Source organism: Phalacrocorax carbo, chromosome 2, assembly GCF_963921805.1.
Source record: "Phalacrocorax carbo chromosome 2, bPhaCar2.1, whole genome shotgun sequence".
Taxonomy (NCBI): domain Eukaryota; kingdom Metazoa; phylum Chordata; class Aves; order Suliformes; family Phalacrocoracidae; genus Phalacrocorax; species Phalacrocorax carbo.
Genome location: NC_087514.1, coordinates 74,994,839 through 75,066,927, shown reverse-complemented (window position 1 = coordinate 75,066,927; position 72,089 = coordinate 74,994,839). Strand labels below are relative to the sequence as shown.

General features: G+C 38.6%; 1 protein-coding gene across 3 annotated transcripts; it reads left to right on the top strand.

Annotated features, from left to right (window-relative positions):
- Positions 1-32,621: 32,621 nt before the first annotated feature.
- Positions 32,622-59,457, top strand: VSTM2A (V-set and transmembrane domain containing 2A). Of its 3 annotated transcripts, none has more exons than XM_064443296.1 (5): positions 32,622-33,626; positions 36,067-36,233; positions 37,156-37,206; positions 40,604-40,940; positions 57,715-57,846. In XM_064443296.1, exons 1-5 carry the CDS (start codon positions 33,548-33,550, stop codon positions 57,759-57,761), a joined length of 681 nt encoding a protein of 226 aa, XP_064299366.1. In that variant the 5' UTR covers positions 32,622-33,547; the 3' UTR covers positions 57,762-57,846. The 3 variants fall into 3 exon arrangements, with proteins under 3 accessions (XP_064299366.1, XP_064299365.1, XP_064299364.1); XM_064443295.1 differs by lacking the exon at positions 57,715-57,846 and adding an exon at positions 57,853-59,457 and having other exon boundaries at positions 32,625-33,626; XM_064443294.1 differs by lacking the exon at positions 57,715-57,846 and adding an exon at positions 57,975-59,457 and having other exon boundaries at positions 32,634-33,626.
- The last annotated feature ends 12,632 nt before the right edge of the window (positions 59,458-72,089 follow it).

Below are 72,089 nucleotides of genomic sequence, written 5' to 3'. Positions count from 1 at the left end.
TACCATTGGGGGTCACCCAAAGAATACAGTGATGAAAAAGTCATACAATCACAGAATCGTTAAGGTTGGAAAAGACCTTTAGGATCATCAAGTCCAACTGTTAGCCCAACACTACCATGCTTCTTAAACCATGCCATGAAGTGCCACATCTACATGCCTTTTAAATACCTCTAGGGATGGTGACTCCACCACCTCTCTGGGCAGCCTGTTCCAGTGCCTGACCTCTCCTTCAGGGAAGACATGTTTCCTAATAGCCAATCTAAACCTGCCCTGATGCAGCTTGAGGCCATTTCCTCTCACCTATCACTAGTAACCTGGGAGAAGAGACCAACACCCACCTTGCTACAACCTCCTTTCAGGTAGTTGTAGAGAGTGATAAGGTCTCCCCTCAGCCTTCCCTTCTCCAGGCTAAACAACCCCAGTTCCCTCAACTGTTCCTCATAAGACCTGCTCTCCAGACCCTTCACCAGCTTCATTGCCCTTCTCTGGACACACTCCAGAAACTCAATGTCCTTCTTGTAGTGAGGGGTCCAAAACTGAACACAATATTTGAGTTGCGGACTCAGCAGTGCTGAGTACAGGGACTTGATCACTTCCCTACTCCTGATGGCCACACTGTTCCTGATACAAGCCAGGATGCTGTTGGCTTTTTTGGCCACCTGGGCACACTGATGGCTCATGTTCAGCTGGCTGTCAATCAGCACCCCCAGGTCCTTTTCCTCCAGGCAGCTCTCCAGCCACTCCTCCCCAAGCCTGTAGCATTGCATGGGGTTGTTGAGACCAAAATGCAGGACCCGGCACTCAGCCTTGTTAAACCTCATACAATTGGCCTCGGCCCATCTATCCAGCCTATCCAGGTCCCTGTGTAGCACCTACTTGCAGTAGAGCTCCTTAGAAAGAGAAAAAAGAAAAGCTGGTGGACTGAAAGGCATTTGCTAGCATTTCACTTGCACTTTTCCTGACTTTAACCTTTATATAATTCCATCCTTCCTCAGCAAGGCATGCTTGCCTAAACAGACTGACTTAAGTAGGATTTAAGCATGTGCTTAATGATGGATAACAAGGTATAAACACCTTTGTGAACAGTATTATATTTAAGCATGAAAGTATATTTTGTTCTCCAAATTGATCCCACAAATTAGCTGAACACAGCCAAAAGGCAGAGCCAAAAATGCAGCAAAGTCCCCTTTGAATCTGCAGTAGAGCAAGAATGATGTCTAGATCTTCACCACCACCACCAAGGCAAACTGTTAGCAAAGGTGATAAACAAAACTGAAATCCATAAGATACTGTGTAAGTTACTCCATGTGCCTCCTTTGAACACAAAACTGAAGCAAATGAACATTATTGAATTGCTCTTTGTGTCAAACATTTAAAAAGAATACGCTGAAATTCTATTTTTTGGCACTGGCATAAACATACATTTATACCATTGTGTAATGAAATAGGGATTCTTGGAATTTTCCTCCTACCCATTACCTCTTACAGATTTGTCTATGATGCATAGACATAAAAGCTGATATTGTTATATAAACGATTACTATGTTAGGAAACTGACCATCTTGAGAAAATTTGAACTATTTTCTCTCTCCTGTGAAAAATATTAAGAATCAAGTAACCTGATGTACTAAGGTGAGCAACTTGACAAGAAAAGAATAGGAGGGGGTGGAGAAAAAGGCAAACTATGACTATCCCACTCCCCCACTTCTGATCATCCCTCTGACTGCTGATTAGAAAACTATGCTTACAAAGGAGAATGGAAAATTACTCTCCAGTCTCAAAACCGGGACCTTTTATTGTGTGAACTGTTGTATGCTATAACTATGTATTTCACTAAAAATGAATTTTATGTCATGTTACCATTAAATCATTGTTGACTAAACAAAACTGAGAATGAATCATGGATTAAATAAGGATCTTAAACATTTGGCTAAAAGCAACATTAGCTTCTCTCAGGCTACTAATTCATGCTGTGAAAGAGGTCGCTATAATGGCATTAGTAAAACAGTGATCTTTCTCAGCCTCTTATTTTGTTTCTCCAGTATAAAATCAAGGAAAATTGTGCACAACTCTTGAAGGACCTTCTTTGGCCAGCATAAAATTATGGTCTGTGAAAGAAGGGTAGGTTAGAAAGAAAGATGAAAGTACTTGAAATGGAAGAAAACCTTGTGGATAATTTTATTTTCATCATCAGTGTCAAATTTTCCTGGCCAGGTGTTGAATGGGTTGATCTGAAGTAAAAGTCTGAGCATATAAATAATCTCTTAGCTCAGCTTAGATTCTACATGTTGTCAAAGTATCTCTTTCTGTTCACTATGACTTGTGGAATCACATTGTTTATTATCTGCCTACTGATGGATCAAACAAAAAAGGTCACTTGCATTAGTCAAGAGGTCTGTAATGTTCTCAGGAGTCAAAAATGATCTGAAATTATATACTTGTTCTTTATAAAACTACTTCTTAATAGGCAGAAACACACAGTGGGAGAAGAATATCATTTAGATAGTCCTGCTTTATATGCTATGCAGGGTTTCAATGCACTGCCATGCCGAATGAGTTGGAAATTCTTATTCTAATTCTTGGAATTACAATAAAACACACACCTTCATGAGTGTGTGGTGCAAAGCCTGTTTGTTCTGAATTTTTAAATATGTGTTACACGATTTTAACTCAGCTTTCAAGTAATGCAGGTGTTCCAGCTACACAAAGATCATTCTCTTGGAAGCAGTTTATTTAAGCCATACTGCCACTTAGGTATCTTTCATGGATTCCTTACAATTAGTTCACTGACTCCTCTCTCAACCCTAGAATTTACCAAGTTCATGAGACATCAGACTAAACCAGATGCAGGCTGGTAAGGTAGCTGACCTAGTGACAGAGACTTCATATCTTTGGATTTCCAGCTCTCCCCAAAATTTTCCATACTACCTCAGCAAATACCAAATTCTCAAGCTTCTCGCTACTGTAAGATGCAGGTGATAATGCTTCCTTCTGCTATTTACTGTCCTTAACCTGAGCAACAATGGGTGTGCATTGCCTGGGACAAGATGTGGGGTTATGGTCCCATCTGCTCTTCTGCATGCACAGGAGCTGCCTGAAGGCCTGTGCAACAGCCCAGAGGAGAATACTAGTGTGCTCCCCTTCACATCTCTGGTTGATGACTGGTCTTTGGGTCTTTTCTTACTGTTGACTGATGGAAAGGCACATAACTAACTCTGCTTTGCTGGAAGGGCTTCATTATTTGCGTCAACCCAAGTATTAATCTTTTCTCTGTATAAATAGAAAAAATACATCTATATTGCCTGCACCCCTGGAAGCATTCTTTGAGCAGAATTTGGAAATTTAGATTAAAGCAAAAAGATGTCATATTAGAAAGCAAGCCTACAGCTAACAGCCTTCTCTTACGGCAAGGGACATTCTGAGACACAAAGTTCAATGGCAATAGAATACAGCACTACAACATTTGCAGTTTCTTTAGGGGGGTTAGAGTGCTTAATATGAACAGGTCATCCAAAGAGAGCTTTGCTACAGGAATTCTTTATTATTATTGTTATTATTGTTATTGTTACTACTGTGAATCTGTAATGATTGCTTTGCTGCTGTATATTTCCTGCTCTGAATCCCAGTTACAGAAATGACAAAATACTTCAACAGATGAAAGGCTGTCCTTAGGGTATTTCCAGCTCAGTAAGAAGTGGGAACTACCAGATATCTCACAAGAAAGCCTATCTTTTAGCAATTTATAGCTGTATTGTGCACAGCCTGAACCTTTTGAGCAGGATCTTTTAGGCACTCTCCTTTTGTCCGTTCTGAGTATACCTCCTTCTTCGTCATCCTCCTTCTTTCAACTTTTTTTTTCCCTTTTTCTTTTTTCTTTAAACAAGGGTACCTGCAGGCTGCTCCTCTTGTTTCACTAGGGCTTTAGACTTCAGTATTAGGTCAGGCCTGTGAACTCTTCTGTTATATTAAAAATCCAGAGGCAAATCCTAGTTCCTTTGTGGTCCATGAGAATTTTGCCTTTGACTTCAACAGGACAGGATCATACATAGGTGCTTTGTGCAAAGGTCCAGGAAAGGAGGGCTTTCTTTTCCTTCCCATTACCTCTTTCCTAAAAGACACTGAAGGCGTTGTCATTTTTGGTTCTTGGCTATGTAACTTACTTGAAATAATAAAATTATATAGCTCTATATTGTAGACTCACATATGTTTATCAATCCACACCACCAAAGGGACTGAAGATCATTAGCTATCCTTAACCGACATTACAACTAAAGGACAGAGGCATTTACTCAAGGTCATCATAGTGACTGCTAACAGGAAAAGTCACTAAGCTCAGGCTTTCTCATTTCAAGGACAGCACCTTACCCTCAGGAGCCATATTAGCAGCCTGAGAGAGAGGTATTTACTGATTGTGCTAATTTAATTTCTGAAAAGCTAATTGGTGACTTATGCTCTGAAACAGGAGTCAAACTACTACTTTTGTGTCCAATTCTCTTGAAACATAGTGGGGATTTTGGGACAGGACATCATATTGCAACAATCACAGACTATACCTATCTAAATCTCATTCAAGTATTGGAACCACAGTTGAACTAAAAAGGTAATAAGTGTCAATAATTTAGCAGGTGTAATTAATGCTTGATCACCTTTAATAACATTCAGTCTGAAGTTTCTGCATGGCTCAGAAGTGGGTCAATGTTTCAATCAAATTGGGATGCCTAAACACCATAGCAAAAAAATGCTGCTGTGATACATCCTGTGTCTAGTAGAAGCTCTTAATCCTGAAAGCTGGGGAGCTGCTTCAGTAAGAGACCCCCAAAAGTTGAATATCTGTGGATTCATCAACACCAGAAGTATTGCAGGTGCTAGATCTGACTATGCACTAGTTAACACCAGGACTGGAAGACAAATAGCCATTTCAACATGGTTCTGTGACCACACTAACAAGCACTAATGGGAAGTAGGCATTGCATCTTTCTGGTAGCAATGAGCAATATCTCTCTGCACAGAACTGCCTTGTACCATGTCAGCTCTGCACTTATCTCTCCTCTACCTTTCACTATGTGGTGAAAAAAATATCTGTTGAAGATGCTGGGACTTTCAGTTTCCCAATCCTATGCTGCAGAGCAAAAAAGGATCTCATAGTTTAAATATACATTAGGATTTGAGGGAGTTCTGTTCCTTTTGCAGTTTCTGTGCCACTCCAGAAAAGCTTTAGAAAAAAAGGGCCAAGAATATTATTTCTGGTTTATTTTTATATGGAGTTTATATCCAACAAATTATATTAGTCTGTTTTTCACTGGTTTCTATGAATTTTATAGTACAGAAGAGTTCATGAATTTGGGAGCATAAGATAAGCATTGATAGAAGTACAGAAGGGTAAGTGGCAGCATAGCTACGTTGTTAAAAACAATAATTTGCAGTATTGATTGACTGTTGCCCTGACTCATCACTGCTATGCTAGCTGCATACAGTATATTGCTGCCAATATCAGACTATCCTATATTCCTATGAGCACCTAGCATTAATGCAACACTACTGAGACATTAGGAAAAGTAAGCACACATATATTACAAATACAGATATAGATTTTACAGACAGGCTGAGCTAATGGGTCAAATTTTGCCATTGGCTATACACCTGTAACAACCACAGAGAGCAAAGAATCTGTGTAGCTGAGGTTGCTGAATCTCATAACAATAACAATTTAGCTTGCTTATTTGTACATAATATTTTTTATTGTTACATTTTCAGCTGGCACATTTCTACTCATAAACAAATAAGCCAGTCTGATTGCTAAAGGTAATTTCTTAAACCCTCATCTTGGCTTGTAAATGTGGGACCTGTTTTTCACAACTGAAGCAAATGCAGTCCTCACTTATTTTAATAAAATATCAGGATGCTTACTGAAAAAAGCTGTGACAAATTACAACCTAGGAAGAAATATTGATATTTACATGTTCTTAGATGCAGTTGTACAATTTCTTAAAAAATTCTGAAGTCCCCTGGTTTCCCCAGCTGGATGACAACTTCACATCCTTGAAATCAGAAATCATAAGCCACATCATACCCCTCCATGGTGGGCAGACCCTGTTATGCAGCATACCAAAGGGCAAGGATAGACTGGGCAGAACACATACCACAATACAGGCTGCTTTACAATGTTGCAGATTCCCTCTGGCCTTGGAGAAACCAGAAAGAAATAATATAGCAGGTATGAGTAAGTTCCCTGTACTTTAGAGACAGATGGAGAAAAACTGAAGGAGCACGTAGGAGAGACCAGGATACTAAAATTCCTGTAGTCCAGCTAATAAACCTATATTTACATATGTTTGGTCTCCAGATTCTGTTTGAGTAAGAATAGTACAAAGATTGCAACCAAAAACCTTAATGATAGATTGAGCTTCCAACTTCACTTGGTAAAAGACAAAACCAGGTGTCGTATGAAACTGGTTTAATGACTCTGTAATGGACAAAGATCGGAATGTCCATGCTGTTTAAGAATTATTAAGAAAATGATACTGTGGGCATCCAAAGTCTTAAAGGAATGCTTTCAGACCTTTGAAAGAATAAATTGTCTAACAGTGTTGTGATTCCTGCCTTCCCTTTTTAGAAACACCTCAGGGTGGGGGTGGGAAGACGACACAGCTGTACAACAAGATTCTTGTGTAGATTTTTACAGCTTTCTTTCAATAGCAAAGTTAAAACAACCTAATTACTTCAACAAGTATGTACCACTACTATACTATGTTACGTGCACTTCTGCAGTTCAAGGGAAATAATCAAGTCTGATCCGTGGTGCCATCAGCATATACATAGAATACCATGATGTCTTTTCTGAGCCCTCAACAGAACAATTCGGATGCTTTCCTGGTGCCTGGCTGAGACTGAACCGCCAAAAAGAGGAAGTTGTTTAAAACTGGAGAATAATCAATAAAGGTAGGCATGTACCATAAGCTGGTGAGCAAAGGAGAAGGAAACACAGAAAATATTAAGTAACTTTTTCAGTTTTAAAATCTCAAGTCTTCAGCTATTTTTGCTTAACTTTAATGGAAGGAGTTCTGCTTGTGTTTCTGACTGCAAAATCAGAGATTTTTCAGTCTTACTCACTGACAATTTAGGAACTGCACATGGCAGTGACATATTCAGAGATGTAGCGGCAAGAAGTGTCAAAAACAAACACACATTTCTGTAAACAAATTTTGTGTACCTTTAAAGACAAGCAGTCATGATTTTTGCACACGGAAGTAGCAAGTTGGAGTATTATAGTTATAAGCACTATAATGTAATGACATAATAGTTGTTGGGTTTTTAAAATAATAATTAAACTCTCAAAGTAGTTGGGAGAAATTATGAGGTAGAATGGAAGGTATGAGCAGCAGGTTATATTATTAGGGAACCAAAAACTGGACAGCGTAAAATGAAATAAAATAAATAAATAAAAAGCAAACAACCCACCCTAATTTAGAAATGTGTCTATGCTTCATTTGGACTTTGCAGCGAAACCACCCTATATGTTTTTGCTGGCCAATAAATACCATACTGAAACTAGACTTTCAGAAATAAACAGAGTTCTGATATCTGCCCCTTCCTTTACCTCCTTCCCAGTCCTTTATGTCTGAGGATGAATATTCTCAGGCTCTGTCTCATTCTCACAATGTAAAGAGCTTTATGAAACAGCTTTTCAAGTAACATTTCAAGGAACAGAGCTCTAATGATTTCATTAACATAATGGCTGTTCACAGATTTAACTGTAACTGAGCCAATGCATTGCCATTTTAGTGATGTTTAATAAAGTTCATTAACCCTGGATGTATTTATTTATCACTGCTGCACTGAAATTTTAATGAAAAAAAAAGTGCACAGGACATGCATTTAGAAGGATTTAATATATTTGTATTGTTAGTAAAACTGTCTTTAAAAAGAATTGAACAGTACTGCACATAGGTATTTGAACACATTCTTTATAATAATACATGAACATCTAATGAAGGTGGGAAAGATGATCAATAAAATTACCTTTCTTTTTTCTATAAAGTCTGCAGAATGAATAGCTAAGAATCATGCTCATGCTGACTTTTATTAACAAGCAGATTTTAGTCATTAATTCACTTATTGATTTACATTATGAATATGAACAGGGGTGATTAAATTGAAAAAGTTTTACAGAAAAATTCCATCAAGTTGTCTAAAAGGGCATCACAACTTTATGATTCAAATTAGATCTTCATTTGGGATAAAGATCATATCAAATGTGGTAAAGAAACCTGTTGAATGTTTCTGCAGTGATTCTAACTAGACAGTAGACAAAATTTCAGTCAAAGGATTTAAATTGCTTCAGATGCACTTTGCATTATCATTGCTTACCTAAGTCACTAACAGAAGCATTGCCCCTATTCTGTGCTCCTTTTTTCCCCCCTAATGTAGGAATAAAATCCTTCAGATTGTACCAGTTTCTAGTAATTATTCCTTCACAAATATTCTCATTCAGGATCTTTAGAAAGCCCTAGAAACAAGCTTTAACACACACAAGAAGGTTAAATAGCACAAGGGTAGTCCCTGGTAACGTGAAAATTCCAAGCTCCATGTTGCCTTCTTTCTGTAAAGTCAAACTACACTACTTACATTTGATTTCCTATAGCATAAAGACTAATCTCCACAATTTTAAGGTTTTTAATGGTTTTCTAGAGCCTTCTTTCAATTGTGTACCACAAGGAGACAATATTTTTTTCTAATTGGGAATGAATCAAATTATTAAGAGAAAAAGAAGCCACAAAACAGGTGTTTCAGATGAAAGAAATTTTGTCACATGTTCTCTGGGTTTTATCCTTTTTAAATGGATCTGTGGACCTGCCAACAGCCATTAGTATCCTACAGCAGCTGCTGTGTGTCAGTCTCCTTCAGCTGCTGACGGTAACGTGTCACCTTTTGCTGTTCAATATCCTTGCTGAGCAAGCTGGGAACATGTTAAAAGGGATCTACATCCTTCTTTCACTGATAGTGCACACTGCAGCAGTTTAAGAGTTTTTGCTGTTGTCTTACTAACAACCTCTTAATCCGTAAATGTCCACTTTAACTCTTTCCCTTCTGCAGTCATTTAGAAGTTCTTATTTCACAAAATCCTGCTCATACTATTGGCCAGTGGTCAACAGGAGAAGAAAACAATCTCATTTTCCCCTTTCTACATGGTTTCTTTCTGAAGTTCACTTTATAAGTACCTGTCTCAGTAAGGTATTTTTCTCTTTTGAGCTCTGAATCTGATTTTTTCCTTCACAGATGGGGTAGATCCATGTTTAAACTAGCTAAAGCACTCTTCTAAATCCCAGCTGATTTTAATATATCCATTTGGCTCCTACATTTCCCACATCTTTTCATCACACCTTCACAGTTAAGACGTTCCTTCATGTTCAAGCTATCAGCCATAGTCATGTGGTCTCATTTGCAGGGTGGCATGGATGAATGGAGCTAATACTGTGAAATGTCAGCAACTAGAGAAGAAGATAGAAATTGTCAGCTTCTTGTAGTGTAATGTCTCATTGCAACCTACTCAATATTTATACAGTAGGTAAATCCATTTCTGAAAGTCCCAGATAGAAGTTCAATGTCTTCATTATTCTAGATGTTGCTAATCTAAGTGACCCAAGTAGTCAAAAACTGTTTTTCTGCTAATACTCCTGGTCGACCTGCCATTGCTACCATGAGCATTGCTGGGAGGGACTTGCAGCCCTGTAGCCCAGTAAAGCAGTACTGCCGGGCTAGGAGCAGGCCACTGACACTGAAAGTCCTTGGGGCTGAGATCCCTCAGGCATGCTTTGTCCAAACTTGTTTTTTGCCTACTTGGAACTTTGTTTTGGCATATTTAGCTGCAAGAGCAATTTATCCAGTGGCTAGGTAGCTATACCTAATTTCTTTTATTTCTTATCTTTTTATGGTGTAGTCATAACTTTTTCATACATAGTAGTAACAAACGGCTATTCTGTGTAAACTGGAATATTCAAAACCGCAGCATAATGATGCAATGTAGAGAAACACTGACCTGGTATGATAGCAAAGCCCTTGAAAGGGAGGACAAGTGTTGCAGAGTAGGGGAGCACAGGTATGGGATGGTAAGAGACAGGATGACACTGAAGACTCCAGAGCTAGAAACAACTCATCAAAGGGTAGATAAAGAAATGCAGCCACGGGAGCTAGCTAAAAATAAATTTAAGGGTAACAAAGAGAACAGCAGACAAGTATTCAACACATCTAAAACACACTACACATAGGAAATTTGAACATGACATGGACTTGTAGACCAAGGAAGACCAGAGTGTAAAGCATGTTAGAAAAAATACAAAATTAGCCCCAAGTAGAGTGTCCTAGAGTGAGGAAAAAGATGTCATTGTGATCATTCACTGTCCTCCTGGTGAAGAGTCTGGGACGTTGTCAGCAAATCCCCTCTTCACCTCAACCCAGACTGAAGCTACTCCCTGAGGACTCAGAGGGCTCTGGATGGGTGAGTGTAACAGCAGAGAAAAGGCCAGGTAGTAGGAAGTGTGCATATAACAATTGTAACTGTATTGCTCTTATTTATTGTTGTTAAGACTTTTTCTCTAATAGTTTCTTTTCTTTACTTTCTTAGTCTGTTTTTCCATGTACTAATTAGATCTGTACTAATAATTATTTGATTAGGCTCTTAAGCTTTCAGTTACACACAATAAATTCTTAGCTTTGTATGTAAAGTGTTTTTCTGTTTTACCAATATAGTATTTTGAGTGTAACAGGCTATTAGAATAATGCAGGAGTATTCAACCAGAGATCTATATCTGAACTACTCACCTTAAGCTTTCTTTAAAGTCACTAAAAGTCAGTCTGTGATCAATGGAGTCAAAGATATAATTCATCCTAAAACAAATATTTAAATTATAACCTCTGTTTTCAGTGATTATAAAGGGATCTTCAACTTGTAGCTTTGACAGAACATCTGCACTTGAGGACTATTGAAGTTAGAGAGATGAGTTTTACTGTGTTTAGTACATGAAAGTTAGCATCGTTTTTGGTTTTGTATGGTGTCAAAAGCTTGTATTTCAGTGCATATTCAGCCCAACAAAAAGAGTATGTCTTTGAACCACCAAATATCATGTTGCAAGGATTCAAATAATCACACTGCCTCAGTACTTGGATCAGTGGGAAAAATGCCACTCAGTGTAACAGCAGAAAAATCAACACTCTGTCAGCCATATACACCATCACAGTCTTTCGAGATCATATACATATACAAGTAAATCTAGCAAGGCTGCTTTTTTCCATGTTCATTACACCTTTTTCTCTCAAACTTCCCTGCAGTTATTTAATTCATACAGGAGTATGTCTTATAAAGAATACAAGTTAAATCATTAGATGTTTTAATCAGAGTAGGATTGTTAACTGTAATGCTGTATAAGTATTTATTAGGGAAAGATCTACCCTAGTGTTCTATATAATACACAGCAAGAAAGGAAAACTTAATTACTGGTCACCTGGTCTGGCATTATCTTCTCCCTCTACCAGGCTCCTTAGCAGCAGAGCTAAGAAGCAGTATTATGGTTCCCCCGTCCACAAAACACACAAAAAATAGTCATTCAATTGAGTGTGACACTGCTCATCTGATGACATTTTACTTCAGTAAGGGAGGCTTCCAAACCCCAAAAGATAAATAAGAAAGAGCAATCTCAAAGTTAAAAACACCTGTGGAATATACCCAATATTTGCAAAAAGATAATTAGTAATTTTGCTCAGCTCTGCCTTCAAGAAATAAATTAATCTGGATCCTGTATGTACTAAAGCAATCAGCATCCTTTACAAACAGGCCCAACAAGAGAACACTGCAATTAGTAAGTGCAGGCACAGGCTTGATTTATAATGAACCACGAAATAAAATACCTTATATACATGAACACAAAACATTTTACCTACTTATAATGATTTGATCTTTAAATTTCTGTTTGCTGCATCTGAACAAGTGGCTCAAGCCTTTGACTGAAAGAGTGGTTCATATTCAAAAAACTTTGCTTACTTTCACTCGTTTGCTTTAAGTAGCCAATAAATGTTGCTTGCTTTCATTAAGTAATGAAGACTAATACAAAAATATTGGTGAGAATTATATGGATTTTACCATTTTGATTAAATTTTAAAACTGCTTACAAGTTGAAAATACCTAGCCTTATATGTATTTTGTTATCAATTTGTTGCACCAAGTTACAGAGGTTGCTTTAATTTTTACTAGTTTATTAGGTTCAAAATCTTCTTATGGGCATATCTGAGAATTATATTAGTCTAATTAAATCTTAACAGACTAAACAGAGAACTGTTTCTAGTGCACTTACAGTGATCCTAATGCTTATGGTTCAAGCTAAATACAGTTAAAACAACACACAAACCTTCTAGTGTCTACTGCCTGTCTTTGCCATTATGCTCACCCTTCTGCTGACCCTTTGGCTTCTTGGTCAATCAATGGCTTCAGCTGGGTCAAGCTGCCAAGTATCCCACGTCCTGTGCTGGGAGGAGTATGACACTGATGATTCCTTCTTCCTCATTATAGGGTCCATTTGGGGTAATTTTTACATGTTTACTAATATGCTCTACACTATGCTCTTTCTTCAGTGGTCTACAATTCCACTTCACATCCAAATTTGCTGTATACGGTAGTGGATATTTGTTCATTTTATTTCCTTAGTTACCTCTGAAGTCGCTTTAGCTGGCTCCCAAGGTTACCTTTCTTTGATGAGTAGTAATCATCCTAACTGAGCTGTTTACATCCCTGAGTCTCTCGTACCCTCCTGTGCCTCTCTTACCAACTCATGCCCATGCTTCTCTATGCAGCATTTTATTCCAGGATCACGGCTAGCTCATTTACACAGAATAATTACTTATTATTATAACCTGCTAATTATATGTCTATATATGTATAAAAATTATGTACGCTGGTGCGTGTTTATAACATATATGCACCATAGAATTGTACAAAAGCTTAAACATAGGAAGTAACAGTTCCCTGGTCATTAGATAATTGTTCTTAGTTACACAAGCTAAAACATGGCTCCAGAAAGGCCAAGACAATTCCAAATACAGTCCAACAAGCACTGAAGCATGTGGTCTGAGCTTAATACACAGCCTGCGGTCTGTTACTAGCAATAGCAATACCATATTTGCTGTTATAAATTCTTCTAAAATAAAACCAAAAATTAGTTATGAGGAGGTCATCTCAAAGAATTTTCTTGGGCAGTATTCAGGCCATGTTAGAAAGAAAGCCCATTTATAAAGTATAGTTTTCCAAGAACAAAAAGAGCTGCGCATGAATAAGAGAAGAGCACAAGGACATATCAGTAATCTAAGCAAATAGTCACTGATGCTAACAAAACTACCATACATAAGTACACACATGAACATCTGCTTATGCCAGGTAGGAACAATCATCTACTCTTCATTCTGAAAAATAAATCTGGAAAATCCAAGGCTAAGAAAATTAAATTAAAACATGTCATGTTACTTACTAGTGTTATGATAAAGTATGATGAACCATGGCATGCTTCTGAAATTCCAGAGTGTTTGTTTTCTTTTTCTGTGTATCACATGGTTACAATGTCAAATTCGTACTCTAAATGCAATTTCAAGAGCACCGTTAGAATGTAAAACTGTCCTGTTTTTGTAATGTATTTCTTTCTTAATTAAGGAGTAGGTGGGTTGAAGTTCAGTGGCTAGAAATGCTTACCCCAGGCAGAGGGTGGGTGGTAAGCTGCTGACAATGTTTATTGGAGCACTTAGTTTATTACTTCAGGGTTTGAATGTGATCCTCTCCTTTATGGCAAAGCTGGGTGTGTTGATGTATCCTGCAGTGATGTTAAAAGGCTTAAAGTGGTGATGCTGTCAGACTAGCCGTGTCACCACATTCAAAGCTTTAAAGTGCAGTTACAGCTTGAAAAATTATTATGAAAAATACCATATTGCTACCCAACTGATCCAATCCCCATATGCACTTGATATATATCTGCTTACTTTACTGACTAAAACAAATATTTTGTACCATTGGCACCTCAAAACCAAAAGAGCTCTGAAAGATTGCACAGGATTTCACCTGCGCTCATATATCACCAGCAAACCTGTCAGATGAATTCCAGTTTCAGAATATTTATTACTGATGACGATGTAACAGAGAGGAAGAGCAGATTCCTAGTTGAATTTGCACAGTAGGCAGTTAAAAAATTCATTTTTTGACTTACACAGAAAAAAAAAAAAAAGGAATCAGGCAATCATTACAAGGCAATAGAGACTATTTATCCCAGTTATTTCCATCCTGAATCTTGGTGTCACTCAGAAGACCAAAAGTGGGGAGCTCAAGTCCTCTGTCAGTCAATGAGAAAGGGTAGGTTTCTCTGTGAGAAACAGGGAATATGTACATTTTGTGTATGTGAGATTTCAAGTTAGATATTTAAAACATCTAAAATGAATTATGTGAATTTGCACCATTGTCACTCCCCAACACTTCAACAGTCTTTTTCTGAAGTATCCACATTGTTATGAATATATATGTGTAAAGTTTCTTGAGTATACATACCTTCTTTATCAAGATGACTGACACTCTTCTAGTATACTTAATGACATCAGTTTCTGAAGCTTTTTTAGGCACTAGCACAGGTTATTTAAATAACTATCTACCTACTTACCTTTCTACCTGTATACTGCAATTCCTTCTTAGAGTCTGTGTCAAGCAAAATCACATTGCCATAATACAGACACTGTTACTAGAGTCAGGACTGTCCAGTAGTGCTCCCTGATTATTCCTGCATGGTTAATGCTATAGCTAACTGCAACTATATCTGAGACTGTTCTCACTGTCTGTGCAGTGCAAGTCTCCATACATGTTCCTGTAGGTTCTTCAAATCTGGTCCCTCAATATACTTCACACTGACTCTTGTCCTTTTTGAACCGAGAGCCCAGACTTTACAGCTCTGTGCCTTAAAAGAGCCTTGATGCACCTTATTATCATGAACCATGACAAACTAGTAGCTCACTGTAGCAAGAAACCTCGAGATGTGTGTATATAAACTGCTCTTAAACTCTCCCTAACATGAAAAAGCTCAGGAATTTTTTCCCAGGTTGATGCAATCGACAGCTGAGACCCTAGGGCTTTTTTCTTCCAGCTCCTTCATTTCTAACACTAGGTATATTATGAAATGAGATTCGAGAAGAAAGCTACATAAGGCAGCGGCTTTTCTTTCTCTCTGTTTGATCAGAAAAGAGATACACTTGCTCAGTATCCAAAGTATGAGTTTCTGCTTAACAATTTACATGTCAAATTTCAAACTCAAAAGAAAAATAAAGCACAGACAAAAAAATTAGAGATTAAAACAAACCTTAGGAAGAAATATGTGTGTATTCTTAATCAGCATCAGTTAATTTGTCTTATACTGCTTCTGTGAAGATGTAATTCCAACGTCTGGAATTCAGGCTGTTTCCAGTTTAAGCCTGATCTTTTGGTCTTTGGGATCAGATCTAACTGCCAGACATCAGCTATCACACTGTGACCACAAGATCCCACCAGTAACGTCTTCTCACTGGAATCAATAAATTTGCTGTGCTGCAGGAGGAGGTTTGTGAATATGGGAGAATTTTCACAGGTACTTAGCTGAGAAATGATCCTTTATTGCTTTCAGCACTAAATACAAATTTCATTTATTTCGGCTGAGCTTTCTTCCATCAATTCTTCACACATGTAAATCCAATATCCCCTACCCCTTACCCCCAAAAGGAATCAATCTGTTTCTCCCAAAGGGTATAAAATAAAAAGGATTGTTCATTTCTGTTTTAAAATATTATGGAGGTTTTACAGGGATTAGGACTTAGCATGAAGATTAAAAAAAAAGACACAGAAGTAAAGGCTAGAGTCATCCACAAAATTTAGATGGAACTACATGTTACAATGAATAGCAGAAGAAATATGTGGCTGACAGCTGTTCAATGATTTTTGTTCCTTCTTTTCCTCACCCTTCTTTTAGTAGGGATCTTACTTTTCTACTCCCATGTAACAGATAGGCAATGTACAATGATACATGAGGGAACTTCAGCGGTTTATCTGTGGAAACCTGTTAGCTCACACTAGACCGAAAGGTCAGTAAAAGTTGTAAAAGCCAACTTTCAAAATGTAAAGACTACTGCTTACTCTCCTAACTGGCTGTCTATTTTAGGGTCATACAGAATCTTCTATATGTGCTAGACACATAAAAACTCCATGAATATTGTTCACACAATTCAGTTTGGAAAAAAAAATTGTGCCCAGCAAGCTGACATGCCTCAGCAATTTGTTCTGAAGTCCTGCGTAAAAGCTATATCACACTTCTCTCTCTGAGGTCTTTTTCCATGTTCCATGTGCCTGAAGCTTCCATTTTTGCATGGTACTGTTCTTTGGATAAAAAGGCATAATTGTTTTGCTGCTGCTATCCTAATTTCTCTTTGGAATCATATTCTGAGACTACAGAAATGCTTATCTAGAAAATATCTGGCAATCTATAGAAAATATAAAGAGAACATTCCCCGACTTTGATGGTGGCATTGAAACTAATGGAGTGCCCTCCTCAAAAATCTTTGACAGATGGCTGGTGACACCAGGTGACTCAGGGGTCCTACTGCCTCCGGCATCCACCATATCATTTTTTGTTCCTAAAATCAACTATTAGCAGCTTGGCCCTCAAGTTACAAATTACCTTGTCTTTGGATAGAATCGGCAAGGAAATAAATAAATAAATAAGGTCACTGCTTTTTTCTTAAGTTATCGAGACTTTTACGAGCACAGCCAACCTCATTTTCATATTAGCTTGTATACATATTGCACACATATGCCCTCTTAAGAAACACCCTCAGTGTTGGCAAATAAAAGCAAATGACAGACACGCAGAAAAAGTCACCTCTGCAGTGTTAATTCGGTCTTGGGTTTTTTTCACTTGGTCAGATACTTACACATGACCCCTGCCTTGCTCAGTAAAAGGATGGATAACATTCAGGAAAATAATGAGATGTTCAAAACTTTTTTTATCTTCTTTTTTTGTAAAGTGTGGCCTTAGGTCTTGTTTGCACTGCATTATTCAAACTCTCCTTTGAAGCCATTTGTTTAGACTTCTCTGTGGTGCCCATGACTATATTTCATGAACAGTAATGCCTTTACTTTTACAGCTGCCTACACCGGATAGCTAAAGCTAAAGCTATTAAGAACCACTCATTTGGGAAGCCCACTGTCTGGGATGACTCAGACTTGAGCGCTGTGAGCTCTCCACCCCACTTGAATCACAGCTCCAAAGGCTGCGTCCTCCACACCAGTCCATCAGCACCAGCTGCCTTTCCATTTGGGGAACTTCTACCACCAAGTATCAAAGGCAGGTCTTAGAGAAATGGGAAAGGTCATTAGTCAGGACTCTGAAAAATGTGTTTTAAGCAGCTTGCGTAGCATCAGGCAAAAATCCTGCAGCAGTGTCAGGAACAGAAATAGAAACCAGCTTTTCAGTGACCCCACTGTGAGTTAACCTTTGTAGCTTTGCCTCATGCACAGTACAAGTTCCAGCTTCTGTAAGAGGGAGGTGGGGGGGCCTGGAGGAAGCAGCCTCCCTCATGCTCCAAGGCACTTCGTTCCCACAGTCCAGTCCACCCTCTCTGAGATCAAAGTTAGGTCCTGTGATATAAAAGAGTTGCAGAGATGTGTCATTAAGAACATAATGGGGGCTATGCTGGAACAGACCAAAGGTCACCCAGTATCATGTCTGACAATGGTTAGTAGAGGCTGCTTAAAGGAAGAGGCTGCTTGAAGTGTAAGAAACAGATGAAATATGGACTGATATCACTGCCTTGATATTGTTGCCTTGCAGCAACAAGAAGTTTAAGTTTTCCCCCACCCACACCTTTTCTGTTTTGGTTTTGTTTGGTTTGGTTTTTAATTTTTTAAGCCAGAAGTTGCATCCAGGCTAGCGCATTAACAGTCACCAATGGGCATTCCTGAAATAAAATTGTCTGATTTCTGAACCTTTTTTTTTCTCCTTGTACAATATATTACGGCAAAAAGTTTCACAGTTGAGGACTGCAATAAATATATTTCTCAAAAATAGCCTACAGTCCTGCTTAGGACACTCTCCTTGCAGGTTCAGGCTGTGCATTTGAAACCCTTGGGTTCAGAAGATAAATTATCCTGAATCCTGCACATTAAAGGATGAGTGCTTTAACCCAAATGTACAAATCAAGATATTGATTCCTGTGTGTAACCCAAAACAGTGAACATGTCAGGCAAGCTTTTTGAATGCTTAGACCCTTCTGGCACCCCAACTCATGTCCATCTCACATTACAGGTCACAGTTTCTCTGACATACACACTATATAAGAATAGAGCTTGAATAATGACTTTTACAGTTCCTAACTAACATGAACACAAGGTGTTCACACATAGTCAAGGCTCATTATATACTTGGAAGCAGGTGGTGTAGAGAAAGCTTCATTGATATTACTCAATACACCTGAATGCCCAGCAGGAATAGCCCTGCCTACTTTCTCCCCATGTATAAATACACACATGTATACACAAAAACGATGCAGTCATTTTAATATTAAATGTTAAAAATTCTTTAAAAATAATTTTTTAGAAAAAGTTTCCTCTGGAGATACACCAGATGCTTTTTCACCATATGGTGAAATGCTGAGCATTTCACTTTAAATTCCTTGCTGAAGTCCACGGGGGTTGCTAAAATATCAAATTCCAAATGGCTTAGAAATATCCAGCTCATATGATTAGAAAGGTTCTACTATGTAACCTTGGAACAATTAAATCTTGCCAGTAGATCAGGCTGGTAGCCATAGACCAAAACCATACAGTTAGATATCGGTTAAATGAACCACAATTTAAGGAAATTATAAATGACTGACCTTTATCAGGTAGTCATAAAAAGAAGGAGCAACTATACATTACCCCCAAAAGCTTTCTTGTTAAATCTCAGACACTGTTCAGCCCATTATAATTATCCTAACTTATAAGCAGTAAAATGTTTAGTGGGACAACTTAGGGAAGCAGAATGTATGAGGGAAATTATGCAGTTAATGGGGAATTGCTGAAGTTGTAATTTACTAAATATTGTTGCAGATTCCTTGTGTCAGGTTGCAATAAAAGGAAGATCTTCCTAAATTAATTTATACTGGTTAATTAACTCCCAGATAATAACTAACTATATTTTTATGCAACGTGAACCCAATATTTTAAGCTGGACGTCTGAGGTTAGACACCCAAAATCTCACGGTACCAGCTGCTCTGCAGATTCTTAACCTGAGCATGGACTTAGATGTCCGAAAGCAGGCAGCCACATTTGAATATTGGTCTGTCACAATGCTACTGTGTTGGTTCAACAATTAATATAATTTGTTACTTCATTCTGATCAACTCCTCTATATCTGAGACATTTGCTAAAAAATGTTTGCTGAAAAATTAAAGTAAGGATGAAAAACGAAAACTGGGCTGCATGCAGATTGTTATAAACACTGCCCAGGAGTACAGAAGAGTAGAGTAGGTAGTTATTTATTTGAGTGGCACATATTTACTTGAAAGCGCTGGACACTCTTCAATAATGCATACCACCTCAAGCTAGGAAAGTGTGACTAACTAAACGCAGGGATGCAAATGTTGCTGAGTAAGCCTTTTCCTCCTTTCCTCAGTCCTTTATTTACAGTGGAGAGGGGGGCAGAGGGGGACAGAGGGAAAGAAATTATAAGAAAAGACTTGGTGTGCTACATTTGCTGCCTGGGCTTGCTCCTGCTGTTTCCTTTTAAAGCAGTCTTACATGGCTGTTGCTCTTAGAATAAATAAATAAAAATCAGTAAAAAAGCCACATTTTCAAAGAATTTGCTTTATGAAAAGCCTTGACAGGTTTTTCTAACTAACTATGGAAAAGCAGCTGGAGGAAAAGTCACACCTGCATCCTAGGTTCAAACAGAACCCAAACCAAGGCAAACTTAATAGTTGAAAAGGTTAGTTTCGCTTTTTGGGGGAATCCATTTTTCTGTTCATTATCCTTCCAAAGTATGGAAGAGAAAAAGCCCTGATAAAAGTATTTTTTAAATCCTGATGGTAATTGCCTATCTCTGTGCATTTTTAATACTAAGGCTCTAGAAGACACAAACTGGAGCAACTCCCTGAAGGTAATGGGGCTCAGGATTTGACTTACAGTCTTTTCACGTTGTTTCTCTGAAATATGGCACTTCCAGGAAGGGCAGTACCATGCCAGGAAAGCTCACTCAGGCCCTGGCATTACAACATCACCCTCAGATGAACCAGCACGTGAAGTAATGACACTGTGCTACAGCAAGTGGGCAGCTTTAGCAAGTGGCCACTAGCAAGTTTAACTTAAGACCAATACTTCAGCTTTCATCTGTGAATTCCAGAGCTCTTTAGAAAAAGTTATCATCCTTAACCTAAACTTGGATACAGGGCTTCTAATTATACACAGTGCTCCCAATGAAGCAGAGAGTCAATGCCAGAAAAAGGATCAGAGCTGAGCTCCTCCAAAAGTATGCCTGATGGGATTTAACCAACAGGCTGAGCTGTAGCTTTTAGTCAAATGTTTATAAAAGTGCATTCTGACACCTAGAGAGCTCACTGAGGGGAAGAATTTCATACTGTGAGTTGGTGTTTCCCAATACTTCATGGGCATTTCAGACAATGTATGAAAGTATCACACCAGGGAGGAGGCTGGCCCTTTATTTTATTTGTTGGCAGTTCTCTTAATTAACTGAGTCTAGCTCTACTCTTTTTGGAATAGGGGAAGCCACACCACTAGTGGGTAGAGCCAGTGCATGCTTTGGGACAGTGACAGAGAAACCTGTATTATTTTAGAAAAGGCCCCAGTAAGCATGGTGTGAAAGTCACTTGCTTTCTGCCCCTGCACCCCTTCTGTGGGCTGCTGGGGAAAGCCATCGCTCTGCAAGCATCACTTTGTGCTTTTCAAGGCTAAGGATGGAGCCATATTCTTGTAAGTGCACTTGCAGTAAGTGCAAGAACTGTTGCTGCTGTTGGGCAACTTTTAACTTCCTTATCGCTCTTTGAGGTACCTGCAGGAAACAGACCTGTGTGTTCAGAAGGAAAGTCCATCTTTCTTTACTTTATGCTTTCACAGACTGTTACAATTTACCAAATGCTCCCCAGGAGTCAACTTGCGTAGCAGCACTGTGCATTATGCAGTAACTACCATCGCAGTACTTACACCAGCACTAGAGAGAATTACACCTGAAACGCTCCCTTTGGTTTTATAGGACAGAGCAGTGTCTTCCACAATACCTCCGACTTTACAGTATAAAGAATTAGAATGACTCACTGTCCTACTTCAGATTCAAGAGAAGGCAGACTTTTCCCTTGCTATTAAGGGGAAAAAAAAAGCTTTCAGGCATCTTCTGTTCCAGCTGTAAAGATGAGGCAGGCAATGTAAATTGAGTGTTCTTGGCAGATAACTTCTTCCTAATGTTTATGGGTCAGGTTGTCAGACATGAACAGCAGGGTCAGCCAACTTCTTTCCTACAATAAGTGACATACACTTTTACTTGTAGAGATCTAAGTCATTTTATGCTCTGGTCACCTTAGCCCTGTGTTTGTCTTCTAAGCAAAATCTTAAATGAAACTTTATGTGATATTTTAAATTATCATCAATCAAATGGTTGTGTCCTGTACCTAGATACAGAAGACATTTTGTTTTATTTGTTTCTCCTTTAGATACAGTGCTGATAATTCAGATTTTCTTAGCATTACTTTGTAATAATACAAACCAGCCACCACTGACTGTATTTATCTCTAGTGGATATTAGTGAAAACAATTAAATACAAAAACCTTCCATAGAAGGGAGTTTCCAAATGCTGAAGGAGCCTGTACAGAGATGTGAACTCAAAGTCCTAGCTTTTTCTCAGACTTAAAATTGTTTCTTTAACTATTAGAGAATACAGATCTCAAATTATAGAATCTGACTATTCAGAGTACAAGACACCACTTGAATTCGGGGTGAAACATCAATGACTTGACGTGTCTCCCAGCACCAAGGGGTGAAGCTTTTACACATTAAAGACATAAATACTTTTACCAAAACCTTAGCAAAATCTTCCTGAGGAAAATATATATATATTATTTTTTTTTAATCTAAGAGAGACAGAAGGCAGAATCCCTTGATCTCAGTATCAGAAGAATCATTTTCCCAAAACTTTCCTCTCTTGCTAAAGCTTAATATCACAGATTTAAGGGCAGAATCAACAATGTTCTCAGAAAACACTATTTTCCATCAGGATTTCTTTTGACTTTTCATAGATTCCTATATCCATATTCCGTCTTGTGATTTTTCAACCCGTTAAGGGATTATGTGAGTATAGATGAGTGTTAATATCTTTCTCTTGGATTCTTATTTTGTGGAAGAATGGAGGAAACTCTGGAAAACTTATGAGGGCACTGGTTGCCTAAGCACAGACACCTAGTGCCTAAATGGCACTTTAGGATATCCTGACTCATCTCTAGCTACACTCTCAAACACATGTAGTACCACTCTAAGTTCTGTTGTGCTTCTGCCAACCCCATGCGAACACCTGGGATAGTCTAGGGAACCTAATAACAGCAGTAGACACCTTTAGCACAGGCAGCTGGATTGCTCCCCTAAGGCTCCAACTAGCACCAGCAAAGCATGGCTTAGCGATGTTACTTTCAACACCCCGGTACCTTAAGTGCAATGGCAGCAACAGGATGAAGTTCAAATATCCTCTGGTTCTCCTTTTAAAATACACCTCACGTAGTGAGAGAAAACCACACTGCCACTCAAGCTAGGTCCCAGAATTAGAGAATTATCTTGGACAGACATCTTTTCACTCTTCCAAATGCTCTATTAATTAAACTGTCTTGTAATCTTCTGCAGCGGCAGCAAAAAGCTGCTGTTGTGGCAACCTTAGAGCCGTCCCTTATGAACAGGATCATGAAACCCTCAGTTTACAATATCTTCTTCTGAACAGCCCCAAACTTGTCTTTAACTGGTATGCACTGCAGTTTTCAGAGTAATTGTGACATTTTATTTATATGACTATAGAGAAAAATATAAATATTTCAACAGAGGGATGGAGCCAGTCTCCATTTAAATCAATGGAAACTCCTACATTCTTCTTCTGAAATTATATCAAGCCCTTAATAAACAAAAATTTATTTTACTTAAATAAAATATGGAATGGTACTCTTCCACAGAAGGTAAAAATAGTCTTTTTCTTTGAAACGCCTATATCTGCAGGTTCCTTCCATTTCCAACAGACGCATTAGCGTCACATTTCAATTTTGTACTTAATGTCAAAATACGATATTTAAAAAAACCCAACCCTCGTTCCTCATTATGCTGAGCTGTACTTGCATAATTATTCTTCAGGCTTCACTTAATTATATGCCCCACCATGTGTTACTTTTCAACATGCTAAGTGGTAGCACCTTACTGCTAGGAATATTAAACAATGAAAGGCAACACTCTTTTGTTTGGTTACACAGCTTGCTGTGTCTGAATTCAGTCTCCTCTCCCAGGTCCCCTCTCCCAGTTTCTGAATTATATCTTTTACAAGTCTTTCAAAGAAGGGCACTTACAGTCATGCTTGTTTTGCAATGTTAGGGTTGGTATGTGGCTTTTTATATTTCCTGTATCCCACAGTTTCCCCCATTATTCAGAATGAAATTAAAAAAAAAAAAAAGAAAAAGAAGAAGAAGAATGAAAAGAACAGAAAAAAACCCAAAAGAAACTACAGAGATTCAGAAGTTTTATTTCAGGTCATTTTTTTCTTACCCTGTCAAGATCACAAGCTAGTAATCGAGGTGAGGAAAGAAGAACTGGAAAAACTACTTATATACAAATGGTATTTCTTAGATACTAACACTGTGTTGTTACCCTAAAAGAACAGGAATGTTTAAGAATAACTGAAGAAAACCAGGCAGTGACTGAAAAGATACTGAAGATTTTGCTCCAGTTCAATTAGATGGGAGTTCTGATCAAGCCTTGTACATCCTGGAAGTTTTTTCATCATAGTAAAAAAGCAGGGGACCTCCTGACCTCACAAGTGTCAAACGTTGGCAGATTGACTAACCAACCCAGAAATGCTGTATTTATATAAGAATGCTTTTTCTGATAATAATTTTAAAGAGTTTGATTCTGAGAAGCCCATCGGCAATGTCCAAATGAGTGAGACAGATGGGATTTTTATATGGTCAGCAGTATTCTTTATCAGCCAGAGAAACTGAATCCTAGGCCACTTAAGTTAAGTAAAAGACTCCCATTGATTTAAATCAGTTTTGTGTCAAACTGAAAATGAGGATATACTAGGAGTCTCCCTGAGACAGGAAACTATTTTAAGAGTTTAGCCCAATAAAAGTCCACTTTATTTAGTGGCTTATTTAGTACAACAATACTTCAAATTATATTCCTAAAACAAAACCCCTCAAAAACCAAACAAACAAACAAAAAACCCACCATGCTCAAATTAAATCTCACTGATAAATCATCCTGAAAAACAAAGCAACCTATCAATCATTTCCAATCAACAAATCCTAACATTTAATCACAGGCATATTCACACTTCAACATGGATCCACTTCTGCCTTTAAGCTTCTAATTAATAATTGTGTTGTCAAAATGCAGAATCATGAGTAGTCCTTAAGGCTTTTTCTGTACAGAAGATGATGAATACTTGTACTTAGCCAATCAAAAGTTCATTTACTCTTTAAAGAATATGTCCCTTTAAAATAGGTTCAAACAATAAAAATTACAGGCTTTTAACCATTTTAAATCCCATTTTGAGTGTTGTAGAAAGTTAATATGGGATAAATAATTACTGACTGCTGTTCCACAGATGTTACATAGTAAAATGGATTTATTGTACCATGGTGGGTTCTAGGGGGTAAGTTTTGACGTCCTTACTCACACTTCATTCCAAGGATGTAATTTCCTTTACAGAGAGGGGGGGTGCGTGCAAAAACAGTGGAACCTATTCTTACTGATTCACCGGTTAAGAAAGAATAAATGTAAACAAATGCTGGGAAAAAAATAAGATGGTTTCTAAGTTGAGAATGTCAAAGATTGGATAGTCCTTTTTAACAAAGCTCAGATTAAAACTAGGCCCTGATGGGCTTCTGTTTACCAGCTACCTTTGTAACCAAAACTTTCCCAGTTTACAATAAACTCTGAAGCTTCCAGTCTCCCTTGGCTCCTTGGTCCTACATGGTGAAGATGGCCTCACAGTTACTGAGCCTTCTTGAAAGCTACAGTCTCATAGGCAGGCAAATGTGGTAAAATAATACCTAAAGACAAATGCTGACAGTCCTGCTTTTTCTCTCCCAGAGAATAGTTCCTTTCACAGGCTGAAACTGCTATGGCAGCTGTTTCACTGAACTACATAAAAATTAGACCAAAGGAAATACTTGTAGTTAAAAGAATTAAAGTGGATTTATTTACTGGGAAAAAAAAAACCAGCAACAACCAAATAATTTTGTATGCAAATAGCTGAAGCTATCCCAGTGTTATTCAACATCTCCTCTACTAAGCTTTCCAATGTGTTGAAAGGGCGTTTTAGCAGGCATTTTGCATTGTCACTGGCTTACCTCAAAGGGATATGCACTATCTATTGTTGACACAAACAGCCTGCTCTATTTTGAAATTGTTATATTTGCTCTCATCAGCAGCATAATGAAAGACTGGAGTTTTATGAAATCAAAGAGCTCTCCCTTTTCAAGCTAGGTGTACTTCACTGCAGGGTTTTGTGAAGGATGTTCATCTTTTTTTGTTGTTGTTGTTTTTAAATTATTTTTAAAAAGCATAAAGGCATTTGGGGAACAACTAAAAGGAATTGAATTCTGCAGATAAAACTTTTGTGTCTCATGCTTTTCTGTATGAATAACCACAAATAGTGGTGTCCAGTGATCTTGTCCTAGCTGACCACAGACAGACAATGATCAAACAGTACCTTCTACAGTCTGGCTTGCCTGTGAGTTGCACTGAATCTTCCAGTTTCCAGTTTCCCAGCTGGCTGGGAAACGTTGCAAGCAACTGTCCCTATCCTCAGCTGCTCTTCACTGTCTCCTTCCCTAAAGAACTGTCCACAAGAGGGCTAGGCATAGCATAGATTAAAAACACAAACCTAAGATCCATAAAAAACTTAATATAGACAAAATGCCATAACTGGATTTTGATATGGACTGGGATTTTTCTGAAATGCAATGGTTATGGCAGGTAGAAATTCATAAGCCTTTAAGACAGTTACATTTGTACAAGTCGTGCACATCCATAAGGCTTAACTGGCAATTAGGAATTATAAGTTAAGAAAAATGACCACAGAGCAGTGTTTTTCATAAAGACTTATTTGAATTAGTAGATTTTGTTTCAAAACTAATGAACAGATAACACCTACCATGCAACAACAGAAAAAATATTTTCAAGTGTTAAATAAGGAAGTTGTCTTGCAAGAAAACAGTTTTTCCCTAAGGCTACTCTGTACCTTCATGACTCATTGTAAAACTATACACTGAAAAAAAACAAAAAAACCCCCACCATGTAACACCTCTTCTGCTTTCTTTGCTGCTATTTCAGTGTACAGTTGCTCTCAATATGCCTATGACAGTGAAGGCAGCAAAAAAAGAGAAACTAAAGTGAAAAGGTTAAATTCTCCAGGAAGTATTCCTTTGTTACTCCATTAAGAAAATTAATTATGCTCTTTAGGCACTATGAGAATACTTTTTTCCTTCATCAAACTGTCAGATCTTAAGGAATCAAGTAAATTTGGGGGCTACCTCCACAAAAACGGTATTCATTCTTTAATGGACAAAGCGTGATTTGCCTTAGCATGGTTCAAAGAAAGGAATGAAGTCTTTTATCTGACCAGCCCTCCCCATTTTTTCTGAACTTGGTAAGCACACCCCTCACTAGCTGCTCACTGAATAGCATGGACAAAACAGTGTTGCCACTGTCCTTCTCTCCAGTGTGCCTTTCTTCCAAGAAACCCCCTCAACTATTACTGTATTTGGGACCAAGACCCTCAGAGATGCAAAGCTGCAAAAAAAGGGGAAATTAAACTAAAATTTAAGTGAAGCTTGGATTTAGAAAAGCTGCAGTCAGTATCCATAGTTCAGACAGTATAAAATCCTACAATAGAATTTCTACATCTTATTTTTTTGTTTTCCTAAAAAACTCTGACTATATGATCCTAAGCAATTTAGGAACTCAAGTTTTTGAAAACTCACTTAAGCCAGAAATATTAATTTATCACACTGTAAAGATATTTCTACACTATTCTAGGTATGCACCAACTGGGGGGGGGGGGGGGGGGGAGGCGGAAGGCCAGAAAATAGGAGGAGGTTCATAAGAATAGTAATACAGCATCAAGGTTTTCCACATCAAATGTTGAGCTTCACGTGTTTTTCATAAACTAAGGGTACAGACTGTGCTTAAAACAGCTTTTATTTTTGCCCTTTTTTTTGGACCTTCTAGTTTTTGCTTTTTCTCTAATAAAAACAAAGAGAAAACCATGAAAAAAAGCATTTGGATTGATGCCTAAAGTCCCATTTTAAGGTTGTGTGAGTTTTTCTCCCAGCTACCTAATGGTAGAAAGAAACAATGGCAGAGAGAAAGATATAAAATGTTCACTATACATAAAAAGCTGTACTGAAAGAACATTGTTAAAATTGCAAAATCAAGTACTCAAGAGACAGCAAAGCAAGAATTAACCTTGTTTCCCATCATACTCAACATCACGTAGTCTTTAAATACTCCATGATGTGGTGTTTTTTTCTAGACCCTCCCCCCACCTCATTAGGGTACATGAAGAATGGAGTTCAACTAATGAGCAGGTCTTTGATATTTTGGTTATTTTTTATCATTCAGTGTGTGTCCCTAGGCCTCACCCATACACACCACTCAAACCCTGAGCTGAAGACAGAATTATTCATTTCCTTATGGGCTTCCCTATGGTGCTCATCATGCAAAGCTCTGTGAGCTTCATGAAAGTTAATTTATCTCTACAAAACCTTTCCAAAGTGACAGGATAATATATCCCACTTTACAGACAGGGAGCTGAGGCATCCAGGCAACAGTCAATGCTGAGCTACCCAGGACTCAGGTTGTAGGCTTTCATCAGATTTTGTAATAATTTGCACCTTCAAACACGGCACCCATTCACTTTAACTGCAACTGTGATTGCTCAGTGTTTCTTCATCTCAGCTCTCAGGATCTTCAGGTGGGCATTGAGAAATGAGAAGCACACAGTTACTGACCATCTGTGAAACATCTGATATAGGGACTGTGCAACATTGCTCAACAACTCTGGCAGTCACAGACAGACTGTGCTTCTGCAAGCCAGAACTCAGCTGCCCTGAGGAGGAGGAATCCTTTCTCTTCCAATACTTGTAAGAAATAAGGGAGAAGTACCACGTACAGTGGTATCTTTTGCTTCCTGGGCCTGAGCAGGAAGCTGTTCTTAGATTAGGACAACTTTGTCTACTGAGTAATGTATGAGCCAAGGTTAAAAATAGGAGGGGTTCACCTGAAGTAGAGCTTGCTCATAATTGCATGAGAATGAACAGAATGAATTAAGATAATGGACAAACTTCATTATGACATTTTCTAACTTTCAACCCCCTCACTGGTTCCTTGCCACATCTTTCTCTTGCCTTTCTCCAGTTTCTCTAATTACAGGGGGGTTTGTGCAGCTAGTCCCTTTGCATGTCTGTTCACTCTGTGAAGATGCCGTATAGGCACTTAGTCAGCATTCAAGGCTGTGAGGAGTTTAGGCAAGATGAACAAACACAGGCTTCTAAGGGATATGAGCTGTTATTGGTATATGCAACCCACATATTTTTAGATCTTTGAATATGGCCAAAAGTGCAGGAATTTTTCCAAGAGTGGCAAAGGTATGATGTCCAAACACAAACAATAACTGAATAAAATATCATGTCCCTGATCCAAAAAGTAAGAGTGTGAGAGTATTTAAAATAAAAGATCTTAAAGGTAAAACAGGACTTAACTTCTGTCCTTTGTTATAATCCCCTCTTCCTCCACTGTTGGTTTCATAGATAGTTGATATACATTTGAATAAAAGTGGGGGAAAAAACCCAAACCTAACCACCACCACCACCTCAAATCCTGAAAGACACAGCTAGCATAGAAACATCAGAGAACAAATGCTTAGTTTCACAATATTACACACTTACAAATTGCGAGCATAGAGTGTATGGCTTGTGTTTTTGCAGAACAGTAATCAGAACAAGCAATTCCACTGCAGTAACAAAAAGCATAATCTGGCAAGTATTATTCAGACTGGTATGTATCCCAAATGCTACTATTTTTGAAAGGTCGTACTTTTATCCTCTGTCATGATTAAGGTTATGGTGTTAACTTTCATTGTGAAATAGCTATCAGTTACATTACCATTTCTGGGAGGCCATGGTGGCATCATACACAGATATGAGAAATTCTTGTCCCAGAAATACTTAAAACATACAGATTTGTTTAACTTTTCCCTGTTCTTCAAAGATTACAACTTCTCTGAGCATAGCCAAGGCTCTCACTGGTCTGGATATTGGTAATTCTGTGCATGTCTTATCTCCTTAACCTTGTGTAAATTGTATCTCTTTGTATCTCCTTAAAATTGTGTAAGAAGTCCCACTGATACTTGAAGGTTTGAAAATTAACACTCCACAAATTTTTCCAGAATTATTACCAACGTCATTACTGTTGAGTTATGCTGCTACTAGCTCTGCTAATCTTGCAAGTATAGAAACACTGAAAAGTGATTGGTTGGTTGGTTCATGGGTTTTCCCCATTTAAATCAAGCTTGTTCATAGACTTCCTATATATTTTAATTACTTATGGCAAAGATACAATGATACTGTTGCAAAGAGTCAACAGTGATTTGCTGGAAGAGACTCATATGAGCTCTTGGGTTAACAAAGCCGAACAGCAGTCCTCAGTGAAGAAAACCAACCACTTTTTTAACTTTTATGAATCAGAAATTTAATCAGAAAATGCAAATTTTCCTTTGAAACAGTAAACAGATCTTTGAAATAATAGTAACGGAGAAAAAAAGCTGAAAATATCAAACAATCAAAAAAATCAAACAAAATATCAAAAAGTAACTTTTTTTTGTTTTCATTTTTAACTGAGTGTGTTGGTTAGCAATACTCTGTTGAGGTCTCACACAGAGAAATAAGTCGTCAGCTGACCAGCTTCCTGCAGGGCAAGGCAGCCCATACCAGTGCATGTCTGTGGGACCAAAGCACTCCAACCTTATTGCTGACTGACAGCACAGGAGCTTTCATTTTTAACCTTTATTGAGCTTGGAATGGTAACCTCCATAGCCACTTTTTTCCTTAATAGTTAAAACAGATGCATAGAACTGGGGTCTGTAAGCTGGGCCAAGTGATGAACATTTATGGTTTTGAAGGAGCACTTGATCTGGAACATGTGCTGAAGTAGTAATAAGACACGGGATGAACTACACAATTCAGCTCCAAGGCAGCATAAATGGGTCTTCCATTATTACCTTTCTTTGGCATGTTTAAAAAGTCACTCCCCTGTGCATGAACATTCTGGCCGTGACCCGGGAGACTGTCCAGTGATGACTCATCTGTTAGAATCATTGGAAGGGGGAAAAAGAGGCAGTAAAAAACTCACATAAACCAAATCTTTCATGCCATACAGCACAACTGATACTTCTCACATAAGTCAGGCTATGTGAAAACTCTTTCTACAGCACAAAAGGCAGAGATTTCACATAGGTAACTAGCCACATTCACTGCCCAGATTCATACAGCATGGTTGATTGTGGACAAGCCACATCCATCAGGGTGAAATTTAACATTGATGGCATGAGGTGGATTATTTCTGTTTTCTGCTTGCAATATTTGGCAGAATCATGTGGTTTGTTGCAGTATGTAGACAAAGTAAAAATAATAACATGTAACCAAGTTTTAGGATTCTTTCAGTTAAATCCATTTCCTAATGAATACATCCTCTATTTTGATATTTTAATAACTGTATATATAATTTGTGCCTCCCTGTGACAGTAATTTAAGTTTTCATTAGTTCCATTGACTATAAGGTATTTGTGAGAATTATTCTCGTTTCTAAATTACAAACTGATAACATTAAATTTACCTATCAAGTGTCTTGAATCAGAATAGGCAAAAGAGGAAAAAAGTGATCTATTTTTGTTTTTTGCTTGCCTTCTAAACCAGGTGATGCTGCTTAGATTCTTTTTCCCTCTGTCTAATTTACATTTAACTTGGCTGCTGATAATATGTCTCTAATTTGTAATTTCAACTGATTACTGATGACGTACATGGGTTTGAAGTGAATCCTATAATCAGCCTTCATTTTCAGGAGTGACTTAGGATTTTGGCTGCCCATCTGAAAAGGATCTGATTTCTTTTATAGAAACTATTGAAACATTCTCCATCTGAACCTGTGAAGACCCTTACAGTGTGTGTCTAATTACTGAATCACTCACAGTCCTTGGCTACTTCAGATAATTTAGGTCCACCACCTTTAAAGACTTGTGCTTTTCTTTTGTTTTGCAGGTTTTCTTTGGTTTTGAATATGTCCATCATGACCTCCTTTAAAGTAATTAAAACTCTGTGGTAATAGAAAAATTTTCAGGCAATGTAATTGTTTTCCTATTTGGGGATCATTTTAATCATTTAAATTATATTTGATTTATTATACTCACTTTTTACTCAGAATTATTGCTATGCTTAAGATATGACATCAACAGAATAGACCATTACCATGGGGAAATGACTCCCTTATTTTCATAAAATAATGATGGGAACTCATTCAATTATAAAAGAAATAAATGCTAAAATGTAGACAAAAGGATTGTTCTCCAGCGAGATGGCATTAGTTCTGTGAAGGAGATCTCTGCAGCTATGTCAGATGTCTTGTAAGAACGTAATAATTAGGATGGTGCAGTATGCAAGGTAAAAAGTTGCATCTTGTACCTTGTGGAGCTGCTGCACTCCCATTACCAGCAATGACAGAACCCGTCCAGTTCTTCATCCAACAGAAAAACATATTGCCCATGCGGATAAAATTGCCTTTAATTTGGTACAGCTTATATCTTTTTTTAGTCTGTGATTAGCAGTTAAGTTCAGCTATTTGGCAGTCTGAGTGCTTACCAGGTGCTCTTTTCAGATTCTATTTGGTCTTTGTCTCAGCCTAGTAAAGGCATTTGGTGTTTGCTTAGTGCAACAAACACTTTCTAGATGGCTTCTTACTACAAGCAGCACACTGATTTTAGTCATAGAACTTCCCTCAGTGCAGATGTTTTTCAGGGTGTTTTGAACACCTAATACAGTCAAGGTTAGTGTCTTGCCTAAACATTATCAATATACATAGGCAGAAAACAGGGAAGAAAAGGAAACATTCACTGCAGGAGGAAGCATTCTTTAATATGCTGCAAACACCTTCTCTGATGTACATAAATATATATATAACTGAGTAATCTGTAGGATATCAAGATCCATTTTTATCTAAGTATTTTTCCATAGAAATCTATATAAATACATGTATCTTAAGCACGCTCTAAGTATCATCCTCTTTATCTCTCTTCGAAGACAAAATGAACAACATTCTAATGTTTCTAATGTAGGATGCTAGAAGCATAGGTATTTGGAGAAGGCATCAGCGAGTGCAATAGGATTACTGAGTAACTAGTTTCCCCTCAGACCCTGTAAGAGGGAGAGAAAAAGGAGAAAACAGAAACAGCTTAACTCACCAAAAATCAAACCACTGCATTGCCCTCTTAGCCACTGAGTGTTTTGGGATGTAAGACCGAAGATTACATCAGTACAATAAAGGTTCCCTGCTCTCTCTACAACCACAAGCTGTACACTATGCCAAAAAAAAAAAAAAAAAAAAAAGTGCGGCTTTACCCCAGCATCAGAGCCAGTAGAAGTCAGAACAGGTAGAGAGGTGTAGAGAACAGGGAGAGAGAAGGAAGGGTTAAAGGCATTATCGCAGCCATTAGAGGGAAAAGTTGAAGCAATACAAGCACAGTAGACTTCTCTTTCTCCCCCCCTCCCCCTTTTCTTTCCCCCACTCCCCTCTTCCCAAGCTGGATCAGTGTATAGGGAGGGCAGTCATCACGCCATCCTGAGCAGCAAGAGCTGACGTTGGACGAAGCTGCCAGGTAGCTGAAAAAAGGCACAGAAGGCAGCTGATACCCACTTTTCAACGTTTTTTTTTTTTTAGTCTGAATCTGGACTTCAAGCAACACAGCGCCTGAGACAGCTCATCTGAACCACACTGTATTGCAATACTCGCTCTTCCCAAAGAAAAAGACTCCACTGAGTAGCAGAATGCTGCCAGTGTCGCAGCCAGGGCTACAATACAGAGCCTTTTTGTAACATTTTAAAATCTCTTTCTGTTCACATATTTAGAGACACAGACATACATTCATATATCAATTCTTCCTTTTTTGAGGGCACCTTTGGCTTTTGTTACCCTGATGTGACTTCTTCTTCGTCTTGGAATGATGGGGATCTTTTTAGCTTATGTTGGATTCATTTTCTTTTCAGTTATGTATATTCAACAAGGACTTTCTACCCAAGGTAAGATCACTTATTGTCAAATACCTGTGTGTGTTTTTCTATGCTGAAACAGACTAAGAACAGGATTTGGGGGGGGAAGGGGGGGGCATGAGGAAGAAGAGAATAAAAAGAAGGAAAACAACCACAATGGATAGGAGATGAGGACACCAAGCATCAGGTTTATGTTTAGCTTTAAATTGTCTGTAAATAGGAACAGAAGTGAGAAGTTTCCCCAAAGTGGGAATAAAACAGGCTTCCTTTACTTGACTGCAAAGAGGAAAATAACAGAAGAGTAAAGGGGTGTTGGTGAATGGACATACATGTGTTTGGGAGTGCATGTTTGTATATATGCCTGTACACATACAATATACCCCTACCCGTGCATGCATAATTATTGCATTCAGACCAAGTACCGGATGGCTAAATCTGCTGCCTCCCTTAAAATATTGCAGTCTCCTTTCGTGCTGCGTCCTTTTTCTTCTCCTATCATCCTGCAATCCTCAGAGTCAGACCTTAATTTCGATTCTGTGACTATGTGCGTTTCTGCCCCCGCAAAAAAAAAAAATTAAAAAAAAAAAGGAAAAAAGGGAGAAAAAGACAAAATCCAAAATCGACTTCTTTGAAGACCTTCCCCCCCCCCCGTCGCCTTCCTCCCTCCTCGCCGAAAGGCGCGCCTTGCATTTCAAGCAGCCCCGGCGCTGCAGGAACCAGTTGTTTGGGACCTCGGGGCTGCGGCGACGCTGTCAGCACCATGGACAGATCGCGCGGGGACGCCCCCGCCGCCCCCTGCCCGCCGCCCCCTGCCCCCTCCCCGCTGCCCGCCGCCCCCTGCTCCCTGCCCACTCCTCCCTGCCCGCTATCCTCTGCCCCCTGCCCCCTCCCCGCTGCCCCCTGCCCCCCCCTCGCTCCCCGCTGCCCGCCCACCCCTGCCCCCGCCCCGCTGCCCTTGCCCCTTGCCCCCTTCCCGCTACCCCCTGCCCGCCGCCCGCTGCCGTTCCCTGCCGGCAGCTCCCCGCCGGCTTTGCGAGCCTGTGCCGGCTGCGCTTGGCGGTGCGACCGGGGAGGGTGCTGGCAGCATTCCCCTCCGCGTCCCCCCACCACTCACACACTCACACGCACTGACCAGGAGGGGAGGGGAGGAACAAACAAATGGGGGGGGGGCGGGGGGGAAGCCAGAACAAAACAAACTCACAAGCCCCGAATACACGAAATGCACAGTCCTTCTGTCAGTTTAACTCGGTGACTGGCAATCGCTGACTGGGGGGAGCGGGGTTGGGGGGGGCGGAAGAAGGGACGCTGCGAAATATAAAGCTAGTAGCTTTGCTAAGTATCTGTTGCCAAGCACAAATGTAGGGGGAAAATGAAGTAACACCGGTTGAGTGTATCACTAAATTATACCCCCAATTTCAGGTTAGCTAGGAAGACTAGATAAAAAGAGAGGAAGAGGGGAGGAGACAATGAGCAATATTTCCTTCACATCATAATATGCTCTAGTCAATCTGTAACAATGCATAACAGAAAGCAACATTGCAGGGTCTTTTCAAATTTTCCTCTTCTTGAAACACAGGTTTTATTTATTACATAGTTTGTCTGCAGTCCCTCTCACTTGACTATCGTGTTTGATTATGTTGCACAATTTTAAACGGAGCTGTAGGAAAGGATGAAAAGGAAGTAAAGACTGAGACTTAAAGAAATACTGGTGCCCCGGGCTATGTCCATCAGGATTAGTTTTTAAACCTAGCAGTGGTACACTGAAACGGGCAGATCCCGTTTGTTACAGGACTGGGATACAAAGGTGAAGGTTAGTTCTAGAAAGTGTCTGCCAGGACTTAGAAACAGAGGATGTATTGCTTCTTGGTCTGATTATGCAAGCAGAGGTTCTCAGAAAGAGCAACTAACTCAGGTAAAGCCTTTGAAATGGGCTTTGATGAGTGGTTGTAACCCGCGCCTCAGAAGAGTGCCCCTTCCAACAGCCGCTCCAGCCAGCTGTGGAAGATTTAACAATTCACACATCTCCAGCTCAGCCCTACATAATACAATAAATCAGTCTGGGTTTTTTTTTCCCTCTTCCAAATTGGTTTTGCACAAAATCCCTCAGTGAGTCTGGTGAAATACTGCATTCTGCCCAAGGGTATTTGGACCTAATTACACGAAACTTTACTAACCCATGGGAGAAAGCGGGGTGGGGGGGTCTATAGCATTTCCCATGAGCAGAGCTTAGAGAGTAAAAAAAGGTGGATTTGTGCATACTGGAGGAAAGGCATACTTGGGTGTGACAGAGACCACAGGAGATAATGTGTGGGAAAACTGGAAAATCAGAAAAGAGGGGGAATGAGGAAAAGAAAATGGATAAATTAATTGAAAAAAAGAGAGAGGCAGAAGGGGAAAAGCAACAAAAAGCAGAGAATGAACAGTGAGTAGGTAACAGGAGATCCCAACATGTTATGCATTTGTTTTGCAGCAAAATTCACTGAGTTTCCCCGAAATGTCACGGCCACTGAAGGGCAGAATGTGGAGATGTCTTGTGCTTTCCAAAGTGGCTCTGCTTCGGTGTACCTCGAAATCCAGTGGTGGTTTCTGCGGGCCACTGAGGACCAAGAGGCTGGAGCTGAGGTGACAGGCACCCAGGTACTGATCCTCTGCTGTGGGGTCCCCAAACCACCCAGGAATGCCACAGGAGGGGAGGCGGAGAGGAACAGAGGGAAGGAAGGGGGTGGGGGGAGAGGGAGGGAGCAGAGGGAGGTTCTGGATCTCCCCAGGGACTTAATTCTGACCATGAAATAACAGTATAGGAACCTGCAGAGAAAAATGCCCACCTCAAGGGATGGTGCTTTTGGTGCCTGCCGCTCTCAGGAATACAGCAAGGGACATTCACAAAACCACACAGATTCCCAAAGTATCTTCCCCCCCCCCCCCCCCCCCCCCCATTTTCCCTTTGGAAAGCAGCTGTTCAGAGACTGCTTCTTGTGGGAATTTGTTATTTCCCAAATGGCAAGATCCTACACGTGCCCTCCAGTTTACAGCCGCTTGACAGCACTAACTCTGCATCCAGCTGCCACAGGAGGGCACACACACCGCGGGGCGGGGGGGGGGGGGAGGCGGACAAGGGGGAACCAATGCCCCAAAGAAACAGAAAAAAAAAACAACCCCCAGAAACAAAAAATCACACGACAGCCAGAAATTGCCAATTTCAGCTTTCCGAGCGGGACAGAGGGGTCCGTGACCACTTACACTGCCGCCCAGGGACGCTCCTCCCGTCCTCCGCTGCCACCTCCGTACCGGTCCGGCCTTCGGCTGCCCCGAACGGACGCCCACGCGAGTCGGGTGGGCGGCGGGTCCGTAGGGCAGTGCCCCTCTGCCACGCTTTGGTGGGGCGCCTGGGGGCCCCGCGCCGGCGCTCCCCGGCGCGGCCCGCAGGTGGCAGGCGCGGCGCGCCGCTCCTCGGTGTGCGCGGCGCGGGGCGCGCGGCGCGGCGCGGGGCGCGCGGCGGGGCGCGGGGCGCGCGGCGGGGCGCGGGCCGCGACCCACGGCGGCGCTCCTTTCCCTGCAGGTGGAGCTGCTGCCCGAGCGGGACCTGGACAGCGACGGCACCAAGATCAGCGTAAGTGGCGCCGCAGGGCGCGCGCGGCCCCCGCCGGCCGGGCGGGCCCTTCCTGAGCCAGCGCCCAGCCGGGCGCGCGGCGGGGTGCCGCGAGGCTGCGTCCGTGTGTCCGTCCGTCCCCTCCCCCGCACCCCCCTCCCCATCCGCACCGCAACCTGCAGCGGGCAGGCGGCCGGCAGCCGCAGCTCCCCCCTCGCCGGCCCTCGGCGGAGGGTGCCGGGCCGGCCCTGCCCCGCGCGGCTCGCGGCCCGGGCACCCCGGGGCGTGAAGGCATCGGCCAGCGAGGCCCAGGCCGTAGACCTTCGCCAGACTCTGTTTACACCGCGTGAAGCAGACAGCCTGCGCCCATCCTTTTACCTCTTGTTTTCATTTACCCTGGGCAACTGCTGTGTCTGCCTGAGCGCTCCAAAGCTGGTTTTGAGGCTGAAATTTGGCCGTGAGGCTGCACTTCCCTTCAGTCGGGTGTGCAGCTATTTAAATGGGCTTATATCAGCTGGCAGAAAAAAAGCTCAGAAAGTCTCTGGGCAAGACCTCCCCGTCGGGAGTAGTATCCACCCTTGGCTGCAGAGACTCTCTCTTAGGAAAGTGAGGTTCTGACACCGGAGTTAACCCATCTGCTGTTTGAAGATTAAACCAGAATGTTGTCTTCACAAAATTACGAATAGTATTGCTCCAGCCCTTGTCCGGGGAAAGGATGCCTTCTTCAGCAGACCCTGAGTCAGGCACAGCCGCAGCCTCTGACCTCAGAAGAGTTCAGACCTTCCTCCTTCAGTGTCCCTAAAAATGTGTTGGTGGTGGGGTCATGGTGTGGTGCTCACTGCAGTGGAAAGACACAGGCACTTAGCAGATGCTGCAGCATGAGTGTTCCTTACGAGCCCAAAGGGTTTTGGTTTTTTTTTTCCCCTTTCTGAGACACTATCTCTTAGAAAGAGCCTTTTAGCTGCAGCCAAGGCTGTGAGTACCAGCAAAGCTTAAAAGAGCAGCAGATAGAGGTGAATCATTTCTGTTAAATCATTTACTCTGCTGCTCTTTGATGCCTACAGATAACTAACCAAGTAATTACTTCAGGTCAAAGTGCAGCCAGGTATAGCTAAAGGGCACTTATAAACAAGAATTCAGATATGTTTTATTCAAAACAATATATATTCTAGCCATAGTTACATTTCCTACGATACTTCCCACCATACACTATAAATGATTTGTGTCATGGGCCGTATCTTCAGATACATTTCTAGACTATCTTACAAATGAGGCCCACATGAGGTCTTTGGATACTGTTGCACTAGACATAGTGCTAGAAGCCAATTTATTCCTTATCAATACTGGTTTATTCAAAATCCCCATAGTAATCCATAAGATCTGTGACACAGTGCAGGCTGTAAAGCTTGTCCCATCTTTCAAGTTAAAAATCTCGTTGCCTCATTTTGTATGATAATAATTCACGGTGGGGCATTCATACAGTTTTTATAAGCATGCAAAACCATTTTATATTTGTAATAAAAAAAGTCAGCATTAGGTTGACAGTCTAAATACACTTGTGACAAATGTAGCCTTTTTTTCTTTCTTGAAGACATATACAGAATCCCCACTAGTACTACTGGAAAGTATCTTCATGAAGAGGAGAGCAAACTTTTAAGTGCATTTAATAAATTCTTTAAAGAAATGGTAAAATATACTAAACGTGTTTCTAAACTGCGCTGAAATGTGCCACGTTTATTGGTTTTAAACGATAATCGGGCATGAATTGAAAACATGCATACATACTGACTTCAACAATTTCAAAATTTCAAATCAAAAACCAAAACAAATTCTGTTTTTCATTGGTGCTATGCAACAGTTAATTTTGCAGATATTGCATGGGAGCAAATGAAGGCAGAATATGACCAACAGATCCTCTTTCCATTCATATGAAACTTCTTTAATCCTTTGGCTGAATATGAGCTGTTCAGTAGAGATAGATTATTATTGAATACGGTTTAAATAACTATACAGTGCTTTCTGTGTAATTAATATTGCGTATGTTATGCCTGAAAGTATGCAGTCCATACTTTCAACTCAGTTTGCCAAGTATAAACTCAGAGCTGGATACAACACAACACACTGTAAAGTCCATCCAGTACCTTAAAGCAATAACGTATTCACAAGTATTGCTCTTCTGTTTATCAAGCAGGCAGAGTAAGTGCTTTGCCAACACTGGTGACTGCAGCACGCCAAGCCATCAGCAGCAGCGTGTTATATAATCGCCAGTAACATGTGCCTAGTTTCAATCTAACAGTTCTCCATTTTTGTGGTCTACCGTGTATTCATCATCCTGATGTTTCCTCATTGACTGTCACTGATACGACACAAAGCAACATTTGCATCCGTGTTCGTGTAATGGTGGAAGTAAACCAGGTTCAGTTGTTCTTCAAAGCTGAAGTTTTCTGTCCCACTGAATCCTTCTTAACTGGCCTTCTGTGGGGCAACAGATATTAATCCAGATAGAAAGTAATAGTCAATTAATTAAATATAAATTCTCTAAAGTGATGGACGTACAGAAGGGAATGTGTGTTACCTTTCCTAATGCATCTTAATACTTGTCACACATTTCTGGACGCATAATTTATTCATGTCTGCTTTAATTGTGTGAGACAAAAATATGTTATGTTACCTTCAGATATTAAAAGCAATTAAAAATAAATCAGGAGTCTTATTTTAGCTGACAACTTTTAAGATTATCTTGAATGTGTGCTACTTGAATATGTGCTGCAGAAATTAATATATGACTTCTAATAAGTACATATTTATATAAATGAGACAAAATGAACCACCTGACACAAGATGTCTTGTTATGGTTAATAGATAGAAAATACCAAAGGTTTGGACACGCCTGAAGGAGACAAACTGAATGTCAAATATGCAGTTTCAATGTACTGAAAACTACAAGGTAATCAAATAAATTGTTATTAAAGACGTTTAAATATTGGCAAGCATCTCCAATAAAATTCTTAATGTACTGCTTCGAAAACTGAATTATTCAATAAAGCCAACTAAATGGAAAGTTTTAACCAATGAAGTGCACAGATATTAGGTTTATGTAGAAAAGCTCATTAAGAATGTTCATGATCTTAAGCAATTAATTGGAATGAGCACAGTAGTTTGGGTTATTTGTCTGAGGCCAATTAGCTTTTCAGAGCAAAACAGCTAAACAGTGTTGGAAAGAAGATGTCAGACATCCTCATAGATACAAATAATCATGCTCATCCTTGATGCAACTTCCCTGCAGTAAGCACAATCACACCACTGATTAATTTGGCACTTGACTTCTCTGAACAGGCTCTACATCAGTAGAGTCTTCCCAGAGAAAGAATAATACCTGACAACAAGTTTGTTTGTTTGTTTTCTGGCAAATTTGCAGACAGTGAAAGTACAAGGGAATGACATCTCCCACAAGCTGCAGATCTCAAAAGTGAGGAAAAAGGATGAAGGCTTGTATGAGTGCAGGGTGACCGATGCCAACTATGGAGACCTTCAGGAATACAAGGCCCAGGCATTTCTCAAAGTCAACGCTAACAGCCACTCTCGGCGAATGCAAGCCTTTGAGGCATCTCCAATGTGGTTGCAAGATATGAAACCTCGCAAAAACATCTCAGCAGCTGTTCCAAGTAGCATCCATAACTCTGCCAATCAGCGTGTGCGCGCCACCTCCAGCCCTGAAGCAGCAGCCAAAATCCCCAAACAAAGTCCACAATCAGGTATGGTAAAGCATTTTGAGCTTTCATTTGATTGCTTACCAGCATGTAAAAGGAGGCTAACTCAACAAGGTAACCAGGAATTGTGACCAGGAAGAGTGTGGTGCTCATTTATTCCTCCTTCTTTCTGGCTCTCTTCCTCCTGCTATCTCCTTACTTCCTAAAAGCTGAAGAATAAGTTTCTGGGCAGAAGAAGCAAAAAGCCTTAAATTCCTATACATGGATTTTATCTCTACTGGTTTTATCCACCTAAGGTTAGCTCTCTAACCAAAGCTTAGCTTTCCCTGTAGTGTGTGTGGAGAGACAGGGGCATGCCAGTGAATGACGCATCCCATTTTAAGGTGGCTCTGCATGATAAGTTAAATAAAACACCTATCCAGAAGTGTTTCTTCCTAAGTTAATTTACACCAGTCACCTAACTTTTATATCTCTAACATTCAGTGAAAGTAGTCTGCTTTTAGTATCAAACCTATTTTCATAAGGAACTTGACTTCTAAATCTAAGCAGACCTTAGGTACAGCAGATGGTTTCTCCCTTGTATAGGCTTTAGAAAGACCATGGGTTTGTCAGAGAATGTGGGTTTGTCATCTTCAGCTGCTTGATCACTGGCTTTGAGTCAAGCATTAAAATGGCAACGCCTCAATTTTCTGTCATGTAGAAATGAACATGCTACACATTTTGTTTGAGAGGTTTTGTACAGCACTGTATAAATAACCGATAAGCAATGTAAGTCTGCATCTTCTACATTGATACAGTAATATTCAGGGTTATGTAAAGGTACGTGAATATACAGGAGGTGCAGCTGTTGACCACTGTGTGATGGCAGTAGAGAGATGGGCAGGGTAAAAAATTGACGTCTATTGTAAATGATCAAAAATCCTCTAGAAAACAAACTGTGCAAGCTTAAGGGTTTCTGGGTTACTTCTGCTTACACTGAGGGCCCACTGTGCGGCAGGAGACCACAACCTAGCTTAAACCAACCTAGTTTGTTCTGATGCATCATGTTTCTGCTGGCAAATGCCATGTCATCAAAACCAAAACTGGGAATACAACAAATTTCATACCACACTTATTGTGAAATCACTTTCATCTTACAGGCTTACTATTAGAAAAACGTTTTGATAAGGACAATACATTTCATTACAGATTGGAACAATATGATTATTCATATGAAAATTCTTATTGCTATTAGAAAAGATGATGCACATACTATCAGCATTTTACATCTATGTACATTTTTTATTTAAAAGATAATTCTCTTTCTCTGAAATGGAGCCGCTTTCAATTTTTTAGCTCTTCCAAAAAATGTTTAAGCTGTTAGAAGAAAAAAAATACTTCAGCTGATTTAAAATCGTCATTCTACCAAGGCTTTCATTTCAGAGAAATATATATACCACTTATTTTCCATTGGACTCATACATTTCGAAGTAGCAGACTCATCTATAAAATGAAAACTCAGGTTTCTGTTCAGTTTGATGTGAAATTATTTAAAATAGTCACAAGTTTATGAAATACATAGCTACAGACTACACTGCAATGCGGCCAAAGTGTGCACACAACAGCTAATCCACAAAATCACTTTGGATATATACTTGAATCTATAATATTTTTTATGTCTTTAATCCAAGCAATGTCTTGCCTGATTACTGGACATTTGTTATTTGAGAGCTAGTAGCTTATTACATGGAAAGGTCCCTGTAAAAAAACAAAACCAAAACAAAACAACCCCCCCCAAAAAAAAAAAAACCATAGAAAAACTTAATCTCTAATTTTTTTCTTGAACAAAGGTTATTGCAGATCAAGTACAGACAATCCCAATCATAAATAATTAAAAATTTAAAAGATTAAAATATAATTTAGTTTATTAATTAATTTGTTTTGTGATGAAGCACAGATTAATGCTTAATCAGAGGTGAAACTCATCTACTGAAGAAACAAAGAGTGTACCAAGAATCCATATTAGGCCTAATTTCAATTTAACGGTCAATTGCTACACAGTAATTACTGGTGATATTTTTGATGAGCATCAGTTTAACTCTTGAGAGCCAAGATTTACTTTCTTTTACTTGAGGGCCTGATTTTCCAGCTGTGATGTGATTTGGATTTTCACTCCATTTTACACTCACTCTATACCAACAGAAATGCCCATGGGAGCACAAGGCAGTGAAGGTTTTTAGCTCTGTGTAACTTTGAGGAGCAATTTCAGCTGAGGAAGGAGAGATATCAGTTGTGAGACCTCAGAAAAGCAGAAGGAAGGCGTCATAGACAGTAATAGTGGTTCTTTTTATGATATTGAATCCACATAATCTCCTTATATTGTCGAATGAGAACCTCTTCCCTTCTTCAGCATCATGCTAGCTATATATGCTAGCACATACATAGCACAAGATTGCTGTGTGACTACATTACATGTAAGCAACGTATCCATCCAACCTAGAACACAGAAACATGGTTGAATACAAATCTATCGTTATTAACCATGTTTGTATTTGAAAGACATAGGGGGTGATTGTGATGTGTTTGTTCATGTTGAGTAATACATTGACTTCAGCAATACTGTTTGAAGAGAGAAGTACTATTAGCCATAGGTAATTGTATCTAATATTCTCCAATATTAGAGAGCTGGTACATAGCTATTGGCAAGCAATAAATTTTACTGCCATGCTCACAGACTGTTGCAGAATACAAATACAGCAGAGGGAAACGTGACACTGAAATTATTGGGAAATCTGTATTCAGTTATTTCTGAAGATTTTGGCTACTAATATAAGAAAGAATGGCTCTGATTATATGAATGTTTTGTCCCCAAAACTTATTTTTGAAAGGTAGATAGCACTCTACTTAACTCCTTCTACCCTGAAGCACAATGAAGAATTTTGTTTCTTAACAATAGATATTTAATACCATAGCCTTACAAAAGCAGTTTACAGTCACTGCCATTTAAAAATATCAGCATTTCCCAACTGAACAGATATTTCTGCCATTCTCCTCTTTTACACAAAACTAAGAATATCTGTGATAACTATGAGGGACCTATATAGCCAGGGCTGACAAATTAAAGTGATATGAGGTCCATTCAGCATTTTGCGCTGCTCGGAAAAATGCCACATGAGTGTAAAAAAGATATTTGTTATTGTTAGCATAATGGAGATGCAGTATAGGAAGAAAGAGCTAAAGAGAACATCTCCCACAGACAGTCTTCAGATAATATACTGAGGAGTACTAAACATCTACCTCGAAGTCAAAAAAGTCAGGAAAGCAAAAGTCAAAGCTAACACAGCTTGACCCTTTCATTTCATATTCATAGGCTGCAGCAAATGAAGTAAGCCATCACAGTTTAACAGGAATCTGAGTAATTTGACAGGCAAATCTGCATATATCCAGAAAATATCCTATGTGGGTGGAATGACAGACTTTTTTTTTCTGCATAATTCATAACAACGTATCTTAGTCCAAAGGTAAAATTACAGAGTTATCACACAGCCTTGTAACTCTAATCAATGTTGCAATTAACTGAGGTCCAAGAGCTGCAATGAATTCAGGTAAAAGGAAGCTAAATAATCTACAGGCTGCACCAAGTCTCACTGTTTCATGGATATAAATCTAGCCAAATCCTGCTGCCTGCATGCAAGTCACTCAACATTTATAGCAGCACAAAGGGCTGCAGAATTTGATGCGCTGCAAATATCTATATCCCCCAAACTCTTCCTGTTCTGCCAATGCTCTGTTAAAGCACTCAAACCCATTAGTTGCTTTTCAGACTCAAGAAGGTTTAGAAAACTCAAGAGGGAATAGCTGCAAATGAAGAAGTGACGTTAGGTCCATTTTCTGACTGCTTACATATAGACTCTGCACATTTCTAGGAAATTTTGTTCTCTCCTCAAGCTACAAATTCAGCTATTGACCTAACTACATGCCAAAAATGTTCCTGTGATAATGACAGAGTTGCAGTGAGTGACTTGAAAAAGAGCAAAAAGGAGAAGGTCCTTACCTAAGACAGAACGACTTGGATTCTTGGCATCATAAACCACACAGAGAGCCGATCATCAGGCATGAATGCAAAAGAAGAGGATGAAAACATGTTTCTTCAGTCTGTTGATACTGACAAACCGATGACATTCCTTCCGGCCACCATTTTTATCTACAGAATCCAGGAATCCTTTATTATCAACCCATTGTAAGCACAAATTTTATGTCCAGTTTGGAACCTTCTGGGATATAAACCAACTTCTGTGTTGTTTCATTTTTCTTTTATATTACATCTCCTCTTAAAGTGAAGGGACAAAAAGTCTGCTCTAGTCTCCACCAAGGCGACAGCCAGCATGACTGCTTTATTCACTAAGAGAAAGACTTTGGCTTTTGCAGCTGCTGTTTTAGAAACTGTGAGTATCCATAAGGCTAGGAGGCACCAACTGTTTCTGTGATTGTTGCATAGGGCTACATTAAAGCAAAAGCCAAATGAAAGTTTTGTTTCTCTTGTTCTGAACCTTATTCAGCCATTCTCAGCAATTCTTGCAAAAAGATGATGCAAGGACTATCCCATTTTACACCCGTGTACACTACAATCTGTTTTTACTTGAAACGTACACCTTAGAATTTATCCCATTGTTTCAGAGAAGCTAGAAAAGTGGGGTGTCTTCATTTCAGGAAGAGAAAACTAACCGTGTTAATTGATGTAACCCTATTAGCCAGTTAGTTTTTGACCTTGAAACTGAAAGCATTTTCTGAGAAGTGCCAATCTGCTCCAAAAAACTTAACTGACAAAGTAAGATCTTAACAGCAGCTAAAACCCTTCTTTTAGGTTAGGATTTCCAATGCAGAATGAACTCACTGCTGCCTTAAGTTTCTTTCAAAAAACCTACATCTTAATTTATTGTATGTGCCTACTTACTGATAGAACCAAATGCACACAGGTATTTAAACTCCTGTACCTAGTGCTTAGTCCAACTGACCCCAGTAATAAACAGTCTGTTTTCAGTGGATCTGCAGTTCTAACTCTTGTCGCAAGCAAAATGGTATCTACTTTTTGTAACCATCCCTCACCGCCATTGCCAGTCACTGATACTACAACCCTGTCATCTTTCTATTGGTTTCTATTCCTCTTACAAAAACACAGGTTCAGGAACTAAGAAGGGAAGGCACTCATCAACCAATATGTGTTCATTTTTGTTCTTCTTCAGGTTTTAGCAGTTGTTAAATCCCACATGCCACTGCCAGACTGCGTACTGGGTATGCTTAGTTTCAAACACATCCTCTCTGAAATCAGAGATATTTTCATCCTTAGTTATGCCCATGGTTAAGCACTAATACTGAATCGTAGAAGAAAATCATGGTCTTCTCAAATTTGTTGAGATAATAATGGATTCTATCCTTACACATACCATTTCTCCACTGTAAACATATTCCTGTAAAAGCGATGATGTTCGGAAATAAATGTTAAATAACCTTAGCTAATTGCAAGCAGGGGTAAGGAGGAACCTAAGAAAGCAGGTAATGGCAGATTAGAAACAGCCTACTACAGAAAAGGGGACTCCACGGCAGACATCCATTTTTAGTATTCAAACATAGCCTGGACTACTCTCAAGCAGTTGCTTTTTGAGATACCATACAGGTTATATGCATGAAAACATGAAAAACTGTCTTTAGATGCAGCACTACATATTTACTTCATATGAAGCCAGTCCAGAAACAGTGGGACAGTCCAGACAGACACAGCAGGAACTAAATGCACAAAGATTAAGAAACTAATTTTGTCCTTTCTTCATCTACATTATTGTTTATCTATGCACATGTGTACTGAAATACTTCCTATTATTTTAGTAACATTACCAGTATATTTCACTGTCCATCTGCCATTGCCATTGCTATGTATGACCTTAATACTGTCTTTGCCTGTCTCTTGGCTGTTTAAAAATGAACCTTTCAGATTCATCTCACCTTTAGAACAAAACTGATTTATAAAGGCCTGGTAGGGGACCCCATAGCAGTTCCCTGAGTAGCAGAATCACAGTCATTCTGTTCTTCGTGCCTGATATAACTTTCTTTGGTAATTAACCACTGGAAAGATTGCAGATGGGCCAGAGTAAAGAAAAAGAAGAGAAGAAAGGAAGAAAAGAAAAGAAAAAGGGAGGGAAGTGGAGCAGGTCAGAGAAAGCCGTTTATGACTTGTTCATCAGTTCACTCAAATTGCTTTTTGTTGCTATACAATCAGGCAGCTTGCACTGGGTCGTCAAAGATTGCAGCATATGTGACAGGGCCTGCTCTTGAAATAACTGATGGGATTTACTTTCTTCAGAACACAACCCAATTGTTACTTGACACATATACAGCAAAGCAGAGGACATTCTGCTTGTTTCAGACAAGGAGCAGGAAGTTTCCCATCTATAGTGCCCTACTTCATTATGAAAATCCTTTGCACCACTTAAAATTAAAAAGAATGGGTAGAACTATCTGCTAATTGGAACGGATACAACTCTGCTGAAGCCAAAGAATGGCATTAATTTACAATAGCAAAAAGTTTGGCTCAAGCATGAAGATGAAGATGAATTCTCTTCTACTCATAAAGTGAGAGTGAATTATAAGAAGAATCTAAGCTTTACCCAGCTTATACCACTGAAAGAAGTTTAGGAGAGGGAAGCTGTCTGGGAGCAGAATAAAGAGAAGGAAAATACCTGAAAGCAGCTATTTTCAGTTCAGTCATATTTAGGGGAAGGGAGCATTCTTGGTGGTGAGTTTTGTTGCTTCAGATTTTTTGTGTGTTTTTTCCTTAACTTTGATCAACTTTTCTTCTGGTGTTTATCTTTGAAACCTTAGGCCAGACTAGCTAGAAAGCTCAAGACTCTTAGTATTTTCTTATTCTCTGGACAGGGGTTTTCCATTTTATTAAATAATTCATAAGCTTCAAAGATATTCCAGACACATAACCTTCTTTACAGCTACAGTAATAATTAATTAATCCTGCTTTGCTGATGAGAAAGATGGATGTCATTTGAAGAGCAGCTGAAGATCTTTCCGCTGGCCTTGAGAAAAGAAGGCTCTGCCCCAAACCCTTAATTTTACCTTATTGTAAGGAAAGTTGCCGTCATACTTTTTGGCAGTGCAACTTGCTATCCTGTCTGTGTGTGGGTGTTCCAGTCTGATCCACCTCACTGAAGTTTGTTCCCCCACCTTCTGACAAATGCTACTGTCTTGGAACAAAGCTGCCTAATGTGCTGAGAAGAATAAAAATGTGAAGGTTAACTGCCATAGCCAGCATTCCCACTCCTTCATACATACGATCTGTGTGTTCATCAACAGCAACAAAAACACAGATAGCAAATCTGGATGTTATTTCCGCTGCCAGTCCTGCTGCTGTTGCCTGTGACACTGACTGAGGCTTTTGGCTGGCAAATCACAGCCATAGGGCTATAATGACTACAGAACTGACTTCTACATGACTATAGAAGATGGTGTATCTGTCTCCAGTTAATTCTGTGCAACTGAAAAAAGAGTTGAAAGGGCAAGATGTTTTGTCAAGGAGCAATAATTAATCAATTATGAAGCCAAGAACTAGCAGTAGGTCTCACAGAGAGCTAGCTATTCAGTCATTGCAAAGTCCTTTAGTAGAATAAGACTGTTTGAGAATATGGCTGCAAAGCAATGTGCCTGTCTGAAGCTCTGCCAAAATAACAGGTCGATTACCTATTTTGTACTCTTGATTTATTCACATCCATACAATATGTACTGATCAGTGACCATCTTATATCTGAAGAGTCTTTGAATAATGATGAATGACATTTCATGATTATGATTGATCCCACATCTCAGAACTGTATTGAGAAAGGTAAAAAAATCTGAAATAAAAGTAGAAAATTACAACAATATAGAATGTGAAAGAGATAGAATTAATTCAGCATTCATTAATTCAGGATTCAGCAGAAATACTTCAAGCTTCATTCTCACAATTCACCGTTTTTGAGCAAGTGCACTGTGGTTGTGGGGGTGATAACGTGGTTTTTTATTTGTATTACAGTAATAGCAAGGGTGAAGGCTTTGACTTGTGAACTCTGATTTAGCTCTTACAGTTTAAAATGATGCCATTCAAAGTCTGTGTCTTGTCCCAGTCAGAAGTTATTGCCCCAAACCTGGATGGCAGAAGGAAATAAGTGCCTGCTCTTCAGCTCTCCCAGTTCACAGTGTTGAGCATTAAATTAAGCCTCTATGACAGTTGATAAACTAAATCATCAGGTTGTTAAATTGAGATAGATGAAGAGACAGCATGGGGTTTGCTTGTATCACTCCTACTATTGGGGGTTTAATTTCCATAAGAGGGGGAGGTAGAAAGATGGAGGCACTATCATCTTAAACTGCTTTAGCTAAAACCATTAAGAGCTCATGAGTCATCGCCTTTAGACAGAGGTATGTTCTGTTAGTCAGAGGTATTGTTCTAATCTCTATAACAACTGCATTATCCACCAGGCAAACAAAGGATCAGAAGAACAGTCCCTTGCCTCAAAACACTTACCATCTAGGAATCAGACAGAAGAAAACAGACTCATCCAGTCGGATGGGTACAGATAAATGGGAGCTTAGCTGAGTTCTATGAAAATAGCTCTTACATAAATGATATAAATAGAAGGAGATCAGGTTGACTGTATGTCAAACATAAGCCTAAGCAGTGTCAGGTGTGAAAAGCAAGAAAAGGGATTGAATATCTCATGCTGAAATATTTACAAAGAATGATAATTTTCCTTCTATGTTATAATAAACCTCTTTGTATATGTTTTTCTTGGTATGACAGTGCTGTTGAAGATGATAGAGTAATATTACAGATCATCCCACTTAAGATTTTTTCTTCTGATAGTTGAAAGGCTGAACAGGATGCAAAAAGCACACGAGGAAAAAGATCAGTTCAAGTCTGTTTTTCTTCAAATAAAACTTGTTGCAAATTTATGGTACCTTTCAGAAATGGCTCTGTTAAGAGTTTGGTTACAATGTGGCATATATAAAATATACACACATTTTTATATATTACAAAAATGCTGAGCAATTTGTGCTGGATCCATATTTAGTTACAAGAGCAGAAGCTAGTTACTGAAAAAAGAGTCAATTCAAGAAGAATTTTTGTTAAAAGCCTAAGTTCCTGCCTTCATTCAGGATGGGACATAACTATAAGCAAGTAAATGGATGAGGATGGGTTACCACAGACAGTCAAAAAACTCTGCATTTGCTTTGGAATCAGCTATTTCATGCAGATGAATAGAAATGCACTTGGTTTATATATTTTTCTGTCATGCATTAAAAAAAAGTTTAAGACCGTTTATGTCCATGGTTTTCAGGGATAGGATGAGAGAGAAAGGTGACCAGTGCTAATAAGAGCAGTTATAAAGCATGCTGCCAGTGGTTCTTAAACAATACCAGTTAACCAATTTAGGGCCTGCATTTGGTTAAGCTTGCTTCTCTATCCCTCAGCTTTTAACTGTTGCAATGGGCAACTGAATACTGGACTGTTTCTAACACTGGTTTTATTTAAATAACTGATACTGGTGTTTCACAGACTATTTGCAAACACCTCTCTTAGCAACCATTTTCCCCAGTAGTACTCACTCTCTCAAATAGAAACAGCTGAAGTCAATACATTACTTATACATATGAAGAGATATTATGTGTAAAGAAAAAAAAAAAAAAACACAAACAAAAAGACTTTAAAACTTTCCAGGCTCAAACACCAGCTAAAGGGAGGAAGAGAATTAGGATATCTGCTACAAAAGGCTGATGCCTGAACGTTTGTGACTGAGAGCCCCAGGTAGGCAGAATGTCATTCTCCTGAGAAAAGAAAGTCAGTCAGGGAAGTTTGAGTATCAAGACAAAAAAGCTTCCACAATATAATAAATCTATAGTGATGGAAGTAGTAATAGTTGTACGGCCAGTAAACAATTCAGAGACATGAAGAATTCACTATATCCTTGGCTGAACACATGAAATTTGAGGTAGCTGAGCACTAAAAAAGTTTCAAGCTACTAGGAGGAAGAATATGCTTCTGGGTATATATAAAGCTGAAAGTTGTTTGTCTTAGATTCAAAAATCATTTTGACTCTACCCCACATATCATCTGCAGAGACAATTCATCTACGCTTCATTTCACTGAATGGGTATCTAACTTACTGCTACTTTACTACTCTAAATTTGTTTATGAGGGTATCACATGAAAATGCTAAGGAAATTAAAAATTCAGAAGCTGAATTTTTGATGGAATAGTCTGTCCAGATAGCTAGACTCACTGTCAGTCCAAAACAACCTAAATAAGTTTCCAAGAAGCATAAGCATTTGAACAAAACTTAGGATCACGGCTACAGTAATGAATGACAGTCATGAAGCCAATGCATATCTGTATCAAGCTTTCCTAATCATGCTAGTATGCAAAGTATTATTTAGTTCTGAACTACTTATAACACAATTTAAACAAATCTACTTATTAAAACAGAAGGAAATACACTGGTGAGAATGGAATGGAAGTTGTGAATTACAGGATAAAGGACATAGGAGAGAGCAAAAATTACAGTAGAGATGGACTAATTGCACTAGAGATGGACTAAGCCAACTGTGCTATCCAGTTCATCTTCCTGAAAAACTGTGTTCAAACTCAGCAGTGAGTTTTGGCTATTTTCATCAGAACAGTATGAAAATCTATAAATGTTGATGCACCTCCCATTTCAGTTCTATGTTTAGGGATCTAACCCCTTTCTCCTGCCTCGTCAACATAAAAGGATGAAAGGGTCAGATCATTTTTATGATCTCGTTTTTCATGTTTGAGAATGACATTAGAGATCATTTTAGCTTCTGCATAGTGCATGATGGCCCAATTAGGAAGCCTGATTCTAGTCAAGGTGTTAAAGAATGAGAGGTGAACAAGAGCACTGTTTGAAGAATGAAAAAGTAAACCATGGCTCTCAGTTATGTGGCAGAGGAAGAACAAGATTTAAATGTTTCCCTATGTATGGGTTAATGTAAGGGATGATGTAGAAAGTGGCCTGAATGTGAAATCCCATGTTTGTTCACACCGGTGCACCCATAATTCTGCTTCTGTCCATCTTGGCATTGTGAAATTGCAGAAGTCATTCAAAGTCCCACTGCTCTTCCTTTCTCCCTTCATTCTGTTTCTGTGTCCTTTTATAGATTTACTATGGCTTGTTCTGGACCACTGCCTGAAGCCAGATATCATTTTACTACATGCTACCTATATTTGAATTCTCCTCATGTTTTTCCTTTCCCAAGTATTTCTGTCTCAAGTTTCACTAGTTTTAGGCTTTACGTGTAGCTGGCAGCAAGTTAAAGGCTGTGACCTGCTTTAGCCCAGAAAGAGCTCCAGGAGTTATTGTGGCTCAAATCTCTGGCAGAATTCTCTCCTCTACTCTGGGTTGGAAAGTTGTCACTTTCTTTTGTTCTGTGATAGGACTGAACACCTCAGTTTGCCTGGGTGCCTTACCTAGAGAAAGCTAGGGAATAACCATCCATCTAGGATCCCATCCCTCTTCCTCACCTGCTCCTCTGGGCACCACTGGCAGAAAAGGAACACACAGCAGATGAACAGAGCTACCTGCTGAATGCAAAGTCTAAGCAGACTTCATGGAAATTCAATACATAACCTATTTTATTTTTCCATCAATTTGGAAGCAGTAGTTTTCTTCCAAAATGAAAAAAAATCAGAAATTTAGAACTTTTCTTCTGGGTGTAAGATGAATTCATTTGCCCTGTGTGGTATGTTTGCCCGAGACAGTGATGAGCAATTCACACTATTTTAGGCTGACTACTGTACAGCCATCGGAGAAAGATGGCTGGAAGCCCAAGCAAAAGTATCTACATTAGGAGGCTTGAATATGATACTTACTGCTCATCTTTTGCCGTCCAGTTCCCCAAAAACAAACAGAGGTGATTGAACCTTAAAATACACATGAGAAGTAATTCCCCTGGGGAGGGAAAGGGGGACCTTACGTTTGTGGAAGGGAAATTTTCTTCCTGAGTGTGGGCATATATTCCAGCAGTATAGGAGTTATAGGTAACTGTGATTTCTGCACTTCAGAGGAATAACATGGTAGCAATTGGAAGGCCAGAGAGGAAGAATCTATTTATTTAAAACCTGTGTGAGACATAGTCAAATAAAACTTCAAATAAAATCAAACATACTTGGTTTCCCCTATCTTTATGGAGGTAAAACTGCAAACGTCTCCCAATAAATCTTATGGTTCATTAATATCCCCAGTAAAATTAAGGCAGGTATTTAATGAACTTTTACTTACTTTACATGGAAATAATGCAAAATTATAATCTCATGTGGTTTCAGCTGGGACTGACAAGAAGTTTATTTCAAATCTAACACTATAGAGCAAAGCTGAGTGTCACAAAACAGCAAACCAGGCACTTACAGATAGAAAATAGCAGCACAAATTCCTGAGACTTCCAAGACATCAATACATCTGTGATTTCAGAAACCAGTAGTACAAAAAAAATTAACTCATACTCAGCACAGGCTGAATATATATCCCCCGTACATGTGCAGGGGTATTTGGCATCGTGTAATAGGTGCAGAGAATCTAGGATGGAGTTTTGTGTGGCTGACCGTGCTTCTCTTGTACTGGTCAGCACAAAACCAGGACTCTACTTAGGCATTAGTCTTCCCTTGTGATCAGCAGCTTACTAATTAAAGGAAACTGAAGGATACCCTCACTAAACTGATATGTTTAGTGAAATATTAAGGCAGTGCTGTTGAATTTATAGATTTGTTCTGTTATTTATGTGAAGATGCACTACTCATTGTAAACATAACTGTAAGAATCCAGTTTTCAGAGGCTCTGATGGGTATTGAGGCTCAGAGTGCTGGAGGTTATTACATCCCAGAGACCTCCCAAACTTTAGCAAGCACAAGAAATGCCAAACTTGCTAAACTTCAACTCCTGCAGATGCAAACTGCTTGAGACCCGAGGTGGCTAACCATGTAAGGTACTCTGACAAATAGAGGATGCTAATACTGTAGGGCCTGAGGCAGATGCTTAGTTTACAAATCAGTGTTTTGTCCAGTTGTGAAAAATAAATGGACAAAATTATGAAACCAGCATTTGCTTTTCTTTGTTTGCATCCCCAAATCCTGTGTATTTTTACACAGATTTTGTCTGATCAATATCTTAGTGAAAGCAAGGGATTATAGTCATTCAGGCATGCAATGGATATTTTTTTACTATCAGTTAGGGTTTACTAGCAATTTATAAATTATGCTGGCTTTGTTTTATACTTAGATGCTCTAAAATTAATCTCGTTAACAGAACAAAATTAATGTTAAGCTATTTGGTCAATACATTATGAGCCATGGAATATGGTTCATCATTGTGACAGATTATTTTACTGTTTTAAACACTAAGATCACAATATTTATCACTATTGTATTTTTCTGTTTTCCTAGCATTTAAGTAAACTACATATTTGAATAAATCACAGGTTCAAAGAGTTTAATGGCATGAACTACTCTTTCATGCTGTTGCGCAGAAACTTATCTCATGATCACATGCCTTTGGCAATACAGCATTTGTTTACAGGGGAAGGCTAAGTATTTCATAGTCATTTGCACTTTTGGATGTATGTCATGGCAGGAAACAAAAGAAAATAATGTTAGAAATGGCAAGGAAACAATCAATTTAGCAAATCCACTGCTAGATCGACAGGTTTTTGCTTATATTACTGTGCTAACAGTTTCAGTGATACTATTTAAGTCCTGGTCAGAACTGTACACCAAAACCATATCTGCATGAAAACTCTGAATTTGGATGCTCTGTATTTTCAAGACATTTGGATTTGGATTCTGAACTGTACTTCGCCTCTGCCTTAAGTCTAAAAATAGTGAAAGTAAATCTCTGATTTAAACACCTTATGACTTTCAGATTTGCAGTCAAAATGGAAATTTCTGACTATTTCTGGTCACTTTTCCTTATCAAGATGGAAAACAAAATAATAGAATATGAACAAATATCACAGAATAGAAAAAGGAAAAAAATCTAAAAAAGGCTGCTTTCAGTTTTGCTATGTTTTTATTCTACATTTGCAGCTTTCACCCTTCTAAAATCTAAAGAAATACTCGGGTTAATGAGGGAAAAAATACAGTTCTTTTACATATCTCCAGAAAAAAAAAAAAAAAAAAACACCCACAAAAAAGAAACTTGGGTATATTTAAACTCCAATTGTATTTCATAAAGAATCACTGAAAAGATGAAACTGTACCTAATAACCATATATGTCACTGTATATTGCAAGTCAATTTTATAGGGGATGATATATTACTGAAAGTGTTTCGGTTTGGATTAGGTAGCATTTTGGAAACTATTAAGCCAATAAATACACACCTGATAAGACATTAGGATACACTAATCTGTCCCTGAAACCATACAGAGGACACTGTTTATGGCCAGTGATTTCCAACAATCCTAACACGCTCTTTTGTCACCTAGAAGCTGAAATTATTTTAGTTGTATTCCTCCAAAATTTTTCTCATGTGTTCTGTATTCCTTTAGCTTCTACTTACTTCATGTACTCTAACCTTAATCCCTTGCAAGATAAAGGAAAAGAAACTTGCTGTTTACAGAACTTGCATGTAGAACATGTGATATGAGTTGGAGGGAGGTTGTGATTTATACAGTTACTGAACATTATAAATAAAAAGGTTATCATGTGTATGCAATATATGACCCTTAATTTAGGGATCTACAGATTGTCTTATTGAAAAAAAGCAAAACAAAACAAAAATGAAATGCTTTGCCTGCAAATATTACGGTGGTCCTTTTCCCACTGTGAAATGGTTTAAGTCAAACCTATTTTGTATCATACTGTTTCTCTTCCACAAATTACATCTTTCAAATTCTCAATTTATAATGCCATTAATGATTTTAAAAGCTCTTTTTAAAAAATATACATGAGACTCTTCTGAGTATTTATCCTTATTTGCATTGTACATATTTTGTGCAGAGGAAATCTATCTCCAAAGACCTCTTTAGAATTGACTTGAGCAGTGTATTTCTCTAGTTCAATCAAAAAAATATTTAAATGGAATAAAATTAGTGAAAATAATTCAATACATCGTGAAATGATCTAACACTAACAAAGGTTCTAACTAAGTTCTGCTAACCTAGTGAGGGAAAGAAAAGTCTTTATAAAAATCTGTCAAATGACAAATTTTATACCTTATATAAAAGAGAGAAGAAAGCCATGCTGCAATAAAACCAAAACCAGAAAGTGAACTCAACCCTTGGGCGCAGTCTTGTAAATACTGCCTGTATGAGAACAACCCACAGGAAGAATTTATAGCAAATTTGCTTGTGTGTTTGCTTGTTCCTAATACAGAGCAAGTGTTTTGCGGAGCCCAGCAAACTACTGCAGTGTAGTACAGGTAGGCTAGCGTTACTGGATAGGCAAGAGAAAAGGAGGATTCCCGTTTCTGTGTTCAGTAGCAACTAAGCTCAGAGTTCCCTTGGACTTCTTTGAAAATCTTGGTAATGTCTTTGAGGCATGTTTCAATTTAAAAGTTAATATTAATTTAGAAATTCAGTTTACCCATGGACAGTTGAAATATCACTGTTACTTAGAAGCTCTGGTGTATGTGACAGAGGACTAAGAGTCTTTCATGGCAACTGCTATGTATGCAGTGTCTCACACCATGTATTTACAAAAGGAAGCAGTGTTCAGAGGTCTGGGATTTAGTTTAATCCTTGTTTTTGACGGGAAAAAATTTACTAAAGGCAGGAACAGAAATACTTCTTGCTACACTTATAAACATAGTTAGCAGGTACAGATAAATGTTTTACTGATAAATGTCTGAAAACTTTTAAAAATGATCATTTGCCTTGAGTTCTTGTTGCTTTCATTGTATATATTCTTGATGAGAAGATAAATGTGCTTTTTGGGGCTGCAATGGAGTTCAGCATACAGTTCAATATTAAATTATTTTAAAAATAGCTTATGCATTATTAATATTTTTTTTTAAGAATAACCAATTATTAAAAGTCCACCACTATTATGGGCTGCTTATAACACCATTATTACTTTGTTATAGATTTGATGCCTGTAACCATCAATAACATTCATCCTTTTTAAGTATACAACACGGCTATAAAATCTATTAATCATGCATTAACCAGTTATAAATGGAACTTTTATTTATAGTGTAACCAAATTAAATTCATGGTTTTCACCTCAAGTAATATGTTCCAAATTCTAAATGTCATTCTTTATGATATAGGGAGTTATCAAACACTGAGACTTGGTATGTAAGGCATCTATATACTCATGTCATTGGTGTGCAAGCGTTTTAATTAGTCTAGTTCTGAATGTTTTTATTCTGATAACGTACTTAGAATATAAAGTTATGCTTTTAGAAATAATGATATGTACTATTGTTTTTATAGCTTTTGTAAAAGGAAAAAACCTGGGAAAATACAATTTCTCAAAAGTAAATACTCCAAACCTTTTAGCATTCTGTTTCCCCTTTGCAAAAAACACAGCTATTTGCCAGTACCTCCTCTGTTTTACAAGAAAACAATCTTTAGCCACTAGATGACTTTTTTGTTAGCAGTCAATTATGTGATGCTGGAAATAATTTTGTAAAGGACATTCTGACGTGGAAGGTGTTTGGGTTTGTTCCTCTTGGGATATGGTTTCACTGGATAACATTGTTTAAAAAGACAGACGAGAAACAAAAGCAAAGCAAACAAAAAAAAACCTCCCTGGGACTGAAATACTTTGTATGTGTTGTTATTTGCAGTGCATGCCAAGACATTCATGGGCACCAGAGCCAACCTGGCGAGCTAATTAAATATATAAATGTATGTGTTTAAAACAGCCTTATAAGGAGCATTGGAAATCTGCAAGATGAGCGAATATCTTATAACTTCTTCCGCAGGTGCGAGGATAGCTACAAGCCATGGACTTTCTGTCCTGCTTCTTGTTTGTGGCTTTGTGAAGGGTGCTTTGCTTTAATCTAAAAGTGCTGACTTTTTCCAATATCACTTTCTCTTCTTAAAGCAAAGAGCAAATCGCCTGTAAAATCCACGGAGCGGACAGCAAAGTTGACCCTAACCTCCAACCACCACTCTGCACCCAATGTACTCTAAATCTCTACACAAGGAGCACCTTCTTCAGGAAGTACAAACAAAAATACTAAATAAATAAATAAATAAATAAATAAATATTATAAAAAGAAGAGGATACTACATGTTTTCTTGATATATCTTATTTTCTTTGGCGTACCACTGATCTTTTATTTGAAGAGAACTGGTGTGATGTAATCAAATGTTTTGTAACAGCAAGACCTAGTTTCCTTTTCTTTTGGCAAGGAGAAGCCTCATCCTTGACTTCTCAGGGGTTGGCCTGCGAGTTATGAGTATTACAGAATTAACCATGGATGACATTTGGTTTCCTACGCTGAAAGAACCATTCCATCCTGGAAGCAAACAGAGGCAAAATAATGAAACAAAACATAGCAATTTAATATCAACCCCAATAAAACACCCCACAAACTTTATGAAAAAAACTTTTTTTTTTTTTTTCATGAGGAATAGGGAGGAGAAAATAAATTCTTCAAAGCAGCTAAGCAGACTAGAGGACATTGCTGCTGGAAAACAAACAGATGAGGATATTTTTCTTTTGAGTTGTTTGGAATTTTTTATTATTCTTTTTCCCCTGTGGGGTTTTTTCTTGTCTTTTTTTGTTTGTTTCTTGTTCAATGGTGGCAATTCCTGACTTAGGCCAACCCCTGATGACTGCGTGGAGGTTTATATATATATATACACACCTTTTTTTTTTTTTTGTCTGTGCGTTCTATATTTCAGTGTGTTTTCTCTAATTTTGCAACTCCTGTATATGCAAAACTAACTTAAATTCTGTAAATTGCTTACGGTCTGTGTGATATAACTTCAGAGTAGACATATTTTGGTCTTCATGCAAGCCAGTTTTTAATATTATCTATATGTCGTGCCACCTAGACATCTTTATTTCCTTTTTTGACAAAACATCACTTTTTAGTTTGTAATTCAGTACTGTGTGGATTTTGTAATACATACCTTCATTTCCACTGGTTTGACCCCTTTCAGCCCTCTGTTTACTCTGTAAATGCACATTAAAATTTGTTATGGTCTCTAGACAATGAATTATTTTAGTTTTGTGTATGTTGTGTTGGACTTCAGTTGCTGAAAGCTCTTTTAATTTGTGATGTTTATAGAGGATGAAGTGATTTGATCACTAGAGACTGTAAAATGCAGGTTTGCAGTCAAATACTGCATGTAAAGGAAGGTTAGAAGGGAAAACAGACAAATAAAACAACATGGCTTAAAGGATATTCTTTTGGTAAAGGGTTTTAGGAAAGCGAATTTATTACACTGGTAAACTATATTCACATCACAGCTCCTTCTACATGGCCAAAGAAGCATCTTTCTTTGCTTTTTCTGGAAGTGGATTGTCATTACTCATTGATATTCTTAATTAAAATACTTTATGTCTGTGAACTGAATGTGAGAATTTTGCTGTTGAATGAAGTAATATGCATTACATGAATTACATTCATTAATGCAGGAAGGAAAAATTGCCACCATTTGCAGCTGCAATCAGGAAGGATTTTTTCTTGTTCCCCTCCTTCCACTGATGCTGAACAATCCACACCCTTTCATTTATCAGTACAGACAATCACATATACCACATGCTTATTATGATCTATTTACAGAAGTGTTAAGTAGCTGCAGTGTGGTCAGCTGTGTGATTTCTCCTGATTGTGTAAGTAATATAGAAGGAAGTAGAAAAGTATGCTTAATATCTCCTCAGTCCATGGCCTACAGGCCTAACGTTTTATTTCAAAATGCCCACAAGTCTAAAGTCTTCCCCATTAATTTCAAAGAAGAAAGAACAAATAGTAACATAGAATCAAAGGATAGCATGCTAACACTTTGGAAGAGGATAACATATCTGTGCAAATCTTATTTCCCTTAACCTTGTAGACTGTACCATAAGTCCTTTGGTTATAGAAAAGTCTTAGCAGTAATAAAGAGTAGAAGTTTGGGATAATACAAGCAAATCAGGAATAATTGTCAGGAGAAAAAGGGAAATTTTATTTTATTTCAACATAAAATTAATGACCCAGTAGGAATATTGTGTACTGAAAGGTTTTGCTCCATAGTAATAACAGTTTACCAGCCCAGTGACAAAGGAAATAGAAACGGACTCAAAACAAATACTGTGGATCGAAGAGGAAGTTAATGAAAAAAGAGCCAGAGCTTTTTGAAGTCTCATTTTCTGAACACACCTATGGAACCAAACTTTCAGAGCTCTGGAAGAAAGGCTGCATTTTCACTGTGAAATAGATATCTATGACGGGATGTTGTGAGAATCTTCCAAGTGATGTTTGGAAACCTCAGTTTCCATTGGTCTTAAAGGGAACCAAATGCTTAACATCACATGTGTTTCATATGTTTACTGTATACCTTGTATGAATATTCCATGTATGCACACAGTCATATAGACAACCTGCAGAGACATACGGCATTTTTCAGAAGCAGTTTAGCCTCACATTGTTAAAGTTAGCCTCTGATTACTGTTAAACTGATAATGTGTTGTGCTTTATGCTGTTAGCTGCTTAGATATAAAACACGATGTACCAGAAAGTAAGATTAAAAAAACAGATGAAATGAAAAGCAGAGTTCTAGACCACTCAGACTGGTGTGATACAACAACTTAGAAGCCATTACCAAGGAAAGTGCCATATTGTTTTCTGCTGTTGTTCTTCAAAAGTGTCAGCAAAAAATGGTCAAAAGAAATCTGTAGGACTTTTGAAAAGCCTTTAAGTCTTGCATGAGATGCTAAGGGAATACAGTAGCTGTCTTCTTTCCTCCCTCGCCAAGATAATAAACCCAAATTCTTCAGATGAGACTGATCCAGCCCTTCTGGTTGCCGATCAAGAACCTAGATTTACAGTTTCTGCCAAGCTGTGTGGGTGAAGCAGCAACACCTCCTAACAGGAGCAAGTATTGCATTTCTAAATTCTACACTGTGTCTTAAGAGCTGTTCTTCAAATCAGGAATCTGCCTGAACCTCCAAGAAATTCTCAAAATGGCAGTTAAGCAGCAGCAGCCCCTCTTTTTCCTAAAAAACTTAGTTATGAATAATAGTTGGTATAGGAATGGAACTACTGCCATTTTCTCCTCCTAGTTTGGATTTAACACTAACAGAGAAAAACAATGGCTTATTTATATCCTTAAAAGCTCCATTGAGTTAGATATCTAAAAGGGCAACTTACACCTAGCAGTTACAAAAATCTCTCAAAACCCAATGTCCTTAACCTTTCTACAAAAATAGTCTACTTTTGAGGTGGTCATTTACAGGACTCATGCTTCTCATTTGGTGCCCCCAAGGCCTCATTGCATATATGACTTTCTTCAGCTTGTTCCAACAGGTTTTGTTTTTAATAGAAGAGTAAACATGGGTGAGTATGAAACACTTTTGTATTTCAAGGTGTATGTCATCTAAATACAGCTCGCACATATTGAGATGTTATGTCTTGTGAAGCTAAAAGAAACATATTCCAACCCCAATAAAAGTCAATGTCTGCTTTTGTATTATATGAAAAAAAAGTTCTGTAGCACTTCTGTACTACTATCAAGGATTAGTACTGCTACGGAGCCTGTCCCACAAATTCTCCTTTTCAGTTGTTACCAATATGCTTTAATCCCTGGAAATTCACGCATGCAAGTTCCTGCATAACTTGTTTGAACTTTCCTTTCTTAATTGCCTTTTGTAGATTTTTCAAATAAATTTTTGGAGCAGAAGGGGTGCTCAGACCACAGATTTAAAAAAACGTGGCAGACTGATTTAAGATTGGCTGTTTTTCCCTCAGAACTCCTGTTAAGAGAGGTACTAGCAAATTTAAATGGTAGACGCTGAATTTATAATGAATTATGGTTATTTCTTTTTGACTCTCAGTATTGAATATTTGTATTACAGCACTACCTGCAGGCAAAGATCAGAAGTAGGTATAAACACATGAGGCATCACAGCAAAAGCAATAGGACCGCTTAGAGGTTCATACTTTTGCATGTAATTCAGTGCCACTGTGATTTAGGATCAGAACACGCCCTAGAACCAGTTTTGCTTACATTCGTTCTTTGAAGTATTTTTCCTTTTTTTCAAATAAAATGAGGAAACAGAGGCCACTGCAAAAATTTGAATGTTTGCCTAATATTTTTCAGTCTTAAACATTTAACTTCTGATGATCTCTACAGTGATGTCATAATTTAATTCACCATTAAAAAAAAAACAACAAAAACCACAAACCTGCACTGTTGCCAATCTTCAACTCCTTCCTCAAAAAAAGGAAGAGAAAATTTAAACCTTTGTTATTTGCAGGATGGGGGAACATTTGTCCATGACATTACTATTGGTAAATGTCAAATGTTGTTTACTGAGCTAAAAGCATTAAGAACTAAGGATGGGATCAACATACTTTGCAATATAAATTTTTAAAGGTTAATCTTCCATGATTAGCTTAGCTAAACAATGCTAAGCACAAAGTAAATTGCTTAATGCAAGTCACCCTAAATGGCTTCAGTCTTTTGTTCTGAGCTTCCTAAATATTGGTTTATTTGATTTCACAGTCATAAAGTCTGCACATACATTCACAAGGTTGAAAGATTATACATAGTTTTCTTAGTGCTCTTCATGTAAACGATACAGGAAGACAATAGCAAAGGAGAAAGTTAAATTTGTCTGTAATAATGAATCACAATCAATTGGTAGAGTTACCTGCAAAGAAATAGAAGTGTGCTTTCCTGAGAGTCAAGTGTAATTGCAATCTTATTTCATTTTCTCCTTTTTGTGCTATTCTTTTTTTGCCAACGCTTCAATCTAAAAAACAAGACAATACTGTATTTCTTACTACTCACTTCTTACAAGGTGAGAGAGGACAAAATTATTTCACCTTTGTTATGAAAGAAGTTTTGGGAAAAAAAAGAATCTTTTCATTTAACAACAATCTAAATGTTTACAGTGTCCTATCACCTCAGAATATCTCTGCTCATAGGTTTATGGGGAAGGAGCAATACAGAAAGTGTTTTGTGTTTCTGCTTGACTTCCCAGCTCTGAGAGTGTTCTCAGTTATTTGTCATCCTACAGCTAAGGACAGGACTCTTCTGTAAATTTCACAAATACAGTAATTTTCCCTGTAACTACCATTGACAGACTGGTTTGAGTTTTGAAATGATGAATACTTGCAACTCAGAATATTTTTCCATACAGTTATAAATGTTACAAGGAATGGTAACTATTAAAACCATAAACAAGTCTGGAAGAATATCACAAACTCGTAACCTCTCACAAGTTTCAAAATATGACAGACCCTTTAATCAAAAAAAGGCTTTTGGTGGCATTTTCTTTTACAGTTTTATTGTAACCCACTCTTATCCATACGGCTACAAATACTGCAGATTTTAATTCCAAGTACAGAGGGCCTTCAGATGGGAGTAAATGAAATTTTCACGTATTGAAATGCTCCTTTAAATTGACATTACAGCACAGAAAGAGATCTTATGTGTTTATGAGACTATTTACAGTGACAGCTCATAAGGAAGCCAAAGTGTACATAATAGACTATTAATTCCTTCCCTCTTTTTATATACCATGAACTTGAAAAACAAGAGAAAGATCAGGTTTGACAACTAGCTGCTTAAAATAAACTATTTACTTTAAATCTTTGAAGAAGCAAAGTCTCAGACATTCCTTATCAAAAAGACTTGTATAATTATGACCTTTTGACTTATATTGGGTTTAAATTTTTGAGCAAAGTTATACATACTATACATTAAATCCCTGTATATGAAATTGAGAAGGAAGGACATGATGGCTTCTTTTGTTACTTCTGACAGAAGATTATGTTAATTGCTGCTGATTGTTTTCAATATCAAATGGTTTAACAGACCCTTCAAATCATTGGCAACTATACTTAAAAAAATAGGTGCCAATTTTTTTTGTCACCTGCACTACACTTTATTTTTCAGATGTTAACCACCACTGGTTCAGGTTTCAAAAATGTTGCTTATTCACCATAACACAAAGAGAGGAATTCACATTATATTATATATAAATGTCACCATCTTCAATAAACTACCTCAATGTCTTTTTCTTTGTTGAGTCAAGCATGAGAGATGTTACTTTTGTCCTTATGTGGCATTGCCTCAGTGGGGCTAAACACTGACAAAAATGACGTGGAAATGTGGATCTTAGCTGTTTCACCTGCTAGCTGGATTCCTGTGTAAGAGACAGAAAACAGAAGGCGTGATTCTTTCTGTTTCCCTACAACAGCCCACAATGAAGGACCTTTACAGGGACTACCAAACCAAATCACTGCTGTAAAAAATGACATTGATAGTTCAACTCTGCAATAAGGTGAAACACTCAATGAAATTAAATGGAATTTCTCTAGCAAAATGCAAAGGTCTTTCTTCCAAAACTATCACTCTTTCAGCTGCTCTGAAAGAAGGCCTTGTAATTAGGGCTTTGAACAGGGAAGAGTTTTGTCTACCTTTTGCAACTTCACAATGGCAACCCTGAGGAGACTGTCAGCTGCCTCCCCTCCACCACCACTGCCCTACTCTTGATTATCAGTGATGAGGGCACGCAGGAGATGAATATATATTACACAATAATAATTTTCTATGCTTAAAGGATTTTTAGTTTTATAGAAAAAGAAAATCTTATTACATGGCTTAGCTAATTTTCTTTTAAAAAGTAAGGCAATGTTTACATGATTTCATAAGTATTGTAGATGGTTAGTTTTAAAAGAAATAGTTCTTAGCACTCAAGATAACAGAAAAGGCTTAAAAAGTGACCCAATAGCATTCTAAACCTCTGTATCTGTCAAGAGCTACTTGCATTAACGGGAAAGAAAAAAAAAAAAACAAAAAACAAAACACCAAAAAGAGGAAAACCTCCTGGCCTGGAGTTCATTCTAATCAGGTATGCAAAAGGCTGGGAAAGGAGGCAGCCAGGAGAAAGCTGTTGGAGTGATTCTGGTGACGGTGATCTGATCTTTGTCTTTAATCTTTCTAGTATTTACTTGGACCCAGTAAAGGAGTAAATTCTTAGAGGACTTATTCTGCATGTGCAGCAGCAGAAATAATATACGCAATAATACTGGCAATCCTGTGCAAAGCACAGGACCTACTGAGTTTTCACAGCAGCACTGTGCACACAGGCAGGATATCTGGCATTCACTGGGTTCTAGAAATGCTGAATGCCTGGTATATACTGGAGATCTCATCACACATCACATAAGGAGCTGCTAGATATAGGTTGATCCTGCCTCTGGATGGGATTTGTCTAACTAGAAAAGTTGTTCCCTTTCTAAGGCTCCTAACCCATAGCACAAATAAAATATAGAATACTGAAAAATAAAGAATATTGAACAAAATTCCACAGGAGTCTCCGCACTTTCTGTGTTTGTGATTGACACTTCTAATATGGAAGTTCAAGAAAATGGCTCTTCTCATCAAAAGCCTCCACCCATGGACTTGGAGAATACTGTTTCACCTGAAGTGTATGGCCCAACTTTATTGTTTTTACTTTTGAAAGGTATGTCAACATTTAAATAGAATATAAGCAAATAAAGAGAGGCAAGAGCAGCACACTGTGCCAAAATTCCCACTGGAAACAATATGAAACATAAATTATCAAGGAATACTAAACCAAACTCTTTTCTTGGACACATTACTGAACTGTGAAAGTGACTTTTAAAGTAATCGTGAACTTTAAGGAGACATCTGTGAATTTATGCTCTATTATTCATTTGTTTCAAAAAATAACCTTAGAGCTGATTGCAGTTTAGTAGATTAAATGCTGTTTAGTATGTTAATATATGTTAGTATGTATGTTAGTAAATTAAATGCTATTTAGTATGCTAGCTAGTATGGTTAACTATAAAGTTACACAATATAGGTATTCAAGACATTTGTCATGAGGATGTGCACAGAACACACAGAATTACAGGGACAGACCTGCTAATGGTAACACAGCTCTCTCTCTCAGCAGATGGATGAAGCAGATGGATGACTTCTGTTTTCTTCACACTCTTCCTGCTGATCATAGTGTCCAGCAGTAATATCAATATCTACCCTGGGAATATATACATGCAGGTTTTGTTTGTTTTTTATTAGCCACTTTTAGTTCTTCATCAGACTAGGTTTTGGTAGTCCTCAGTAATATGTAGCACATAAAATAACACAGGCGGTTCTACAGAAGTATGTGGGCCTTCAAGTATTTTCACTGGACAAATAAAATTAGGAAAACAGAGACATCATGTTACTCTGTAAGATGAGTGTGTTATATACAAGTCATATTTGAGATAGTGTTCAGAAAGTTTTACTATCATATGTGCCACAATGGAGGCTTTACTTGAAACATTCCCATTGCAAAATTCTAAAATACCCTATTTGTCCTGATTTTATCATGGATTTCTGTATTGTATTCTGTACTCTGTTTCAGCAGTTTAAGGAACTAAGCCATATAACGTTGCTGAAGTGGATGAGAAACAGTTGCACAGTCTGTTTCACCAGACCAGCTTTGAGGGCTCTGACTTCCTAGCTGTAGGGTGGTAACAAAAAGGTGGAGTGGCAGAAGCGTTTTAAAACAGTCACAGCTATCTCTGTTCATCATAAAAAATAATTAAAAAATCAAACATCTGGGGGAATTTCAAAGGAATGTCATTCAGGAAGCTGGCCCAAGATCTGCTGATGAATCAGCATACAAAGCACCTAGTGTAGGTGAAGCTATGCTGATGGAAGAACACAACACTGGGGAGGCAGGATGAATATGCCAGCAACTTCTGTGCTCTGTCCAGGACCCTGCCGGTGACACCTATATTAGCATGGGTATAGGTTTTGAAGGTTCATTACATAGGCAAGGTCTTAACAAATCTAAGCCTAACATGGGAATGGTTTGTTTGTGTACCAACAGTACTCATTCCAGAGAAAGACGTGTTCAATGTGACAGAATCAATGAAAGCACCATTTTAGTGGTTAATGGGTAAACAAGCAGAAAATATATTACGACATACATGAAACAAACACTCTGAAAACAATGACATGACACATGTTGCTGCTGTAAGCTGCTGAGGAATACTACATGCAGGTTTGGACTCATCATCACTGACACCACCGATACCAGAATGTGGCAGTGAGATGAAGCCCTGCCTCAAAAGGGAGCTGTGATGGCTGAAGCCACTGCATTCTAAGAAGTAACTATATGAGACAGATAGCAAAATTCCAAGTGAAACTGGACACTTGTAAAATAATAATAAAATCTATGGATCCAGCAGAAGAGATTTTTGTAAAAAGCTTGTGTGGGTGTGTGGCCAGCAGGACTAGTATCGTCCCCCTGTATTCAGTACTGGTGAGGCTGCACCTCTAATACTGTGTTCAGTTTTGGGTCCCTCACTACAAGAACGTCACTGAGGTGCTGGAGCGTGTCCAAACAAGAGGAAGGAAGCTGGTGGAGGGTCTAGAGAACAAGTCTAAAGAGGACCAGCTGAGGTAACTGGGACTGTTTAGCCTGGAGAAAAAGAGGCTGAGGGGAGACCTTATCGCTCTCTACAACTACCTGAAAGGAGGTTGTAGAGAGGCAGGGGTTGGTCTCTTCTCCCAAGCAACAAGTGATAGGACAAGAGGAAATGGCCTCAAGTTACGCCAGAGGAGGTTTTGATTCAATGTGAGGAGAAGTTTCTTCACTGAAAGGGTTGTCAAGCATTGGAACAGGCTGCCCAGGGAAGTGGTTTAGTCTCCATCCCTGGAGGTATTTAAGATGTGTAGACATGGCACTTAGGGACATGAGTTAATGGTGGACCCGGCAGTGCCACATTTACAGTTGGACTCTATGCTCTTAAAGGTCTTTTCCAACCTAAATGATTCTATGACTTTATGATTCTATGAATATGAATATTCATGTTTAAGGACTGAAGGTAACAAACATCTACTGGTGGTGAGGAATAAAATAACCTTTAGGCATAGTTAGGAATAATTTCCATGAAACATTACTCCATAAGAATTCTTTTGCCTATATCTGAGAAGCAGATAGGTATGGATACTACTGAACACCAGATACTGAACACGGTGGACCCCATTACATGCTGCAGAAATGAACAGTGTAGAGATTTCAGAGATTTTTCTGACTGGGAACATGTACAGGACCATGACCACAACTAAGACTGTAAAGCTGTAGTATGCCTTTTTGAACTTCCCCAACAATAAAGTCTTGTTTCAAGATTTTCAAGGTTTTTACACTATAACTCCTATACTCCAAGAGGTGTCTTTTGAAGAGAACTGTGAAAACCAATAATTTTTTCATAGTCTTCTCTGCAGTACTTTTCAAGCTCCAGAAGGAAGATTTTGGTGGCTTATGAACTGAAAATAATTACAGTTTGCTGGCAGCAATTCTTAGTGGGAAGAAAAGTAGATGTGGTGGTTACTTCCATATATCACAAGTAGAGCATTAGCACTAGCACTTTAAGGAAGCGTAATTGAGATTTTTGATTTTTAAATTCATGAGATGTTGTAATGAAGTTGATTGATAGTATTATTTTGCTTTGGTTGGAATTACAAGCGAATAATTTCCACATACCAAGAAAACATAGAAGTGTCAATTCCGCCAAAGGCATTGGGCCATACTGCTAACTACACAGTACCCTATCTAGGAGAAACACACCTTGTATTGACTTATAAATTGGTTTCTATCCTCACTACACAGCACATATTTTAGCAGAAATAATCAGTCTAGCCTTAATCCTAATGCAGTTACAACAATCTTGCCACTGATTCACTTGAGCAAGAGAGAACGAGCCATGGATGAAAATGGAGGAGTGTAGAAATTAATACGTAAAGAGTAAATGCAGGTAGATTGGCAGATAAGTTGTCGTCACTACCAGATCATGTCTTTCTTGCAGGAAATACAGTGGAAGAACATTTTTGCCATTTAGTACCAAAGGCTGCTAATACTTTTCCTTCCCCTCTCCCTTCATTTTCTGTTTTCTTCTCATGCATCAGTTGTTAAGGAATGTATAAATATGATGTGCTCAATTATTAATCATGTATCATTCAAGCCTGGCAAGCGGCTTCTGAAATAAAAATGCAGAGAAGACTTAGAATTAAATCCCACTTCAGGAGTTTTACCTAAAAATAGCTGGTTCCTACACCAGCCACATCCTGTTGACTTTTATCACTGAAGTACCAGGCTGGAAGTCTAAGCATTCACAAACTGTAAGACATACTCACTTTTAAAAAAAATAATTGAATGAGTGAAGCTAGACCAACCAAAACTCAGGTGCTTTCCTCTGCTGCGCTGGTACAAAGCAGCTGCTGTCTGTTGAAACTGTATGTAAAGTCATGTAGCAATAGGATTTGTTTGCCTAGATTACAGAGGACTGACATTAAGAAGAAAACAAAGCAGAGCCTTAAATCACAGTCTACTTTTGGGTGGCCAGCTTGAAGAGGCCTGATTAGAATTTACTGAAACACTCTTTCTGCAGATTATTTAAAATGTCACCAACATAGCATAAAACTAAGAACAAACAATCTCCATTTAGTTTTAAAAATACAGGTCAATTCTGAGAGAGGGAGGAAAGGAGAAGTGGGAGAACTGGAACTGCTGCTGCTAACAGTAAAGGCAAAGTAGGACAGTACACGCCTAGCATATACTTTTTTCCTAATCTCTCTTCCATAAAGAACATCTTATTACATAAGGAGACATTGTTTCCCTTGTTCTCAGACTGGGTGTAAATGACAAGGTTTTGGTAGTTTGGGGGCTGCAGCCGTGGCTTCTGTGGAAAGAGATTGGGGACTGCCTCGTGCTAGACACAACCAGTTTCAGCCGGATCTGCAACAGATCCACCACTGCACAAAGCTGAACATACAAGCCTGTGTATGCTGCCTCTGGAAAAACATATTTAAGAAAGGTCAGACAATGCTGGGGAGAAAAAGAAGGAGGGAACAAAAGAGTAAGAAACAACAAAGGGAACACCAAGGTCAGAGGAGGAGGAGGTGCCCATGGAAAGCACACACCAGAGCAGAGGAAAAAAGTGAGAAGTAGGGAGTGGCAGAGGGAAACCACTATGTATGGACTGTAACTTCCCACAGCAACAACTTTGCAAGGTGCGTTGCTTGGCTGAAGGGACTGAGCGTAACCTACAGCATTAAGAAGGAGGAAAGAGAGGAATTTGGAGTGAAGTTGAGCAAGGAAAAAGGGAAAGGAAAGGTGTTTTCTCTAAGTGTGTAAATATTTGGTTTATTGTTCTTTTCTTTCCAATACCCAAATCAGTAATTATATATTTATTTTGATTATCAGTGATTTAATTTACTCCAAATCAAGTCTGTTTTGACCACAGTTGTAATTGGTAAGTGATCTTCCAGGCTCCATCTTTATCCAAAAGATTTCTTATTCCTGTTCTTTGTTTTCTTCCCCTGTCCCACTGAGGAGGGAGACTTGGAGAGTGCCTGAGTAGGAATGTGGTTGCCAGCTGGGACCAACCGATCAGATCTCTCCTTGTGGTTCTGGAAAAGAGGAGTGAAAAAAGAAAAAAAAATATTACATTCTTCTCACATATTCTCAGTTGCAGAATGCATGGGATAACATGTGACTGACTTTTCCTTCATTTCAATAAAACCTTTCTGGTTGTGTCTAAGGCTTTTAATGAATGTTCTTCAGTGCAGGGTTGGATCTCAGAAGCAAATGACTAAAAGTCATATGTGAGATACTTCCTAAACTATGTCTTCCTGCCTTGTTCATTCCAGGTTAGAGCAGAATGCAAAATATAGGCATTGTTTAAGCAGTCCAGGAATTTGCATTCAAGTGCAATATCAGATTAATCCAATCCCCATCCTGTCAGCAACAAAACAGGCAACCTCCTCCTTTCTCAATGTAAGAGTTTTGGACTACTTAGCTCTAAGCCACACAAATAGAAGGTCTCAGGTTCTGGCTTGTTGTTTCCTGACATTCAGTTACAATAACTTTGGAAAAAAAGGAGTCCTCTTCACCCCTCTACAATGTCTCTTTAAAACTTCTGAAAGGAGTTGCTTATGTTAAAATGTAGAAGATGATAGTAAATGGCAGAAGGAATATAACAGAGTCTGGGCAACAAAATGGTCATCTATGAACTGCAGCCTTCGTAAGCAACGATCATGGAAGCAAAGAAGTTTTGTCCAGAAATCCTTGCCATATACTGGGTTGACTGCCTCCAAGGAGCTAGTGTTTCCCTGATCACTGTCAGTCACTGAGTGCCGGTAAGGAAGATGGTTATTTCCAATTTCCTTCACTGGGTTGCTTTGTTGGGGTCATTTGTTGTTAGGTCTTCTGAATGTTTATTTATTCAGCCATTTATTTTTCATTGCAGTTGTGGGAAGGAAGAAAAGGAAAAGGGAAGAAGAATCTTTGATGTGTCTCTTGACTAGAAATAGTTGTCCCCAGATGGAAGTGAGTAAGGCTGTTTAGCATGGGGAGCTGGGGTGAAAAGACAGACAGACAGTGTTAGGTCAGAGAGAGAAATTACAACTATTTTTCCTTAGAAAGATGCCTTTTAAAAATGAGAAAGTAGCAATACTAAAGCCACCTAGAAGCATCCCAAGGACTAAGATTTGGAGAGCAGGGAGCTCCAAAGGCAGCCAGAGGCTGGAACTTTGTATCAGTGAGGGAATCTTGTCAATATAAAACAGTCCCTTCATTAGTTGTTATGAGAAAAGGAAAGATATGAGAAAGAAGAATGAAGTCTTTCAAATAATACAGTGACCAAATTAAATAGTTACCAAACCCCAAAAATATCACTAACCAAAGCAAGGCATTTAGAAGAAATAGGGAACCGGTTATATTTAGAATTTAGACTTCAAAACATAAATTCTCAGGTCTCTGAATGACTATATACTTCGGCCAGTTTCCGCTCAGTTAGGCAAGGGACTTTAACAATAATAAGAGAGAATTTTTTAGCTGGTAGGACGTTTTTCAGTGTCAAATTCTCCACTTAGAATCTGTTCTGAAGCTGATTTTGTAGTGACAAATGGCAGGCATCATGAATTGCCTCCCATACTGCTATCACATGGGGTTCAACTTTTCTTCACAGTCATTCTG

Bases quoted from the DNA above. Each gene is read 5' to 3' on its own strand.
- VSTM2A (XM_064443294.1), top strand. From the start codon at position 33,548: ATGATGGGGATCTTTTTAGCTTATGTTGGATTCATTTTCTTTTCAGTT. The intron at 36,234-37,155 runs GTACTGATCCTC...CTTTCCCTGCAG, and splicing joins CTGAGGTGACAGGCACCCAG to GTGGAGCTGCTGCCCGAGCG. The intron at 37,207-40,603 runs GTAAGTGGCGCC...GCAAATTTGCAG, and splicing joins GCGACGGCACCAAGATCAGC to ACAGTGAAAGTACAAGGGAA.